The sequence below is a fragment of the Excalfactoria chinensis genome, chromosome 1 (assembly GCF_039878825.1).
Source record: "Excalfactoria chinensis isolate bCotChi1 chromosome 1, bCotChi1.hap2, whole genome shotgun sequence".
Classification (NCBI taxonomy): Eukaryota; Metazoa; Chordata; class Aves; order Galliformes; family Phasianidae; genus Excalfactoria; species Excalfactoria chinensis.
This window is the reverse complement of record NC_092825.1, coordinates 16,521,876-16,593,964: the sequence shown is the minus strand read 5'-3', so window position 1 is coordinate 16,593,964 and position 72,089 is coordinate 16,521,876. Positions and strand designations below refer to the sequence as shown.

The window sequence follows — 72,089 nt, the reverse complement described above, 5'->3', positions numbered from 1 at the left end:
GGGAGTAAGGCTTGCAGCAGCCACCCTTGCTCCTAGGCCACCTAGCCCGAAACTTAATAGAATGGAAAAGGTTTCATTGCCAGTAAGAACAGGTAGGCGAAACATTGCTCACAAACGTAATAGACTGTGGACCCTGGGCCTGCAAAAGGGTATTCCTCGAGATCTAATGAATGGACTATCAACAGATAGGCTCGAGATGCTGGTGACCAGTTGGCCGACTAAACTTGAGACCCCAGTTCCTAGTGTCCCCCCCCACAGTTACAGAAGAGATACCTGAGAAATTGGGAAACTAATTCCTTCACCCTCCTCAAGTGAGCTGGGGGGGGGGGGGGGGGGGGGAAGGGTGGATGTTTGTTAGAAAGCTCACAACAAAAGGAGAAGATTCTCCATTTAACACCTTCTGTCCCAAGGCCTCACCACTCCTACCAGCTACCCCTGTGAGTCACAATACAGTTAAACTGATAAACTAGGGAAACACTGGCCAGCCTGTGTCAATTGACTCAGCTAACCTGAGGACAATTCCCCTAACATTAATGAAATACCTTAACAAGAATCCTTGGAAGGCTAAGGACACCCCTAAACAAGGAATGTAAAACATATTCTCACCGAATTGTTCCCTCGTTTTTTTTAATTGTATTAACAAAGCCCCAAAAGGGCAAGTTGTTGTCTTGTTTTATTTTTCAGAAGATTCCCGTGGGACACTGACTGAACAGAATGGCTTATAGCTGATTTTAACCATTTGTGTTTTGTGACAGAAAAATTGAAGATGTGATCATGCTAGAAGCAATAATATTATGTTTTGGTTTGTTGTGGGTTGTGATTGATATCAGTCCTTGGATCTGTTAAAACTTCACAATTTGGTTCAGATTTTTGTTTTTTCAGATCATCCTGGCTTTCTGGTACTTCCTGCACAGTGGTATAATTCCTTCTGACCCCTTCTTTCACCCCTTTTGGTTAAACTGATTGTGATTTGCATGTAACTCCTCCATGGTGTTTCCAAATTATTAACGAATTGGGAAGTGAGCAATGGGACTCATCTAATATCTTTTAGATGTAGTCACAAAAATAAAATTTATCATAAAACCCTTTGCACTGATGCTTTTCAGTAACACATCAGTTCAGGAGTTCCATCCAAAACACAGTTGTTGGAAAGTGTCTGAGTTTTGACAAGAGATGTGTATGTTTCTGGGATTACTTTTATGATTTATGTTGTCGCAACTCTACTGTTTCTTCCATGTATGATACCATGTTTATCTATTGTGTGTTGTCGCAACTCTACTGTTTCTTCCATGTATGATACCATGTTTTGTTCAACTTATTCAACATGTTGTATCTTCTATGTATTTTGTAACCTCATCAAGTGATGAGAAAGTCGAGCACATCCGTGCAACATTTGTAACCAAGCAGGAAAAATCCTTTGTAATGATTGCATGAAACATTTTAATTCCCCTGCCCTCTCCTTTTTCCCTCATGCTTACTACCTTTCTCTCACCATCCTGGATCAGCAGTGGTCCATTTTTTAAGCAAACTTTGAGTCACGGGGTGGTGTGAGAAGCCATGTTTTTCCAGTACTGTCTCAAAGTTTGCTGAAATGGACAAGTTCAGGCAAATCCTGGCCAAGGTTCCAGGACTGCCTTTGTCTGAAATACACAGGAACCAAGGTTCGAGAAATCCCTTTGTTTAGGAGATTGACAAGTCCGGGAGCTATGAAAGGGAGATAAGATACTGATCAATGGCCCTTAAGTGGTCTTTTTGTGTTGGCCTATCTCAAGGAAGGTGGCCATCTCTGAGGACTAATGGCCCTTAAGTGGTCTTAAGTGGTGTTGGCCCATCTCAAGGAAGATTGACATCTCTGAGGAAATCACAAGACTCTGACCCGAGCTGTCCAGAAATGTCTGGAAGGCTGGAAAGAAGTATAAAAAGGGCACGGACAAACCACGGTCTGTGGGTTTCTAGGTATCTGACCTCAGATCCCTCCACCGTTGTCCTACTGCTGCCTACTATCTCTTCTGGGAGTGCTGCTCGACACTTTGCTTCGTGGGACCTCGCTGCCCGAGATTCTGCCTCCCAAGACCTCGCTACTCTGACCATCTTCTCTGCGTTTCATCGATCTGCGGCCTGCTACTTCGCTGCTGCTCTCCCCTACGCTTATTTTGCCCCGGACCAACGTTAACAACGTGCTCCAGGACGCTGCTGCTTCCAGGAGGTGACTATTCCCCGCTTTAACGTAATTCTTGCTCTTTTCTACCTTTTTCTATCGCCTACTTTCCCTTCCCCATCACCCTAATTTTGGCATTCACCGCTCTCCCTTCCCCATCCTCTCAATTGTCTATTATTTCTAATAAACTGGTCGGATCAACATTTGAATGTTCTTCTTCTTAATCTCACGCCGGGCATAACATATCAAAAGAACCTTTGCCTCACTCCTAAATTGGAGCGAGACAGTTGTTAAGCACTGGAATAGGCTCCCCAAGGAGGTGGTTGAGTCACCATCCCTGGATGTGTTTAAAAGCTGTTTGGATGTGGTGCTCAAGGACAAGATTTAGTGGAGGGTTGTTGCAGTTAAAGTTCTATGGTTAGGCTGCGGTTGGACTTGATGATCTTTAAGGTATTTTCCAACCTGACAGATTCAATGATTCAACGATTCTAGATTAACCTTTAAGAAAGACAAGAGGACATGCTGTTGTCCTGAATTCTTCCTTTATTCAGAACTTCTTGATAATTTGTCACCCTGTATCAGATCTCATATTTTAATGAATAAGAATATGTTTCAAATCATAAGACTTGAGATGTTGATACATGGCTTCAGTGTTCATGCATTTGCTAGTTAGGTATCTTCTTCAGAACAGTGTATGATTGTAATTGTTCCTTTGGATCAGTAGGGAAAACAAAAATCTGTTGTCCATTACTATCAAACTAATTGTCATGGTTTTATGATTTTTGGTTATTAGTATTCCACATCATAACACCATGTAGGGCACTGGGAGTTAAAGTGTTCATGCTCCAGTTCCAGTTACCTATCCAGAAGAGAAGAAGAACTACGTTCCCCAGGGAGCTTTGAGGTCAGAGAGGAGATAAAACTCCTGGCAAGATCACCTGATTGCTCTCTTCTCCCTTCTCTTTCGCCTCGCCTCACTGCTGCCTGTTCCGATTATGTGCATCACTTCAGTATTAGTGTAAGGCCTTCAGCTTTTTGGACAGTCTTTTTCTTATTATTAATTAGCTTCAATTCTAATTATATTGTATTATATTGTGTTATCTTACATTACAATACCATATTTAGTAAATTAGTTTGTTTCTCCTCAGATCATTGCTGATGTTTTTAGTTATTTAGGTGTCCCCTGTTTCCCTTTTCTGGAGGCATGGATTTTGAGAAATCCCTCCACCCCACTTTTCACAGAACTGGGCCAAACCAGCCCATAAACTGCTGACACAAATGAACAAATCAAAACCAGATACTCTGAAAATAAGGTTTAAAGCCAAAAATTCTAATGTTGTACTTATATGTAACTAAGGTCTGTAGAAGGTATGTACATTCTGAGGATATCTAAGCAAACCATCTTTAATCATTTTAAAAATGTTTTTTGTTTGTTTGTTTGTTTGTTTGTTTAGTCCTCCCTGTTCTTGGCAGCTAGAAAATCCATATATTTATATATATATATATATTCATTTTTCTTTTTTTTTTTCTTTTCTTTTTTTTTAATTCTGAAAACTAAAGCTCTGAGTCATAATTTCTAAATTATAAAAATAGCATGAGCTTATGATTTCCTTTTCAACTTATACTTAAAAATGTGTAAGTAAATAACTAGATGAGCAACTTGTTACAAAAATGGCTCTGAAATGTTTTTATTTCTGACATTTGAAAAGGCTTTCATCCTCTCTATAAATATTAAAGAACAAAAAGATGAAGAATGTTATTTTGTAAAGTAAAATCAATATGTCATTTCATGTTTTACAGTCCTTCTTTAGTAACTCAGTCTGAGGAAATGCTATTTCATTATCATCATTGGTATCAGTCCGTTATTTCTGGATTTCTCATTTTTAATAGCTTGAAAAATGTAATTATGTGGCATTGCTAGATATGAAACTTACTATTGGTTTTATTAACAATATAATGAATTAATTCTCTTTCTTCATTGTATTAATAAGAGGTATAATTTAGGTTGGTAATATAATGTATATATTATTAAGAGAACTATATAATTTTTTAAGTTGCAGAGCAAAGCAGTACACTGCAATAACAAGAAAATGGAAACTTCAGGCATAGTGACAAATAAATGTAACTAGCTTTCAAGCATTTTTTGAATTGACCACAAACAGAATGTACATACTTTTAATGTCTCACCTTCTTAGTCTGATTAGAATCATAGATTCATAGACTGGTTTGGATTGGAAGGGACCTTGAATATTATCCATTTCCAACCACTCTGCCATAAGTAGGGACACCTCCCTCTAGACCAGGTTGCTCACATCCTAGCTTTGAATGCTTCTAGGGAGGGGGCATCCACAACCTCACTGGGCAACCTGTGACAGCATCTCATCACCCTCACAGTGAAGAATTTCTTCCTAATATCTGGTCTAAATCTATCTTTTTCCAGCTTCAAACCATTTCCCCTCATCTTGTCACTCCATGCCTGTATAAAAGGTCTCTCTCCAGCTTTCCTGTAGGCCCCCTTCATGTACTGGAAGGCTGCTATAAAACTGAAGCCTTCTCTTCTGCAGGCTGAAGAGCCCCACCTTTCTCAGCCTGTTCCTTTAGGGGAGGTTGCTCCAGCTCACTGATCATCTTTGCAGCCCTCCTTTGGACCCACTTCAACAGCTCTATGTCCTTCCTGTTTTGATGGCCCCACAGCTGGATACAGTACTCCAGGTGGGGTCTCACTAAACCAGAGCAGAAGGGCAAAATCACCTCCCTTGATCTGCTGGCCGTGCTTCTTTTTATGCAGCCCAGGATCCAGTTGGTTTTCTGGACTGTGAGGCATGTTGTGGGCTCATGTTGTATCTATCATCAACTGACATTCCCAAATCCTTCTCCTCAGGGCTGGTCTCAAGCCACTTGCAGAGTTCTTGAACATATTTGGTTGTCTTCTGTAACTAGGTGGAAGGAACAGCATTGATGTTGATGATTGATAGGGCTACAGATCATAGCAGTGTTTTTATTAATGCAATAAAAATTACTTTCTAGGAAATAAAAATATATGGGAATTTGAGATGGTTTATTCAACTGTTTTTGGTTTTTTTTGTTTGTTTGTTTGTTTTTTTTTTAATTGTTTTAAGTCGTACAGATTTGTTCATGGGAAATATGCAGTATGTGTACAAGTGAATCTGTTGTGATTCATTATATGAACAAAATGAGTTTGGGACATTGCTGCTACAAAAATTTCTATGAGAACGAATGGCTTCAAAAAAGTGAACTTTATTTCAATACTGAAATATAAGCCTCCTTCAGTCCATTAACTTAGGTGATTCAAATCTAAAATGTACTCACCCTTGAAATGTGTCTTGGACTTCATTTTATTCCAAACTATAATAGTTGTGGTACCCGGAAAGCTGAAATAGAAGAGAAATATCAAAAAGGTATTATTCATCTGAGTGAATATAAAGTTGTGTGTCAATACTATACTTGTTCAAAGTCACTCTTATAGATACAATACTTATAGAGAGTCATCACTCAGCATTGTTTGCTATCATTGTACATACTGGTGTCCTGCTGAGAAGTGAGAATAATCATGTAAACACATGAGATATGCATAGACATTATGGACCTCTGCCCAAATGGTAATAATGCCAGATGTGAACCTCTTCTTAGAATCATAGAATCACCAAGGTTGGAAAAGAACTAAAAGATCATCCAGTCTAACCATTCACCTATTACCAATAGCTCCCACTAAACCATGTCCCTCAGTACAACATCCAGTCTTTCCCTGAACACCCCCAGGGTCGGTGACTCCGCCACCTCCCTGGGCAATCCATTCCAGTGCCTGACCACCCTTTCTGAGAAGTAATAACTCTTAATATCCAGCCTGAATCTCCCCTGCCATAGCTTGAAACCATTCCCTCTGGTCCAGTCACTACTGACACGAGAGAAGTGGCCAACCCCCAGCTCACTACAACCTCCCTTCAGGAAGTTATAGAGAGCTATAAGGTCTCCCCTGAGCCTCCTCTTCTCCAGGCTGAACAATCCCAGCTCCCTCAGCCACTCCTCATAAGGCCTGTGCTCCAGACCCCTCACCAGCTTTTTTGCCCTTCTTTGAACACGTTCCAGGGCCTCAATGTCTTTCTTGCAGTGAGGGGCCCAAAACTGAACACAGTACTTGACATGCGGCCTCACCAGTGCTGAGTACAGGGGGACAATTACCTCCCTTTTCCTGCTGGCAACACTGTTTCTGATGCAAGCCAGGATGCCATTGGTCTTCTTGGCCACCCAGGCACACTGTCGGCTCATGTTCAGCCGTGCATCAATCAGTACTCCCAGGTCCATTTCCTCAACACAGTCCTCCAGCCACTCCACCCCAAGCCTATAGAGCTGCCTGGGGTTGTTGTGGCCGAAGTGCAGGACCCGGCATTTGGTCTTGTTGAACCTCATTCCATTGGCTTTGGCCCAGCTCTCCAGCCTGTACAGATCCCTCTGTAGGGCCTCGCTACCCTCAGGCAGATTGACACTCCCCACCAATTTGGTGTCATCTGCAAACTTACTGAGGGCACACTCAATGCCCTCATCCAGGTCATCAATAAAGATGTTGAAGAGGACGCGCCCCAGCACCGACCCCTGGGGAACATCACTTGTGACTAGTCACCAGTTGGATTTAACTCCATTCACCACCACTCTCTGGGCCCGACCCTCCAGCCAGCTCCTTACCCAGCCAAGAGTGTACCCATCCAAGCCACGGGCTGCCAGCTTTTGCAGGAGAATAGCATGGGAGACAATGCCAAAGGCTTTGCTGAAGTCTAGGTAGACCACATCAACAGCCTTTCCTTCATCCACCAGATGGGTCACAGGATCATAGAAGGAGATCAGGTTGATCAAGCAGCACGAACCCATGCTGGCTAGGCCTGATCCCCCAATCATCCCACACCTGCCATGTGATCTCCCTCAAGACAATCTGCTCCATAACCTTCCCTGGCACCGAGGTCAGGCTAACAGGCCTGTAGTTCCCCGGTTGAATTTTCGAAGTCCCTGACTTAAAGCTCTTTTCTTCTAAAGCTTTTGTGTTGCATATTCATAAAAACACAAGGTTTGCTTATCAAAATGCAGGAATGACTTTAATTGTTCATTTGAATACCAAAAGACAGATACACAAGGAAATAATTTTGTTATGATCATTTGTTGGTGAAATCTACTAATCACAGCAATATCAGTATCATACTATCAAAATCACTTTGTAAGTAACTACTGATATTTATATGGAAAAATATGATCTGCAACTAACATTCATAATTAATTAATAATTTCAAAGTAAAGGAAAGTAAAGGGCAGAACAAAAGACTTATAGGAAGGGGAATATCGCTAAACAAATCCATCTGGCTTTCAGTGGGTATTTATTATGATACTAGACAGGAAACTAAGATGGATGGGATATAAAAAAAAGTACATGACAACAGTTTCTGCAGCTGTTGTAACACGAAACATTCAGTTGGAGGAAGCAGGTAACTATGTACTAATCAGACTGTGTCCTTGGGACAGAACTCTTCCATTCTTTTAATTAGCAAGTTTTAAATAAATAAATAAATAAAATTGAATCATGATAACAGAAATTTTGAAGTAGTGATTCACCTTGTATAGTTTCACTGTAAATATATATTTTAAAAAAAAATCATTCATAAGGGCAGATTAAGTACACTAGTAAGGAACTTTTTCTCCTTTTAAGGGCAAAGAATAATAATAAAAAAGTGCTTTCATTTGCTGCATATTTATGCAATGTCAGTATGTTGAGGCAATGAAAGAGTTAAGATATGTGAGGTGAAGTATTTATTGGATACTGTTCAAAATACTAGAAGGGTTCAGCTCACAATCTAAAGTAACTACCTTTAGGTGCTGACATCAAGAAGTTTCCATTTAAGTATTTAAATTCAGTATAGCGCATAGTATAGAGAATAAGTATGCAGCTAATATGTTTAGTAGAGTAGAAAGATAATTAAGCTCCAAATTAGCATGGTTCATGTATCTGCAGTTATGTGAATTACTATAGGATATGGCCACAATAGATTTAAATAAGTCTTCTGAAAAACCCAGTTCTTTCCATGTCAGCTAAAATCGTGCATCATATTCTAACACATTTCAAACAGCAGCATTAGTTAACGTTTAAGCAAATGCTTTGTACATCAGTGGTCTATTTTAGGCTCAGTTGATTATGTCCTAGGATCTATTGATTTAATTAACTACATTTTCACCGATTAGAAAGGAACCTAGTTTCTAGCTCACTGGAAGACACTTTTGCATAGGTACTTGTGCTCAGATGCCACTGAAGCTAATTATCACATGCTGTCTACTTTTGGTGATGACGATGCAAACTAGTATGCTCCAAAACATCCACAGAAAAGATCCTCTTAACAAAGAGAAAGAAAATGAAACACTTCCTTCATAAATGACAAATTGCTACTAGATGGATGGATGGATGGATGAATGGATGAATGGATGGATGGATGGGTGGATGGATAGATAGATAGATAGATAGATAGATAGATAGATAGATAGATAGATAGATAGATAGATAGATAGATAGATAAGTAGAGAGGCATTTCTTTGGAAATATACTGCTACAACTTTCAGACAGGCCATACAAAGTTAGAAATTTATTACTTAGGATAAAGAACAACACTGGAAGAATAAATATATTTTGATTATGAAACAAAAATGGAATTTTCTATCAAATGAGAGTATGCAATGATGACATGCAGAAGTAACATGAATAGACAACTGATATAATTCTAAAGTTTACTTATATTGGGTAAGAAACTATGGCTGAAGACTGCAAGTTGTTGCCTAAGAAAATAATTTCCAGTTCCCTTTCCAGTCTGAATGAAGTGAATAATTATAGTGGTTTTTTCCATCTCAGTGAATAGTTATGAGAGTTTGTTCAAATTTCATAGAAAGTGATATCAGTAAACCCCATAAAAAAGCAGCTTAAACTCTGAAAGGAAAATAATAGTCAAATCTCTGGAAATCTTTTAACATTGTTACTTGCTGTTTGAACAAAATTCTCCTGTTAGTTTAATTTGTGGGTGATGCAGTTAATCAGTAAATTGGTTTAAAATTAAATATTTTTAAAATCAATCAGCTTATCACTAATTGTGCTCAGATGGTAAAGTCTTAATATGAAGTTAGTGCATCTATGAGACATATATTACTGAGATAATTCTGTCTGGAGTCCAATTCAATGACACTTACTTACAAGTTAATGTAAATTTGTAATTAATCACTAGAGTAACACAAGGTCACACTGAATAAAGTAGTTAAAATAAACAACTAGGACTCTACTCCTAAGCGCTCAGCAATTCTTTGGATGTCCCTTCACTAGGTTAATGCTGTCATCTATTATACTCCACCCCATGTACTGGGTTATCTTTTATGGCATGCTTCATTACAAAATTCATTTGGTATCTATTATTTTACATTAGCCTTAACTGTTCCTGTGAAAATGTCAGCATTCAAAACAGTTACCTTTTTTGTTTTTTACCTAAGATAAGAATTGTAACTGGCTGATATTTTGACCAGTTTACCCCCATTAAATTTGTCAAACAGTAAATATTGTTTAGAAAATTTTGTCAGTAGTGTAATGACTGTTATGATGAATTATTCTTTTATTATCGTAATTCCAATATTGTCCTTAATGAAATAGTTCAGTGTAGGGAAAAAAAAAAAGACTCATGTTGTCTGCCTTGTAAAATTTCTAATCTGAGATCTCCTTATTAGTTTTGCTCTAATGGTAATCCTCAGGAAGAAATATATACAGAGCTATTCAGTGCACAGGTCAGAACCATGGATGGTATGATTTTATTTTCCATGCTTCTGTATTGTAACAGGATTCAGCTTCATAGAGATGACTTTTAGATGTCATTTCATAAATGGGAAAGTTTGCAAATGACACCAAGTTGATTGGTGTAACTGACACAAGAGAAAGAAGAAATGTTATCCAGATTCACCTTGATAGGCTCAAAAGAGGAGCCCATGTAAATGTCACAGAGTCCCAAACAATGGTACAGACTGCACAATGAATGGATTGAAAACAACCCTGCAGAGAAGGACTCGAGGGGCTACTTCTGGATGTAAAACCTCAACATGAGCGGGCAAAGTGCAGAAAGCCAGCCATAATCCGGGTTGTATCAAAATAAATATATCCAGCAGGTCAGAGGATGTGATTCTCAACTTCTAGTACACTCTCATGAGACCCCACCTGAGTATTGCATTCAGATCTGCAGTCCACAGCACAGGACAGATACAGTCTGGTTAGAGTGGGTCCAGAGAGGTTCCAAGAAGATGATAAGAGGGCTGGAGCACCTCTCCTTTTGAGAGAGCTGGAATTGATTATCTAGATAAAAGAATGTTCTTGGGAGACTTTACTGTGTCTCTACGGTTATTAAATAAATGTGGGTGAGACTATTTGGGTCACTGCTAGTAGTGATGAGACAAGGACAAAATTTGAAAACTAAATGAGCATAGATTTAGATTAGATAATAGGAAGAAATTCTTTGCTTTAAGAGTGGTTTGGGCAATCTAAGCTATTGGACAGAACCCCAACCCAACCTATTCCATGATTTAATTACTCCATTATTCTGTGGAACAATTATAACAATATATGATATCATACACTATGACTGTAGCATACAAAATAGCATACATAAATATCAAAATAAAATAAAACAGATAAAAACAATTGACAAGATCATGTTATTTTGCAAAATGTTTATCCTTCACCAAAAGAACAATACTAGTTTTTACATATTATTTCAATAGCAGACCATGATTTATCAATCTGATTTTCAGGTGGACATCAGTTGAAAAGACTACTCAGGGCAGTCAGTCTATCAATGAACTGGAGAGTGAGTTAAGTACATGCTAAAACATGCTCTGCCAGTAATTTTTATATACTTAGAAATTATGTTCTATTTGTATGTTAATGAAAACTCTGCTTCAAAAGAACTTAGATCAAAAATATTATAACAATTCAATATAAAAAGAACAGAAAAAAGCATTAAGCATAAATTAAGAAGTTCATATTTCGAGGCCCAAAATTGATAGTTATTGAAAAGTGATAAAAAAAAAACAACAAACAGAAATAGAAAGAAAAATAAATACAGAAGTACTATAATTCTCAAATTTACATTTGCACAATTTAAGTGTGCTCCCTTAATTTGCTATATTTTTCCATCTTATTTTTATCTATCTGATGGTCAGTCTTCTCTTGCTATCTAATGGTGATACTTCCAGCTTTTTAGTTTTTCTCTTTTGTTCTGTTTCTTTGTCTTCTTTATTAGCACAGAAATTAAGCTACAGAAAAAAAAAATGTCTGTTCGCATCCGAGGTAACTTATCTAGAAATGAGAAGAAAAAAAGCTTTTTAAGAGAGCAAATTATTTAACAACATATGAAAGATGATTTAGATAGCACTTAAGAGGATTTATCTTGCTTCATTTTACAGACTAAATTAGGATCTTTGCATAAACTAAAATCATTAAACAGCTAATGGTTTCCTAACACTATTTTAAGGATTGTTACTATTCAAAAGAGAGAATTAATGCGTTTGTGTTTTGTGGTCAGCTTTCCAACTACATGAGACTCTGGGGAAAATAAATAAATAAACAAATGTATGGATTTGCAATACTCAGACAATGAAATCTACAAAAATTAGCTACTGACATTGGCTGCTTTTGCACCTCAATTGCAAAACTGGAATGTGCTGGTATATAAATTAGGTTATCCTAGTTCCTCTTTTCTTACTTACTACACAGTCTGCTAATTTGTCAAAGAAAATTTCTGAAGACACGACCACAAAAAGCTTCCTCATGAAAGAAATGCGTCTGATCTAGATCTGTTTTCCCAGTCACAGCCCAAGATGCAAGAATAGAAGATTAAAAGGGTATTAGTCTGTCTTTATCTAGATCAACTCTAATAAATAAATAAATAAATAAAGCCCTCTTCACTTCTTTGTGATAAGTAGCTATGATCTTAAATGTAAAAAAGAATTCCGAGCAACTGTTCTTGAATAGGTTGTCACCTATATCCTTTACTCAGATATCTATAATCAGAGATATTCAGCGATTAATAGAATCTTATTATGAAACTTAATGTGAGTTTTCTCATTCAGAATACAGAATTTTTTTTTGTCATTTCTGGGTACTTACACAGACCCAGGCACTTTGAGGACACTTTGTGCCTGAGGAACCTGTAAACCTGTATCCTCTCAGGGATGCAAGATGTGAGAAAATATCCATTAATTTAAAAATTAAATTTAAAGATTTTATCAAGGGACTCAGCATTATTCCAGTGAATTGAAAATTTCAAGGTCATAGATTAAATCTTACTTCCTCCTTTCCTCCAGAGTCATGCACAAAAATGTAAAGGTGTAGGTCTTTACATTTTTTGTTATAAAACTGTAAAATTAATTATATCATGATGATTTTAATTGCTGTATACAGTAAGTCTTTAAAGATAGGGAAGAGTACTAAGCTTGTAACTGTGAAATATGCTTTCTTTTTTACATTTCTTTTATGAGTAGCAGCTACTTATTTTGTAAAAAGGGGCCCTGATAAAGAAAGAAGGCATTACCGTATATCTCAGGGTTGTGAGGTCTTTGCATGAATATGTTTAGACAGATATGAATATTCATACACATAATAATTAAATCTCTGGGAAATTTTCATTTGAAAATCTTTGTAAATAAAGCTCTTAGTCAAATATTATTTTAATCATTGTAAACATTTTCAAACACTGCTTTATGTTTAATTATAAATGCAGCCTGAAACAATGTAATTAACACGGTTACAATCTCTGCTTTGTGTATGTTGATCCTAAGAAATACTGGTGAGTTATCGCTAGAATCTAACAGTATTAATTACTATTAATTAGTTTATGCTGCATAGCTTAAGGGAAAACAGCAAATCTCCAAATATAAAGTAATCCCACATCACAAAAGTCCTTTAGGAAGGTTCAGCCATAAACTTCTGTGCTTCTGGCATTTATAAATTACTTGGTTCATTATAACTAAAACACTGACATTTGTAAACTGTACAGAATTCCCATATCTGATTGCAGTAAGAATGACAAAATTTTTATGCCCTTTTCAAAACTATAATTTTTTTTCTTTTTCTTTTCATATTTAGTTGTTTAGTATAACACAAAGTACATTCATAATTCTGTGATCTCGTGTTATTTTTTAATATTTTTTTTTTTTTTAATATTCTTTGTATTTCTGATTCTCTTCACTAACTTTTGAATGGATTCACACATCTTTGAAGGCTTTAGTTAGTAAAGTAATGCCAAAATAATACCAGCACTTGCAAGCAGTACAAAATTGTCTTATCTGGAAAGCTGATAACCTTCCTTGATGTATGATTACTTGAACTCACACTTATTTGTTCAATTCTAAGGATCATAAAGCAACCTGTAAATGAAGAGACATTCAGGGGAAAAAATATTCTGAAATAATAATAAATACTGCAATGACTTTTTAAAACTCAGAATAAAAATGAAAAAAAACTTTTTATCAATCAGATTTTTGTTTCTTTTTCTCTTTTTCATTCTTTTTCTTTCTCATTTTTTTCCCTTTTTTTTTTCTTTGTTCCTTCCTCCCCTTCTTTCTTTCTACCTTTCTGTCCTTCTTCATCTCTTTCTTTTACTCTTTCATTCTTTTGTCTTATTTTAACCCTCTCCATCATCTACCGTGGATGAGCAATTTATTTTTCATAGCAAATGTGTTCAACTGATAATCTGTGTAAAAATTAATTGCAAGCTTACAATGACATACACATTCATTGGAGAAGCTAACCAAAGAATGCAATTGCTAATTTTGGCAAATATCTGCTGTAATTTATAATTCTTTGAAAATAGCTGGATAGAAAGACATTCTTATAGTACTTCATTAAATGCCCTTATTTAATAACATGTAGGCAGATGCCATGGATCACAAAGCAGAAGATTATTGTGCCAAAAACTATCAGTAATCGTTACTTTAAAATATAATGCAGAAATATTGGAGTACTCTGGTAATTTACCTTATTTTGAAAATAAAGGAATAAAGCTGATTTTAAAAAGTGAGGAGTGCTTCTAAATTTATGGAATGGCTACTGTTTGTTTTGTTTTGTTTTGTTTGTTTTTGTTACAAATGCTTTTGGAAAAAATCAAAAGGTTTTCTCAGAATGTGTGTCCTATTGGCAAATTAACAATGTTTAATACTGTTTTAAAAATTTCAAAAGGATAACTTTGAGTTAGTTCATTTAAAGTGTTATATTCCAGTATTTTGATGTCTTTGATTGTTCATTATCTGTAATACTGTCATAGATTGCTATTATGATAGGTATTCCTGTCTCGCTCCAATTAAGGAGTGAGGCAAGGTTCTTTTGATAAATTATGCTCGGCGTGAGATTAAGAAGAGAAACATTCAAATGTTGATCCGACCAGTTTATTGGGAATAATAGACGGCTGAGGGGATGGGGAAGGGAGAGCGGCGGATACCAAAATTAGGGTGATGGGGACGGGAAAGTGGGCGATAGGAAAGGTGGAAAAGGCAAGAATTACGGAAGCGGGGAAAGTCACCTCCTGAACGCAGCAGCGTCCCATTGCACGTCGTTTCGTTGGTCCAGGAGGAACAAGCACAGGGGAGAGCAGCAGCAGAGGGACAGGCCACAAGCAGCAGATCGGTGCAGCGCAGAGCGGGAGGTAGAAAGGGCAGCAAGGTCTCGGGAGGCAGCGAGGTCTCACGGAGCAGAGTCTCGAGCAGCAAGCCCAGATGAATCCGGTGTCCGCCGTAGGACGATGTTGGAGGAATCAGAAGCCAGATGCCTAGAAGTTCTTCATGCATGCATCTTCAGCAGCATGCAGGCGTTCACGTAGTGAGGCATCTGATGTCAGACAACCTCCTTGTTCATGAAGAGAGGCATCTGATGTCAGAAAACCTCTCCTTGTTCATGAAGAGAGGCATCTGATGTCAGAAAACCTCTACAATCCATGGTTTGTCCATGCTCTATTTATCCTTCTTCTTCCCAGCCTTCGGGACGTTTCTGGAAGGCTTGGGTCAGAGTCCTGTGAATACCTCGGAGATGGCCCTCTTCCTTAAGATGGGCCCACACAAAAAGACCACTTTAGGGCCATTCATCTGTATCTTATCTCCCTTTTGTAGCTCCCGGACTTGTCCATCTGTCATCTGTCTGTCATCTGTCACATCACCCTTAAACAAAGGGGGTCTGGAACCGTGGCTCTGACTTGCCTGGACTTGTCCTTCTGTGTGTCTCTGGAACCTTGGCCAGGCTTCCCTGAACTTGTCCATTTCAGCAGACTTTGAGACAGTAATGTAAAAAGCATGGCCTCTTACAATTCCTTAATGGGAGTTGTAACTTTCCCTTAAAACTTAGTTAAGAAAAGCTTGTAGTTTTGCAGTGGACACAATCATAATTTTTCCTCAGTTTCAAACTGTAGCTTGTGTCTCTGTGAGAAAAGTAACCTAGTTTCTGAATAACTTTTAGGTTTATTTTAGTTTAGTTTAGTTTAGTTCATACAATGTGATATCAATCATAGACAACCACATCAACATAAATAACAAAAACATACTGCTTATACTATTTTCAAAAAGATCCCTTTCGTGAAAATTTGGAGTTTTATGTGATATATGTGCATATGTGTAGACATAAAAAAATGTATACCTAGCTAATAGTTAGGAATGTATACATTCAAAAACTACTCACAGATGGAAATGATATAAAGAGTATATTCCTGAGGAAGGGCACTGATTTTTGATACTAAAATCTCTAATGATGTATAATGCTTCAATCCTTAGAAACTCTGCACTGCTATCATTCTCTTCTCCAGTCCCACTTTATTTTATTAACACGATAATTACTGTACAGGGTGCAGGGATAGGATAACATTAGCATTAGCAAAGGTACAATTAAGTCTGAGATAACCTGTCTTTATAATCCTTTCATCTCAGTATTTTTTTCACTCCATTACATCTCATTGAAATGACTCATGTTGATTCCTAAGAATTTTTGTGCATCTGGATTTTCTTTTTCTTTTTTTTTTTTTTTTTTTTTAGGGTATTTTCTTAAATGCTTATGCTATTTTTGAATACCGAACTTGACTGAAATTAAGTTTGTAAAAAAATCATAGAAATATTTAAGTTGGAAGGTACATCTGAAGGTTGCCTAATCCAAACATATGCTTGAAGCAGCATTAGCTTCACATTTCAATGTTGTTGCTCAGGGCCTTGTCGAATTTAGAATGACTCCAAGGATAGAGAGTACACAGACTGTCTGGGTAACCTGTTCCAGTGCTTGGCTGCTCTAACTGTGAAGGCTAAGTTATTAATATCCATTCTAAACATCCCTTGATGCAACTTGTGATTGGTATGCATTGTCCTTCTACCTTATGTCTGCTTCTGTGAGGAATATGGCTCTACCTCTTCTGTAACCTCATTTCAGTAATGGAAAATCCTAAACAAACTTCACTCGTTATCTCCTCTTACATAATATTCCAGATGGTTTCTCTCAGGTTTTTCACCATCTCTCTTCTACTGCAAACAAACTACCCAATCTGGACAGGGAATCCCAAACTGGTGAACAGAGGAAAACCAACTGTACTCAAAACTGCTGTCTGCTCTCTTGCGAAGGCTGCTCACTGTGTTATTCATCCTCATTGCTCTATTGATACAAGTGCTGACGTTACAAGGAGTGACTTCCTGGGGCTAGTAAGTCACAAAATACCTACTTGTAATCTCTCTTCTTTTATTTAAGGAAAAGAAACAAAAGATTTTTATTTTTTTTGGTAATGTCAGGACAACTGAAAATTATTATTCTCTTTTAATTTATCAAGTACACCATTCTGAGATACTTAATTACAATTAGGCCATATCAGTGGTTACCTAATGTCTTTGTAGCACTTGAGAAGTCACAATATAAATTCCTATGCTTTTTTATTATTTTATTATTTTATTATTTTATTTTTTTATTTTCAGTCTCCTGTTTGCTATATTATCGACAACTGTAACTGACCTTACACCATGAATATAACAGGTGTACCTTTAGAAAGCTGAACATGAACTCTGGTGTATTCTAGATTTATTCTGGATTATTGCATGACTTATTCTGCACATTTATATATTAAAAGATTTGTTGTTCATTTCAACAGAAGATGAAAATCTTGTTGTTTATCTCCAATGGACTACAATGGAGCCTTATAGAGATTTCATCATTCAATCTTAAACAGGTAAGCACTCTCAGCTGTGATGTAAAGTTTATTTGCAGTTTCAAATATCACTTGATAAATAAAAATTGTGACAAAAAGTTTTCAAACTTACTATGTTGCACTTCAACTACAAAGCTAGAAAGTTATGTTACTTAAATGTCTCTTAGAACCAACAGAACTACTAAAGTACAAGTTTCCAACTGTGCTAACATGCTGTTACTTTTTTTTCACTAAAAAATTTAGATGACATCAAAGCAGTAATTAAGAAAACACCTCATCTTCCTTTCAGTAAGACTAGATAAACTGAATGTGGATATCAGATTTGCACACACACAGAGTCTAGAAAATTATTTTGATTAATTTACTGTTTACATATCTTTATTTAAAATGCTATCATTGCAAGTCAAATGTTGAATATAATCCTGGAATTATGTGCTCCTGATTCTTAGACTTGCTTCTTAATTTATTTCCTTTAATTATCAAAGAGAAACATTGAACTATCATTCTGTAAACTATCTGTTGCTTATTTCAGTAAGATTTTTTACTTCTTGAGAGTCATAAAGAAATCAAAAGAATATTTATTTAGTCTGAAAGAAGGAGAGGGGATGGATGCAATACATTTTTCCTTTTCACAAGATCTATATTTTCTTATTTGATATAAATATTTATAAGAACTTCAGAAGACGTCTCTGGAATTATTATCCATAAAATTTAAGAAATGCCTAAAATAAATTAGATGCTAATTATACCTTTTCCTGCAAAATAACCAGATAAAGAAATAGCTAAATGATTCTCTAAAGATCTAATGACTACACAAGAAAAGTAATGTGCTCTTTTTCTAAGACACTAACTTTTTAATTATTTTTTTAGGTTTTCTGCTATAAAGGTGTAATGATTTGGAGAAATGCTTTTTATAAACATAACTGCAAATTACTCTAGTTTTCATCAGACTCATATATCAGTTTTTCAAGTAAATCATGTTTTGTTTATGTTCCAGTATTACCTTCTAACAGGTTGCAAATACGTTTCACATAGAATAAAACAAAACAAAACAACACAACATTTATTTTTTTTTTCTGCCTTGAAAATCAGGTATTTGTGAATTCTGTTTCCAGAAATCCTTTGTAATCAAATGCAACAAACTGATGAATTTTCTCTTCTTCATTTTTTTTTTTTTAAGTAACAATACAGCTTATAACATATAGATTTAATCTCTTGTTGATTTTTTATAAGAACGTTTCAACCAAAATTTGTGCATCATAGGATTTTCTGAAATATCCATATATTGATTAACAACACATCCAATTTTATTTAATATAAGAAAAAGGTACATACCTAAATGTCTATTTGTATGTATAATGGTTAATTTGGGTTTGATAGCTTCTGTGTACAAACACTGTACATGATAAGGAATACTTAGGTTGCAATGACAATGTGAGTTGCATATGGGATAGCTTAAATATAAGATTAAAGTGAAAACCTGTTTAATAAAATTCACATTCTATTAGAAATGAAAAGTACTTAAATTCTAACCAACTTTAAAGTTACATGAAAGATTTCAGTATGGAAATGCCTTGCTTAAATCTAAACTCAAAACTACCAGGTGCACAAAGATATTCACCATTACATTTTAAAGTCTTCAGATATAACATGCTTCTGTCAGAATTATGTTCTTACAGCAACTGAGTGACCTGCAGTGAAGCTTAAACAAATACTAGTGAAAAGCAGTATTCCTGTTCAAGTTCAGAAATAACTAATATGATTACTATATAACAAATAGTAGAAAATAAACTGTAGTTAGATATTATCGTTCTTTATCATTCCAGTTAAAAAAATATTTTTGTATGCAATGCAGTCAGTATTTTTGTTACTGCCTAACAATGTCTACTTAATTAAAATCTTTTCTCATGTTAAAAGCAAACTATCTTACTAAAATTTTAATTCCCACCAAATAAACAAAGTATTTTTCCTTTATTTGCATGAAATTCAACAAGTGTTTTTGAGAAGATTTTTTTTTTTTTTATGTATATGATGATAACAATGCAATTAGGATTTTTTCAAAACTGTGATTGTAAAATTGACCTTATTAAAATTCCACTTCCTCCATAATTAAAAAAAAAACTAATTACTTGTAGTAATTGAACCAGAAATGACATTTTCAGTTCATTAATATTCAACAAATTGTTTTTGAAGATGTACTTGCATGGTTAATAGTCAGTCTTCAGCATTTATGTTCATTTCTTATTTAAAAGTCATCTGGAATAATACTTTGCATTTTAATAAGACATGTCTTTATGAATTGACTTTATTTATAAGGTTTTTAATTGCTAATTAATGTGTGAAAATATCTGTCTTCTGCAATATTTGTAACACAGGAAGTGAAAGGTGAATGCAGCCGAACAACAATTCACACATGCTGCTCAAGTAGAATACTTCTCATCTATAAATTTTCATTATGCTTTCTAAAACTGTCAAAATCAGATTTAATATATCACAGTATTGTGCACCTGAAAAAAATAAGTCAGTTCATCTAACATCAAGAAGTACAGGAACATCAAAATAATGATGTATGAACTATTTTATTAACCAGCAAATACAACTGAGATCACTGCAAGGTGTATACTGCTTATATTATCTGATGCAATCATATTTGAATTTATACTGTTAACCTTTGAATACATGGGTTTATATTTATAACCTTGAAGTATAACTCCTATGGTGTCCCTTTCAGTAGTCCAAGCTTAGTCATGGTCAGATGTGATGGTTTTGTGGTGTTGCTGTCAATATTCCACATCATAACACCATGTGCAGTATGGATAATTGGAAAGTTCATGCTCCAGTTCCGTGGAATGGCGACGTCCCGAGTACTCAGCTCCCGGAGGAGAACTACGTATCCCAGAGGACGTTGCGGCCAGAGATAAATCACGGGAGGAGGACATATATAATCTCCCTCCCAGGCTGGAGTTCTCTCTCTCTCTTGAACTCTCGGAGGGTGGGAAGCATTCCAGCTGTGTCGCTTAGAGTTCACAGTAGGCCTCTCGGTTTTTGGGGACTCTCTCTCTGTTTTGTTCGATTCAGTAGCCTCAATCATATTGTATTATATTGTGTTATCTGTATTCTGATATCATATTATTAAAGTAAGTTTTTTCCTCCTTAGATTGCTGCCACTGTTCTTTGTCCCATTCCCCTTTTCCGATCCTTTCTGGGCCAGGGGCCATACAGGGCGGCTGCCCCTGTCACGGGGAACAGCTAAATCTAGGTAAACACATGACATCAGAGCTCTATAGAGATTTCCCTTCTGATAAGGCTGAACAACGAGCTGGAGCTTTTGTAGGTAACTATCAAATTGACAATAAAAATCATCAGGTGAAGTCATTCTGAGTGACAGGTCTGCAACACAAGTTGAGCTGAAACAACTGTGCACATTTCCTATTGTCAAACAAACAATCTTCATGTTATCTTTGGATTTTTATTTCCATAAGCATACATAAATTTTGGATACCTCTACTTATGTCTGTTCCTTCCTCTTTCAGATATATATTTGCATACATCCTCTCAAATCACCTCCAAACTTCTTGTTTCTATGTCCTTTTTCCTGACAGTGTTTACTTTTAGAATGTTTCTGTTAGGTCTTTTCAATTCCTTCTAATGCTTTTCCAGCTAACAGGTACATAAGGTCAGTAACATATGAATTAGAAGTGAAATTGTCTCATTCTGGAGGAAGAAACATAAAATAGCACATACGGGTTCAACTAGAACATCACCAACACTTACCTGAATATCTTAAATAATATGATTTGGTTTAACCTGCATTTTCAAAAGAAAAGCAGAATTGACACTGGCAAGGAATAACCAGAAGACAGTCCACAACTGAAAGGGAGATTTATGGCTTGACTCTTCATGGCTGTTAGTATCCAATAAATAACTTTTACAAAGAACTAAAACTGCAAGTGTGGCAGAATATGTAACACCTATACATCTTGCTAGAAGTGTCCCAATATTCTACACTGCTCTCACGTTTTCCAGAAGGAAAGTAGTGCTTCTTGTGCTCAGAAGACTCAGAAGTTCTCTACAACGGAAAATAATTTTTTCTGCAGATTGTACCATCAAGAATCCTGGCTGTAAACCAAGTCCAGCAGCTTGTAGGAGAATATTAGAAAATCAGATGCAAATATGACCACTGTTGAGATGAATGTCATGTAAAACACAGAAGCCTCTTTGCAAGCAAGCAATGTCTCCTCATTCAGATAGGAACTGATATTCAGCAACTCAAATTAAATTCTCATGAATTTCAGTATGTGACTCACACTGATTTGAATGAGAATAAAGTACCTAGATAGTGACTAGAAAATTTTGAAAATCTGAACCATCTGATTCCTGATTATGTTATCAATTACTGACTGTATCCATTTGACACTCATGAAAGTGTATACAATTCTTACGTTAAAAAAAAAAAAAAAAAAAAAAAAAAAAAGTCATCACTCTATTTGAAAGCATGCTGTAAGTTTCTTCCTTTTTCTTCTAATGTAAGCAAGTTTTCTTTTTCTTTTTATTTTTTAATAAACATTTTAATGTAGCCACATCCTTCACTTTTTTTACTGAATAAAATATCCTGGGGGGTATTTATTAGAATATTCTTACTGGTTTGTACACATGCACAGTAACTCTAGGAGTAGGGGGGGAAAAAAAATCCTTTTTTTGGCTCTATAGTCACACAATACATGTCATGGGGGTATAGGATTTTAATCCTGATGGATGTCACGAAAATTACTTCTATTAGTGTTTTGAAGTAATAATGATTTTTCTCAGTTCATTTCCACTGCAATCAATTAAATTGATGTTGTTGTAGTTTATGTATAAGATATATAATTAAAATTTGGAACTTGCAGAAGTAGCCTACATATATTGTATGTCCTGCCTTTGTTGGGCTGGGAAATAGATAGATGATAGATGATAGAAAGATAGAAAGATAGAAAGATAGAAAGATAGAAAGATAGATAGATAGATAGATAGATAGATAGATAGATAGATAGATAGATAGATAGACAGATAGACAGATAGATAGATAAATTTGCCAGTCCCTTTGTAGTCCACCAGGAAAACTTCATTACCTAATACTTACACAACATTTACAACCACACTCACAACTATACAAAAGGAACATAGGCTGACATTTTGGAAAAGGTGTCTGTCCCAAGATGATAACATAAAAAGCACTTTAAATGAAATAACAAGGCACTTACAAGAAGTATTTTTTGTGAGAAATGCAGAAAAAAATATGGCATGCAGAAATTAAGATTTTCTCTCATAAATTCAATGTGATAAATATATTGGCCTAAATGTTTGAAAGTTTTGAAATTATATTAGGAAGCAATTGTTCAACTCCTTAAACTGTTATCAAATGCTGTTATTATCAAATATTTTATTGAAACCAGAAAGAGAAAATTGAAATCAGAGGAGAGTGTAGTATATTATATCCCAAAGGGTAAAACTTCCAAGATTTCCAATGCCTGTGACTGTTAAGTACCTAAGGAGAGTCTTCTTTAATATGGTTTGTGAATTTTAAAATAAACTGATAATAATAGCACTAAAGGTAATGTTATGACTGAAGAAGCCTCACATTCTACTTTGTTACCCAGTGTAAACCATGTGCAAAGCAAAAGTCCCATTACCCTTCTTGACTGAATACGCTTCTCACCCCAGCCACCTTCGGAATGTTTTTTAGTGTTTTGTTTGTTTGTTTTGTTTTGGTTTGGTTTTTTGTGGGTTTTTTTTTTGTGGTTTTTTTATCACTTTGCTGCTGAATTATTTTGTTCTTGATTATTCTTACAGTCTCTGACAGAAATTAGTAAGTAGGTCTATTCAAATGGCTGAGATTTACTCCCACATCTTTTTTCATTATCTTTTTTTTCATGTGTCAAATGCAGTCATAAGCAGATTTCATACAGCTTAGTCTAATCTGTCTTTTAAAAAAGGTTTTGATGTTGCTGACTAGCTGAAGGCTGCTTTGAATGTAATACCTCCATTTTTTCTGTATTGGATCATGACACTGGAAGCAAATGGTGGTAATAGCAGTAGAGCTTGAACCTTCCCACAAATATTCTTCTACATTTTGTTACTGTGTGTCAGATGGCAGCAATAGGGCAGCCTGACAAAATGATGTCTGACATGGAAACACATATGAAGCAAAGTTCTGTCATTGAATTCCAGCATGAGGGAAAGCAATGCACTTACTGATATTCACTAATGGTTGCTTAATGTTTTTGGAGACCAAACAGTGAATGTGAGCACAGTGAAGAGGTGGGTGGTGTGTTTCAGAAGTGCTGACAACAGCAGTGGGTCACCACTGATTCCGACTTATATGAGTGTGGTGTGCTCATCACTTGTGGAAATGCATAGCTAATGGTGGTGACTGTGTTGAAAACTACTTTTCCTTAGTAAGAATTTTCTCTATTAAACAGTATTATTGTGCTATCAGTATCTACTGTAGATTCCATGAAAATAAATATATGGGAGGCATTACTTTTGGAGCAACCTATGTACATACTTTTTCATTTGTGCTTTGTCATAATTGGTTTTCTTTTTTTCTCAGAACAGTTCCTTTCTGCAAACCCTGGCCCTAGCTGCATGTAATTTTTTCTAGTAATGTGATATAATACCATGCTTTCTTCTTCTGGGTGATTCTATTAATGAACAGATAGCTGACAGGAATCTTGTATCTGCTGATGTCACATTAACTTGCACAGTGATAGTCTATTCTCCACACGGCTTAGGGAATAGAGTTTGCACCCCCTATATATATGTCCTCTGCTAACATTCAGTGTGAGTACATTTTTTACAAGTCCATCCCCTAATGCTGACAACTGAAGTTCAGACTTAACAGGAAGTCCAGAAAGACTGCCTTAAATAAAACCGCAATTCACCACAGAAAATATATATATATATATATATTCATTATTTAAAGGAAAATGACCTGCTTCTGAAACCCCAAAGAAGTTAATTACAGCATGCACCTGAATTAAATACAACTCCACTGCAATGAACAGGGACAGATAGGGACAGACAACCTAGATTAGGTTGTCCATCATCTTATCCAGTCTGGACACGAAAGTCTCCAAGGATCAGGTCTCCACCACATAACTAGGTAACCTGTTTCAGTGCCTCACCACCTTCACTGTAAAAGACTTTTTCCTTATATCCAACCTAAATCTTCCCACTTTAAACTTGAAGACATTTCCCCTTGTTCTAATGCCACATACTCTGCTGAAGAGTCTGTCCCCCTCTTTCCTGTAGCTCCCATTTACATACTGAAAGGCCACTATCACATCACCTCGTAGCTATTTTTTTCTCCAGGCTGAACATCCCCAGCTCTCACTGCCTGTCCTCATAAAGCAGTGCTCCATCCCTTGGATCATTTTTGTGGCCCTCCTCTGGATGCACTCCAACAGGTCTGTCTCTTCTGCACTGAGGACCCCACATCTGGATGCAGTACTCCAGGTGAGGCCTCACCAGAACAGAGCAGAAGAGCATAATCACCTCCCTCAACCGGCTGGCCATGCTTCTTTTGATGCAGCTCAGTGTACAGTTCGATTTCAGGGCTGCAAGGGCACATTGCTGGCTCATGTCCAGCTTCCCATCCACCAGTACCTCCCGATCTTTTTCATGAGGGCTGCTCTCAGTCCTTTCATACCCCAGTTTGTATTGGTAATGGGGCTTGCCTTGACCCAGGTGCAAGATCTTGCATTTGGATTTGTCAAACCTCGTGAGCTTCACCTAAGCCTACTGCTCAAGCCTATCTAGGTCCCTCTGGATGGAATACCATCCTTCGGGTGTGTTGACTGCACCCCACAGGTTGGTGTCACCAGCAAACTTGCTGAGAGTGCATTTGACTCCACTGTCAGTGTCACTGATGAAGATATTAAAGAGTATCGGTCCCAGAACCAACCCCTGTGGAACACCACTCATCACCAGTCTCCATCCAGACACTGAGCCATTGACCACCACTCTCCAGACTTAATCCTGCAGATGATTCTTCATCCCTTGTGCAGTCCACCCATCAAATCAATATTTTTCCAATTTGGAGAGAATGATGCGACAGGGTACCATGTGTTCACCTTGCTACAGTCCTGACAGAGGACATCAGACTCTTTCTTCCATTGTAAAAGGCAACTATGTTGGTCAAGCAGGATTTGCCCTTGGTGAAGCCATACTGGTTTTCCAGTATAAAATATGTTTTTCTTAACTACAATATAATTATCATTTACTGCATGAATTCTTCTTGCTTAAATTTTCAATTTTTTTTAATGATTTGCACATTTCTGCTACATTTTCCCCCAACCTTCTTTCAAACTGCCTTTTTTGTAGTACTACAAACTGCAAGAATATGCCCATTTTAATCACTTTCTCCAGTAACGAGGTCAGTAGAAATAACATATTCTGACCCATAATTGAATGCAAGAGATTTTCTCAAGCTGATTAAGCTTTCAGAGTCATGCACAGGTAGCTGTGCTCATGCATTTTAGCCAAGCTGTAAGTGCACATCTTCTCTAATACTGACTTGCAGTCATGTCCTAGGTCAAAGAATACACTCATGATAGAGCAACCTGAAAATGTCTGACTGTACAATAATAATTATGATTAGTGAAATACTTTACAAAAAGGGTGGCTGATGGCTCTGCCAATCTTGGAATGTTATGGTTGAACTAGTGCTTAGGTCTGCAAATTCCTTCTTTATCACTTAAATTAATACTTCAACTTAATTTAAAGTACAAAGTTGAACTCCAAATGTGGGGCCAGATCCCTGGTTACTGCATACAATTCCACACTGATCAAATTTACCACTTCCTATTATGTAACAAGTTGTTATATATGACTTTCAAATTTTTTATAAAATGAACATAAAAAGCAAGCAAGGAAACAAACTTTGTTTTTCATAGTATCATAGTATCATAGTATTGTGCAAGTTGGAAGGGACCTTAGAGATCATCGAGTCCAACTCCCGGGATTCGAGCCCTCTGTGTAGCAGAGCGGCACTTCTACCCCCTGCTCCACAGGAGGGGATTCGAACCCGGGCCCCCTGGTGTTGCAAACGGGAATTCTACCGCTGCGCCACCGGAGGCACACAATTTTCTATTTCTTCTAAAAGTTTTTCTATTTGTTTGTTTGTATGGGGGGGTGTTTTCTTGTTTGTTTGAAGCAAGCATATAATATGAACTGAAAACAAGCGTAAATCAGACATTTTAAATGTTCATATTTTCATTAGGAAAAAAATGATGCTGCTTTCTGTCATGAGAAATCACAAATTAGAAATCAGAAATTATGTCTATCTCTGTCTTGATTCATGTACACTATAGAGAATAGTTATCCTTTATCTCATGGGAAAAGAGCTCACAGGAAACACATCTCCTAAGAATGGAGCTATGAAAAGAAGATGATACATCGTATTCAGAGTTGTTTTTATAAACTTTTTTTTTTTTTTTAATGTTTTCTATTTTACATGTTTTTGGATTTTCTGTAAACTGAAAATATTTTTTTTTCCATAAAATATTTTAATTCCTGATCAAATGGACACAGTAAGTGAAATTCTTTTTAAAATATATGAATTGGAATAAATTGCTTTGTTGCAGTGTAAACAGAATTGCCTCCAGGTCTAAAAAACCTCATACCTCAATAATTTATTAAATGAGCCTTATTTTAATCCACAGCACTGCATTTCTATGCTGTGGTGTCTCTTCTAATTTTTGATATATCAAAAAGAAAATTTAGTACAAATAAAAATTTCCATAGATTATAAAATACTAATGTAAATGCAACAACACTAGGTATCAGAATAGATAGAAAATGTTTGACCAACCGTAGAATTATAGAATGGCTTGAGCTGGAAGGGACCTAAATTTTGTCTAGTTCCAATATCCCTGTCATGAGCATTCTCCAGATCAGACTGCCGAGGGCCCCACTCAGCCCAGCCTTCGAATGTCTCCAGGGATACGGCATCCACAATTTCTCTGGGCAACCACTTCCAGTGTCTCATCATCCTGTCAGTTAAACAGATTTCCCCTGACATCTAATCTAAATCTTTCGTCTTCTAGTTTAAAATCATTTTCCCCTTTCACTACCTATCTGTGAAAACAGTTGACTGTTTATGAGGTCCCCTCAAGTACTGAAAGGCCACAAATACCTCTGCTAAGACCCTTCTATTCTCCATGCTGAAAAAGCCCAGCTCCCAAAGCTTCTCTTCATAGAAGAGATGGTCCAGTCCTCTGATCATGTTAGTGGCCCTCCTCTGGACCAGCTCTAAGAGCTCCACATTTTTCTTGTGTTGGGGGCAACCAGGCCTGAATGCAGTACGCCAGATGGGGCCTCACAAGAACAGAGCAGAGGGGGACAATCACCTCCCTTTCCCTGCTAGCCATTCCTCGTTAGATGCAGTCTGGGATACAGTTGGCCATTTGGGCTGCAAGTGCACCCTGCTGATTCCTGTCTACTTTTTCATCCACCAGGACTCCCAAGTCTTTCTCTGCAGGATTTTAAGCCCTGCTCAAGTCCCTCTGGATGGCTTTCTTTCCTTCTGTTGTGATAATTGTACCACTCATCTTGGTTTCATCAGTAAACCTGAAGAGAATCATAGAATCATAGAATTACCCAGGTTGGAAAAGACGTTGAAGATCATCAAGTCCAACTGCAGCCTAACCAGTAGCCTATCTCTAAAAACAAACAAACAAACAAACAAACAAACAAAAAAACCTCTGCTAAATCCCTGAGTGCCACATCCAAACAGCTCTTAAACACATCCAGGGATGGCGATTCAACCACCTCCCTGGGGAGCCCATTCCAGTACCTAACCACCCTTTCTGTAAAGAAGTTCTTCCTAATATCCAACCTAAACCTGCCCTGGCGCAACTTGAGGCCATTTCCCCTCGTCCTGTCACATGTCACTAGTGAGAAGAGACCTGCCCCACTCTCACTGTAAGAACCTTTCAGATACTGGAAAAGTGTGATAAGGTCTCCCCTCAGCCTCCTCTTCCTCAGACTAAACAGCCCCAGCTTCCTTAGCCTCTCCTTGTAGGGCTGATTCTCCAAGCCCTTAATGAGCCTCGTTGCCCTTCTCTGGACCTGCTGTTTTCAATCCCCCTGTGAGGTTACTGTTAGAGATGTTAAAGACCGTCCTAAGACAGAACCCTGGGGGAATATCGCGCTTCACCAGCCTCCACCTGAATGTAGGGCTGTCCACAACCCTCTGGCTAAGACCATCCCAATTTTTATCTACCAAAAGGTCTAGCCTTCAAATTCACATTTCTCTGAATTAGAGATTGTAAGAGGCCATGCTTTTTACTATTGCCTCAAAGTTTGCTGAGTGTGGACAAGTCTAAGCAAGTCCTGGGCAAGAGTTGAGAAATCTTTGTCTGAGGGACACAGATGGGAAAGGCCAGGGGCAACGAGAGAGAGAGATATGCTGCGGATGAATGGCCGTGGTCTTATCTCAAGGAAGATGGCCATTTCAGGGGGGACTGCACCTGACTTTTAGCCAAGCATCCAGGAATGTCATGTAGGCAGGAGAAAGGAGGATAAAAGAGGAATCAGCAACCATGAAGTTAGATTTTCTGATGTCAGATGCCTCACAACGTGAACAAGGAGGTTTTCTGACATCAGATGCCTCACGACCTGACACCTGCATGCTGAAGAAGATGCCTGCATGCTGAAGAACAAGAAAGATATCTGGCTTCACATCCCTCGCTGCTGCTCTACTGCTGCCCTACTGTTGCCAATGGACTCTCCTGTGCCTGCTGTGTGTGACCTTGCGCTGTGAGACCCAGCTGCTTCTTCCACCAGATGAAATAAATAACTAAATAAAAAAAAGTCTAAAAAAAAAAAAAAAAAGAATATTTGACAAAAGTTTGTCTCTGATATTCTAGGACAGAGGATAAAAACATAAATGTGAATAAGAGAATGTAACTTAGATAAAGTATGATGGAAAAATGCAATTTCTAAGATTTACTCCACAGGATCTCACACGAATTACATAACCTCCATAACCAATTTCTATTAAATTATCTCTGAAATTTTCATAAGACAAATGTGAAGCCATAATATTTATGAACCTAAGTTACATATATAATACTTTAAAAATCAAACAGACCAGCTTTTATAATTAATACAGAAAACCATCATCAGTGACACCAAGTTTCGAGATGAACTCAGGCCAATACTGAGACTTTGTTATGTCAGATAAGTGCAGAATGACTTCCTATGAGGAATATCAACATAACATATACTGGGTTATACAAATTCCGAAATAATTTAGTTCTATTTATGTATCCCAATGCTCATAGTAATTTAATTTATATTGATTTTATCTTTCAAATTTATCATTTCCTCATGAGGAAGTTGTGGACTGCAGTTGTCATCCTTCAGCCTCTCCTCTCTAAACTGAACAAGCCAAGTGACGTCAGCTGCTCCTCACAAGTGTACTGTTCACCATCTTTGTTGTCCTTCTCTGAATGTTCTCCAAGTTTTATGTCCTTCTTATATTGCAGTGGCCCATACTGCACACAGTGCTAGATGTGAAGTTGTACAAGTGCAGAGCAGAGTGAGAGAATATCTTCCCCTGACCAGTTAGCAGTACTGGGCCTTATGTACCCTAGGGTATGGTTGACCCTTCTGGCAGCCAGGCACATTCTTGATTCATATTATCAGAGCCCCCTGATCTCTTTATGCAGGGCAGCTCTCCAGCCTCTCATCCCCCTGTCTGCTGTCTGTGTCTGTACCCAGAGCTGACCCATTCCAGGTGCAGAATTGTTAAATTTCATGTAGTCAGTGATTGTCCAGCCCTCTATGTTGTCAAGAAATTTGTGTCATTCATGTTATCTACAACCAATCACTGCACTGTCTCATGAACATTTTTCGATATCATCTTTTCTATAATTTTACCAGGCACTTAAGTGAGGGGAAAGTAAAAGAAAACTAGAGAGGAGTTGTTTCATCTTGCCTTTCTGTAAAACTGTAGGCTTATATAGCATTCTGCCTAGGTTTTATATTCCAACATAGTGGGGTCTAGGATGCAATTCAATTTTCCCTTTTCCTCTCAACGTTACTCCTTTTTTCTTGACCTAAAACTCATGTGGGACTCATAAATCCCAGTATGTGTGAGTGCTTGTTCAAATTTCTGAGCATTTATTTCCAGTCTTTTCTTTTTTGGCCCTTTTTTTTTTGATAATGAAAAAAACAAACAAACAAACAAAAAAAAAAAAAAAAACCAATGTTATATGCATTATCATACATATAAAAAAGATATTCATCCTTAAGGTTGAATTATCTGTATTACTGTGTGAAAAATCTGTCAGCAAAGCAAACCTATTTCTTATTTATTGCCCACTGCTCTCGTGAATCCACCAATCAATTGTTCAAAGACAGAAAAGCCATGTGATTTAGCTAAATGATGACCAGGTTCGTGTATTGCAGAACTGACCCTTTACTGGGGCACCCAGAACTTTTATCTTGCTTGGCTAAATAGATCGAATAGTATTGTATGCCAGATACATTTATAAAAATGACAACTGATTTGTGAGCGGAAATAAATAAATCAGTAATGGTAATAAATAATTCAGCATGCCCCAGTTTAATGTCTGAACTATGCCCTCACCTTTAGAAGCAGTCCCACCACACATTATCACTGACATTATCAAATTGGGCAGCATTTCCTGATGTTGGCTCCTAAGCTATCTGATCTGAAGCTTTGAAGTCTTCATGACTGTTAACAGCCTTCATGAGAACTAAAATGCACTTAAGCTAAAATGTTGCAATTATTTATATTAATTTAATAGCTCTGGAAGCCAAGTTCTACCCTCTGTTTCACTGGTGCAGCACTGCTGAATTTAGTGGGACTTAGTAGATGTGAAGGAAGAACCTGGTCTTTTTAAAGCAAAACAAAACAAAACAAAACAAAACAATTTTCCTTCTACCTACTGTTTCTTACTTCTTCTCATTTAGAATAAAAATCAGAATTAGGTAAATTCTGCTTGTAAGTGAATTTACTTTTCTTTAAGAGAGATGTGAGAGCTTTGATTAATTTGATTTTTTATTTTTTTATTTTTAGGAAGAGGTTTATATATATTATGTATATACAACTATATTATATATTTATGTATTCATGCATATACATGTGTATATTTATATGTATATATATTAAATTTATATATGTTTCTCATAGAATTGTCATGGAATCAAAGAGATGTGGAAATGTTAGGGCTTGAAGGGACATTTAAGATTATCTGTTTCCAACTCCCCTGCTGAAGTCAGGGACAATTCCCACTAGGTCAGGTTAACTAAAGCCCTATCCAGGTAGCATTTAACACTTCCAAGGAGGGGACATCCACAGCTTTTCTGGGACACTTGTTTCATTGCCTCACCAGAGTCATCATGAAGATTTTAATCCTTATATCAAATCTAAATCTACCCTATTTTGGTTGAAAATCATTCTCTCTTGGTCTATCATTCAATCCCACTTCCATATCACTTAAAAAAGATGTTAAAAAGTGCTGATCACAATACTGACTGATGAGGAATGCTATTCATCAGTGGTCTCTGTCTGGATATTAAGCTGATCTGGATATTATGTTGCTGACCACAGCAATTTGTGTGTGACCATCTAGTCAATTTCTTATCCAACAAGAGGTCCATTCATCAAAACCACATCTCTCCAATTTAGAGACAAGGATGTCATGTTTGGCAGTGTCAGATGGAAGGCACAAGACCAGACAGATGATGGCAGTTGCTCTTCCCTTTTTCATCAATGCTGTAAACCCTGCCAAAGAGAGACACAAATTTTGTCAGGCATGACTTGTCATTAGTGAAGCCAACTGTATTGTGGGTTGCATCAAAAGCCTTCTAAATTTCCTTTTACAGTGTTTCTAAGGATGAAAATGGATGTAAATTCAAAACAACTCTTTGTAAAATATTGAATATGCATTGAAAAAATATTTAATTATTTAAGAAATTTAAAAGGCTTCTTTATTTTCTACACATATTATACATTACCTGTTCAAGCTAAGGAAGGGCACAAAGGTCTTTAAATGTGCATGAGCATATCACACACAGATATAAAAAAAATATATATATCAGAAGGTAAAATTTGGTGAGAATGCTTGTATAGTTTGTATCTTACTGAATATCATATCTCTGTGATTAAGTGATTAAATCTAATATATTCTATTTAATATCTACTGATGAAGACAGATCAAATGAATTTCTTCTTTCTTGCTGCTAAACTCAGTGAATAATCTTCTCATCTTAAGCAAATGTTCTTATCATTTAGATTAATGAGATCTTTATGGACCATTTTTTGTTGACTTCAAAATCAATAAATACAATTCCTGTTTGTTTAAACGTTTAGAATTCCTATCCAATCTTCAGAATAAAATCTCAGAAGATGTGTAAAGATCATTTCCTTTCGAGTTCTGATTGACTGCTTGTTCTGGATAGGTTATACTGCTAGTAAAAGAAGCAAGGGAAGTAGATTTTTTTTTTTTTTTTTTTTTATATCTTCAAACAAGCAGCTATTTAAATTTTTTTTCATCACAACACTGGGAAATATATGCCATATTTTATTTTTCCTTTTGACTCCTAGGATTCATTAAAATATTTATAATGCTACTTTGTCACCTTAATGCACACAGTTACAAAACAAACAAGAAAAACAAAACAAAACAACAACAACAACAACAAAAAGATTTGAAAAGTAATATTTCACATTTGTCTTTTTTTTTTTTTTCCTGTTATTTTAGAGTTATCTAGACTTTGATAAAGATTTTACAGTAGCAAAAAATATTTAAAAGGAACTACTTGTCTAACTATTTCTCTACTAAATCACTGAGAAGCTTTAGTCTTTCAAGAGCCTGTCAGGTTTCCTATATACACACAAATGCTCACATTTTTATCTGTAGAAGTTTCTCTTCATATATATATCACTCTTTTTCCTCCTTAATATGAAGTAGTATATATAGTAAATAATATAGTAGAATAATGTCCAAAGATTACTGTGTTGTGGCAAAATCCATAGACATCTATCAAAATTGGTAGATATTCAGGGAAGTTTCAGGGAAGTATTATCAACATGTCCACTGAAGAGAGATTTCCTATGTATCTTCATAAAAATAAAACCTAAATAGTCGTACTTATGTCTAATTGATCTAAATGTTTTTTAGAAATATTTTCTAACAAGAAGGAATACTTAGGCATGCCCATCTTATCTTTCTGTCAGTTTTCCCAGTTTTGTATCTGCAAACACGCTGAGGTTGCACCATGTCATAATATCCACATCGTTATTGAAGACTTCGAACAGACTTCATCCTAGCATGATACCCAGAACACAGCAGTAGTGACAAGATCATTTTCAGTCTGTCTCACTAAATTCTTACCTAGTCCATACATCGGTACTTAGGTTTCAAAGTGCAGCCTTGTTTTTACTTCATTTCAACTATTAAAATAGCATATTGTCCTTTAACTATTATTTTTTTTAATGCAAGCTGCAAAAAGAAAACAGAAAGAACTGTTTACAGACTTGATTAATGTTCTCAGAAACTGACTAATTTTATTGACAGGATGCAGCAAATAGTATTTTATCAAGCATTTGGATTCCACTCTGTCATCTAATTGATGACAGCTGGTTTCCTCAGCTCATCATTATGTTCAATAAAACAAGTATCTGTAACGGCTATACTTACTTCATCAAGACTATGTACATACCGCGAAAATTCTTGTATAAACAACAATAAAATCTAAATATACATATTATTACATTACATGTTTTATCTTAGAAGCTTTTTTCTTTTTCCTTTTTTTAATTTTTATTTTTATTTTTATTTTTTCCTAAGGAATGAAAAATGTCAAAGCAAATGGTACATATACTGAAAACTACCAAAAACAATACAGGAAATTTCTGCTGCTTGAGGAAAACATGTTTTACTGTTTAAAGATAATCTCTATACCTACATAGGAATGAAAAATTACAGTGTTGTATATCGCATAACACATCCTTTCATTCAAATGAATATAATTGCTACAGGAGATAGTTTTGGAAAAAAAAAAATTAAAGTTTTTTTGGTTTTAATGGTGTGGTCTGAGAATTACCTACATAAAACTAAAACAAACAAATGGAAACATGAGAATAAATTTGATCTCAGGAAAAAGTACTACCAAGAACTCAAAATGGATAATTGAATTAATAATCTATTTCACGTGTTTTCCAGAAACATGATTTGCAGAATCAGCTTGGATTCACTGTACAAAATTTAGCTTAATTTAGAGGCAATATTGAAATTAATGTGTGGGAAACTTAAATGTAGCAATGCAGGAGTATAATAAGAAGTAAAATAAATAAATAAATACATACTCTTGGGATATCATTTGACTATCTCCCTGTCAAAGCAAGTGGCAAGTTGTGTGACTTTTCTGTCTATTCTACTTCTGTTCAAAGAAGTCCAGAAATGGCAAAACAAAAATAACAAAAACACTTTGTCCCTATAAGTTTGGTCCTTAGAATGTGAATCATGGCCTGGCTAGACAGATGTTATGTGTCTGCTACACTCATTTCCTCATCCTGGATGGGATCAAAAACATAATGATGATGGAACTGACAAAAAGATCCCTGAGGATGGAATATGATCTCCATGATTGTTGACGTGATGCAAATGTACAAATGTAAAGATTATTATGGAAGTAGAAGGAAAGTAAGCAAGAACAGAATGTAGAAAAACTTTTACTTCTGCAAAAAGCTTGTTCTTAATCTATTTCTAAACACTTAAAAAGGAGCTTACTAATTACAAGAATTATCAAGAAATTGTGATTTTCAATTACTTAACAGGCAGAATCGAAGTACAAATTGCCTGTTTCAATTACTGTTAAGATAGCATAAAAGTATTTTAATTATAACCAGAATTTATCCTATTCAACAGAGATATTAAAAGAAATAATGAGTAGTCATAAATACAGTATCCCACTTATCTCTTTGTCTGTCATCTTACTAAACAGAAATGTTAAATTATAACAAACTAAATCAAAAAGCATATCCAAATTAATTGGCTTTACTAAATTAGTAGAACATACATATAAATTATAACCTGCTTCAAAGTTACTTGAAATTCATCTTACCTTTCAAAAGATTTTGAAATTAATGATGAATGTATGGAAATGAACAGGAAAAAAAAAAAAAAAAAAAAAAAAAAAAAAAAAAGGTACTCAAGGTCAGAAAAGAAAAAAAATAAAAATAATAATAAAAAAAATTGCATGCACTCTAACAGATATTTTTATCCAGACAAAAGATGTGTGAATCCCACAGGTCGTTCTCTACAGGACTGCATTCAAGGGGTTCTTTGCCCAGTCTGTATAAACACATGGGACTGCCCCCAACTCCTTCCACTTGGCCTTTTTAAACCTCATAAAGTTCAAAAGGGCCATTATTCCAGCCTGTCAAGGTCCCACTGGATGGTTTCCCTTTGCTCTATGAAACAACTGCAATGCTCAGCTTGGTGTTGTTGACACGACACTAATATCAATCCTAACCCGAACCCTACACTAATACTAATTCTAACCCTATACCTACCTAAATGCTAACACTAAGCCTACACCAAACCCTAACCCTAACCTAAACCCTACCATAACGCTATCCCAAACACTAAACCTAACCCTACCCTACCCTAACCCTAACCCAAACCTAAGCCTAACCCTAAACCGAAGCCTAACACTGACCCAAACACTAACCCTAACCCTAAACCTAAACCTCACATTAGCCCAAACAATAACTCTAACCCTATCTCTAACCCTAACCCTCACCTTAAGACAAAACCCTAACAAAACCCTAACCCCAGTACTAACCTTAATCCTAAACTAACCCTAACATTAGCCCTAAACCTAAACCTAACCCTTACCCTAGCCCTAACCCTAAGCCTAACATAACCCTAACTGAACACTTACCCAACCCGAACACTAACAGAACACTAACCATAACCCAAAACTAACACTAACCCTAATCCAACCCTTTCCTAACCCTGAACCTTACCCAAAACCTAACCCTAACCATACCCTAACCAAAACCCTATTCCAACCCTAACCCTAAACATAACCCTAACCCTAACTCCAACCCTTGCCTAACTCTAACCCTTACCCTAACCACCCTAACCCTAAACCTAACCCTAACCCTAAGCCTTCGTGAACCCTGATCCAAACCCTAAAGCTAACCCTAACACTAAACCTTAACCCTAGCCCTGACCCAAACCCTAAAGCTAACCCTAACACTAAACCTTAACCCTAGCCCTGACCCAAATGCTAAAGCTAACACTAACACTAAACCCTATCCCTGACCCTAACCCTAACCCTAACACAGGACAGAACTCTGAAAAAGGATTTCAGAGCCTTGGGGCGACAGGTAAAGGGTTCGGGAGCACAAGTTGTGTTCACCTCTATCCCTCCTGCTTCAGGGAAGAATGAGGGATTCAATATAACGGGCCAACAGATCAATACCTGGCTCTGAGCTTGGTGTGCCCAAGGGGGACACTTGGGTTTTTTGACCTTGGGTTCCACCAGTCAAAAGGGATCTTAAGAAGAGAATTGGGTAGGTTCATCCAGAGGGCTTTAAACTAGTTATGAAGGGGGGTAGGGCAGTAGCTGGGGCCACCAAAATGGAAACTGCATGCAATGTCCCTGTGCTTGCAGGAGAGGGGTGTGCTTCTAAACCCCTAAGGTCTTGGCCCTTGGTGAAGGAGGAGGATGACTTGCCTCCTTGTAGGAAAAACATGAGGGCTGGTGTTAAGCTGGTGGCTGTGGAAACGCACCTCAGCACAAGAAAGACATGGAGGTACTGGAGCAGGTCCAGAGAAGGGCAACGAGGCTCGTTAAGGGCTTGAAGAATCAGCCCTATGAGGAGAGGCTAAGGAAGCTGGGGCTGTTTAGTCTGAGGAAGAGGAGGCTGAGGGGAGACCTTATTGCCGTCTTCCAGTTCCTGAAAGGTTCTTACAGTGAGAGTGGGGCAGGTCTCTTCTCACTAGTGACATGTGACAGGACGAGGGGAAATGGCCTCAAGTTGCACCAGGGCAAGTTTAGGTTGGACATTAGAAAGAACTTCTTTACAGAAAGGGTGATTAGGTACTGGAATGGGCTCCCCAAGGAGGTGGTTGAATCGCCATCCCTGGATGTGTTTAAGAGCCGTTTGGATGTGGTACTCAGGGATATGATTTAGCAGAGGTTTGTTGTCGTGGTGTTGTTTTGTGTTTGTTTTTTTTTTTGTTTTGTTTTGTTTTTTTTTGTTTGTTTGTTTGTTTGTTTGTTTGTTTTTTAGAGAGAGGCTACTGGTTAGGCTGCGGTTGGACTTGATGATCTTCAAGGTCTTTTCCAACCTGAGTAATTCTATGATTCTATATAAGACCTTCAGCCAGGGTAGTGGTGCTTTAGGGAAACATATTTAAGTAAAGATAGAAAACACTGCTCAAGCAGAAAAGGAGAGAACAAAAAAGCTGAGAAACAACTGAGAGAAAACCAAGGTCAGAGAAGGAGAAAGAGGAGATGCTCTATGGCCAAAACAGTATTCAATGCAAAGACCACATTTGTGCAAAAGAGTAAGGAAGAAACAGTAGAAACTTTTATGTAATGTCTACCTCTCTCCTACACTACTGGGAGCTGGTAGTGGAGTGGGAGAAACCAGATGAGTTTTACCCTTGTCCCTCCACATCAGAGAGAATGAGTGAACAGCTGAGTGGAACTCTGGCTATCACCCAACACTTCAATTGATAAATAGAACCATGAGGCATTATACAAACCTAAAATGTGCTCACTGCCCCTAAAAGTTTGTAATCTGCAAGAGGAAAACCAATTTTAACAATGACAACAGAACTTTTTTCCAGATGTATGTATAAAGTCCCTGAGAGCAGCCCCACTGAGAAGGATTTGGGGGTCCTGGTGGATGAAAAGCTGGACATGAGCCAGCAGTGTGTGCTGGCAGTCTGGAAGGCCAACTGTATTCTACACTGCATTAAAAGAAGTGTGGCCAGAAGGGTGAGGGAGGTGATTGCCCCCCTGTAATTTGCCCTTGTGAGGTCTGGAGTATTCACCCAGGGCTGGGGCCCTCAACACAGGAAAGACATAAAGATGCTGAAGTGGGAGCAGAGGAAGAAATTCTTTACTGAAAGGGTGGTGAAGCACTGGCATAGGATGCCCAGAGATGCCTTCTACCTGGAGGCGTTCAAAGCTATGTTGGATGAGGCCCTGGGCAGTGTGATACTGATTAGTGATTGGCAAATCTTCCCATGGCAAGAGGGTTGGAACTAGATGAACTTTAACATCCCTTCCAACCCAAGCCATTCTGTGATACAATGATTCTAGGAGCATCAGGCATCATGTTCTCAATTTCCTGATCGTGAGCAATAGAGCACAAATTATGTAGTTGCTTCGGATTATAAGATAGAACATTTCAACTTTTGCACAGTTTATATGTTAATAGTCATTCACACAACCAGTGTCCCATTTCAACTTTTTTTCACTTCTTCATGTTTATTCCTGCAACATAAATGTGCTCTGTTTAAGATGCTTGAAATCAGTTATACGTACATTAAATGAATAACTTAAAAGTACAAATCTCTTAGTGAGAAAGTAAAGAGGGTTTGATTTCAACAGATCTACCTGAGCTATTTACAGGCAGAGACATTTTAGAACCTTAGGACCTATGTTCAAGTCATATAAACGTGCATTTTCTCTTTTTGATGAACTAATTGATTCACTCTCTCTGACTGTAGTTTTTAATCATACTCAGTAGAAACCCCTACTGTGTTTGGGTGAAAACTGATATGTGTGTCAATTTTTTTTCATTTTCTTTTCAGAGTTAATTAGCAAGTATTAAGTGTGGAGGAGGGCAGGGGGTAAAGAATTTTGAGACATACGCCAAACAGTTCTACACATATTCTAATTAAATTTGACTTCCAGTGGCATATAAAAGGAAGCCATCAGAAGGAGGTTATTAGAAGACCTTTACAATTGAACTGTCATTTGGATGCTTAAAGAGATTATTGCAATGTTTTGAGTTAAATACATAAATAAAATAACTCTATTGCTTCATTTTATTTTCTAAAGATTTGAGCAAATGTTTGTGAAGATTACTGCAGACCTGTCATTTTATTTTTAACATACAAAATCTCAGACTGAAAAATGCTTACTGGCTATGAATGGCTTCAATTTTCTATTTCTAATTTGGCTTGGACATGGTGGCTTTAAATTAATACCTGCATGACCCTGCAAAAGAAGAGGCAGAAAAGAGTAAGCTGAACCCACATTCTCTACAGTTACTTACAGAGTGCTGAAACTCAATTAAACTCAGCCATTAGCAGGATTTGGGCCAGTATCCCTGATCTGTTTTGCAAAAGTAACAAAACAGTCACTCACCAATTCAGTCCCTAGTTATTACAGCATTATGAATGACAAGGGCTTGATGAAGACAGACAGAAGTATCATATTTTTGCCAAATTTAACCAAGCGGGTGCAATTTTATTATATGTTTATTAACAAACAAGATAATTCCTAGAGACCACCTGTCTTGGCAGCAGGAAGAGGGAAGAGAACAGCTGTCTTGAGCTATCACCAACTGTCTCCTTATTTCAGTACTTAAATCTAGAGTAAAATGACTGTACAGAGCCCTAATGAGTTTACAGAGTAACTCATTTAGCTCAGCCTATTCCTAAGGCAACAGTCAGGACATGCCCTTAGGAATCACTCCATGTGTCATGATGGTCAAAAGAATTAAAGCCTTCCTTAATTCTGAATATCCCATGGGCCTTCTATGGTAGCCAGAACTGTGCATGAAGCTGTAACCAAATACTGAGAAAGCAAAACAGAAGACACGATTCATTTTGATAAACAGGGCAAAGCAAGGAGAAGCAAGAAAAATGAAAGAAAAATCATGTGCTGCTGTTCACACACACACATACATACACACATACATACACACACGTAAAAGAAAAAAAAGAAGGAAAAATAGAAAGATCTTAGAATCAACACTTCTTCATAAATAAATGAATAATGCTATCACTGTAAAATACATGATAAATGAATATACTATAATTGATTCAGGATTTATTTTAAAATATGCAGATGTCGAGGTTTTCTCAGGGCATGCTCTTGTTTAATGCAGTCCCAACACAGTTTTGTTTTGAAGTATATAAAGGGCTGTCTAACAGAAGAACAATGAAAAAAATAAGACATCCTATCTATTATCTTCCTTTTCTAAGATTTTTGTTATTATTGTTTTTATTGTCTTTTGTGAAAAACAGAGCATAAGGAATAGGAAGTTGAAAATATCAAAGGCCCTATTAGCACTGTAACTTATCTACAACTGTGCATGTACTTAGGAAAAACAGATAACTAGAAGAGAAATCTCTCAGCTTTATTACTTTTTCAAACTTTTTTGAGCCCCTTTACATTTCCTATGACATTCAAAGTGGTTTACATCTTGTATTAAGATATACCAACTAAATCTGCTGCCTTTTTTTTTTTTTTTTTTTTTGTGTGTGTGTGTGTGTGTGTGTGTGTATGTGTTCTGTGTGTGAACTTCTTAGTTCTCTAGTAAAACTGGGTAATAAACATTTGCTGTTACATCTTTGATCTTTGTAATGCCATCTGTGATTTTAGAAACCTGTGACTTATTGAATTACCCAGGAAACGGTGTGATGGCTTTTTAATCTGTCATTATACTGCAGACTTTTTTTATATCCTTGATCATTTTCTTTTATTTCCTTTCCTTTTTTCTTTCTTTTTTTTTTTTTTTTTTTTTTTTAAGTTATGTTACATGAATTTTGAGGTGGAAAAGCATGACCCAAAGACAGTGCTAAAGAGTGAAAAAGAAGGTTTGTTATTTTTGTTTCTCTTAATATTTCCTGATATCCACTTTGACTTTTTAAACACTGATAATAATTTAGCTGATACTTTCAGTAAACAACCTGAAATATCTCCAAGACGTTTGGACTTAACACAGCCTTTGGATAGCTAGAATTATTTTCCTTATGCAAAGATCAGACATTGCATTTCCTTTGACATTTTACTGCCCTTGCCCTTTCCTCCAGATATCTTACCAAACCACAGTTCAAATGAAAATATAAACAAGTTCTGTCTAAACAGGTCCTGAACTTTTGTAGTCTTCTTAAATTCTTTACAGGTTTTCACTCTTCAGTTATAAGGCCAATCTAAAGGCAACCTCCTGTACCCTTCCAACTGTGCTTCTTCTGGAGCTCCGTCTAATGAATGTCCCATTCTTATTTCTCCTGCTCTCAGCTGTGTTTAGTTTTCTCCCATTAATCAATGTGTTTCCTGTGCATTCAATAGAGACAGTCTCTTAAAAACTCAAAAGATTCAGCCTAGGTACAGAATGGCTGATCCATTTTCAGTATAACACATTGGCTGTGTGGTCCATTCTGAAAAGGGGGTTGAGGTTAGAGGCCCAGAATTTGTATTCTTATTTCCAACTCAGGTTTCCTGCTATGTGATATATCATGTAAATGAACAGCAAATAGAGCTTTCTGCTCTAAGTGGTCTTTCTTACTGCAGCAAAGTTGACACAGTCTAACCCAACACTTGCAGAATAACAGAAGGTTATTCTTGCAGTTTAACTGAACAGGCAGTTCAGCACCAGATGGCCGTTCATGCGCTCCTCCAAGTAGGATGAGGGAGAGAACTGGAAACAAAATCAGCTTCTAAAGGCTGCAGAACTACAGAATCACAGTATCATAGGACTTTTAATAAAGATTATCTAATCCACTTTTGCTGCTAGAGCTGGTTTCCTAGAGGAAAATATCTAGGTATGTTTTGAACATCACCAGAGAAGGAGACTCCACAGACTTTCTGGGCCACCTGTACCAGTACTCTGTACCCTTCAAAGTAAGGAACGTTTTTGTTATGTTCTTATGGAACATTTGGTGTTCAGTTTTCTTCTGTTGCCCCGTGTTCTGCCACTAGGCATCACTGTAAAGAGCCTGGCTCCATCCTATTGACACCTGTCGTTTAGATATTTGGCATTAATGATACTATCCCCTCTTAGCCTTCTCTTCTCCAGGCTGAACAAACCCAAGGGATTTTCCCCATAAGGGAGATTCTCCAGGCATCTCATCATATTTGTGGCCCTCTGCTGGACACTCTGCTAGAAGTTCCCAGTCTTTCTTGAACTGTGGAGTCCAGAGCTGGACACAGTACTCCAGATATTGCCTCACAAGAGCAGAGGTTGGATCACCTCCCTTAATCTGCTGGCCATGATGTTTTTAATGCACCCCAGGATACCTATGACCTTCTTGGGTGCAGGGACACATTGCAGGCTCATGGTCACCATGAGGTGACCATCACAACCCCCAAGTCCTTCTCTGCAAAGCTCCTTTCCAGCAGGCCAGACTCTAATTTGTACTGATGCATGCAGATATTCCTCTCCAGATTTAGGACCCTACACTTGCCCTTGTTGAACCTCATCAGGTTCCTCCCTGTCCTTTTCAACAGTCTGTCCAGGTCTTGCTGAATGGCAGCACAGCTTTCTAGTGTGTCAGCCTCCCCTTGCAGTTTTGTATCATCAGCGCACTCTATCTCTTCATCTCATTCCTATGGGACATTTTTCTAAAACAGAACTGGAAAAATACAACTATACTCACTCTTACCAGATGTGATATAGCATTGTGTGGGAATGAAGAACACAATCTCACTTATGTTTTGCTTAGGTTTGACCACTGACATAACCAAATGCCAGGGAGTTGAAAAAAATTTCCTGTCAGTAACATCTGTCTTCTTGGCAGATTTCTCAGACAATTACATTGGCAGCTTTGCAGTAGACTCTAGGTCTGTCATGTAGCTACCCTTGTCCTTGTAACACTGTTTTATAGTGATTCAATTTGTTTCTGAATAATGTCTGCAATTTTCAGGTGATTAAGCTCCAACACAAATCACTTATGAGATCTCTAAGCCAATCTTTTTATGGCAATACGCAGTACTTATTAACATTCTTCCCATCAAGTTTTTATTATAATAAATAAAAATCACTACATAAACTATTCATTTGCCATGCAGGAAATAATCTAGCCTTTACATGTATGCAGTCCTTTGTGAATATTCCTATTTTCTGCTAGTTGTACTGACATTTTTCAGATTACTGCACTCAACTTTAAGCCATGACATAATCATTACATATCAGTTAATCCATGCAATTAAAATACCATGCAACATGTTTGATGTTATGTCTAGCCATATGACTCTGAAACTAATTACATAATAGTTTGCTTTTATAGGCTGCACTGACCCATTCTTGGAGATATTAACCATTCAATGGTTGATTCATCAAAGATGCAAAAGCTTTGTATTCCAGATTTAAAAAAAATAATAATAATTCTTATTGGAAATTAAATCTGGAGATCATAATTTTGTATTCATTTAGAATCTGTCATTTCAATAATAAAAATGATTACAGGTTATTTTCTTGTTTTCATATATAGCAATATATTTTATAAGTAAAACTAGGTGCATGAAGGTTCTAGAATTTTGTACAAAGATTTCTTGACAGCCAAGACTAGAATTTTAGTAGTGCAGGACAAAATAACTTTAAAAGCTTTCCTTCTAGTGTGCTAGACAAGTGGATTTGAAATTCTTTTGCTCTTTCATTAAGTGAATTCCCAAAAGAACATTTCCCATTATATTACTCCGTGTGAATGTATGTAGGAAACCTTTGTTAGCATCAAAAAATCCCATGTCTCATCAATACTCCTGCTGATTTCATGGACAATTAGATGCTTTACTGATTTACGAAATCTTAACATTCAGCTATTCATATATCTGTTTAAATACCAATAAAATAATTGTTCATATTTTAGAATTTTTAATGAAAACAAATGAAAAAATATATTCTTATGTTTAGTTTGACGTATTCATAAATCACTTCCTCATTATTGAATGTGCAGATGAAATAGCTTTTTGTTGAAGTTAACCATCTTTCATACATTAATTTTCTTTAATTAAAAACAAAACTCTAAAGTTAGTGTAATTTCTATTAGGGCTCTTAGAAATAATACTTATGTGCCATGAACAAACAGAAATCAACAGTTTTAATTGATTACAGAAAGAATAAGCATCAGTAACAATAGAAGACTTCAAGTATATTATCATGTTAGTTGTAACTTAAGTATTATTTTAACTAAATAATAAATTAATTCTGTGATAGTTTGACTGACCAGTTTGAAAGATGTGACAACAAAAAAGAAGGATCTGTTAGCATGAAAACATTTAAGATGTTTACTATTTCATATTTATGACAACTTTGTGATGTAATCATATAAGATCAAAATAAGCCTATTTGAGCAAGTAACATAGTAAAGCACTTGAAGAGTATTTTGAAAAAATAGATCCTATGGATAATTTTTACAAAATTTAGAGGATGTAGATGTGACAAGAATAGGTGCAACATGTAGAGAGACTATTAAAATTTCACAAGTAGTATGATATTTTCCTCACTACTGCTAAGGTGGTCAGTTTTGAAAACATAAGGTATTTGAGTTGTCACAAGGACTGATTGATTCTCAAAATAAATGAACTTTTTTTTTTTTTTTTAATTTTTTTTTTTTTTTTTTTTTTTTTTCTAGTGGAAGTAGTCAATATTTTGTAAGTGACTGAAGGAATTAAAAAGAACCGAAGGAATTAAAAAGAACTGATTCTTAATTACTACAGCAAATGGTTCCCAAGTGGCCTGAAGACAACATTATAAGACATGCAAATTTAGGCATTCTGAGTTCAACCTCTTGGAAGAAAATAAAAACAAGTTGCCATTTGTAATGGTTCAGTAGTTATAAATTATGACAGTTCTTAATTATATCCATTGCTACACTGATCTGTGCTAGAAGAAAAAGACCAAAACAAAACAAAAAAACTCTAAAATGTGAAAAAACAACAATGTCCATATGCAATGTCAGGGATTTTTTTGGATCTCACTTAAATTACTGTTGTTGATGTATTCTGGTGCAGATTCTTTGTTCATCCTGTTCTACCCGATAAGAGTGATTTTCAGTGTCATATTGTGAAGATGGTAAGCATGTAAGTGTTAGGCTTTCCAGTAGACAGAACAACAGTGCATGGTTTCCAAAATATGCTGCAAGAAGGCAGTATCTGTTCAGTTGGTTAAAAAGATATGACAAGGTGTTATTTGTTGTTGTTGTTGTTGTTGTTGTTCCTCCTCTCATCCCTCCCTCTCTCTGTGACTGATGTCTCCAAGGTAACCAGTATTGAGAGTTTTGGTTATTACTATTATTGAGGTTACACTTATCCTTTGTAGAGCAAAAAGCTAACAGTTTATAACACTTTTGAAAATATTGCTTGCTGTATACAGAATTTGAGTGTGGGGATAAGAAACCACCCCTTGTGCACTCAAACTCATAGAGCATTAGCAATACCTTGAATTTTGGAGGACCACATTTTTAATGAACTGAGAAGAAAGAAAACAAAAGGACTACAGAGAATTGTCATGGAATTCATGAATCACAGAATCACAGAATGTCATGGTTTTATAATTTTGCTATCAGTATTCCACACCATAACATCATGTAAAGTATGGATAATTTTACTGAATGTTCAGCTCACAGAAGAAGACTACATATCCCAGAGAACATCATGGTCAGGGATAAGTCACGGGACAAGGACACTATATAATCTCACTTCCAGGCTGGAATTGCTCTCTTGGATCCTCGGGGTGTGTGGGAGCATTCCAGCCGTTTTGCCTAGAGCTTGCAGTAGGCCTCTCAGTTTTGGGACTCTCTCTCCTATTTTGCTTGATTCATTAGCCTTAATTTCAATTAATTTGTATTATATTGTGTTATCCTGTATTTCGATAGAGTATTTAGTAAATAAGTATGGCTCCTTAGATCGTTGCCGCTGTTTTCTTTTCCCTTTCTCTTTTTCCCTTTCCTTTTTGGGCCAGAGGCCCTGCGGGCCAGCTGCCCCCCCTGTCACGGGCGCAGGTAGATTTTAGGTTAACCTGTGACACAGAATGACCCGGGTTGGAAGGGACCTCAAGGATCATGAAGCTCCAATTCCCCTGCCTGTCAGAGCCACCAAACTTCCACGTTTACTAGATCAGGTTGCCCAGGGCCCCATCCAACCTGGCCTTGAACACGTCCAGGGATGGGACATCCACAACATCCCTGGGCAGCCTGTTCCAGTACCTCACCACTCTCCTAGTAAAGAACTTCCCCCTAACATCCAACTTAAATCTTTCCTCTTTCTACTTAAAACCATTTCCCCTTATCCTACTATTATCGGCCCTTTCAAAGAGTTTACTCCCCTCCTGATTATAGGTTCCCTTCAGGTACTGAAAGGTTGCAATGAGGTCACCCCGCAGCCTTCTTTTCTCCAGGCTGAACAAGCCTAGCTCCCTCAGCTTCATAGGGGAGGTGCTCCAGCCCCCTGATCATCTTCGTGGACTTCCTCTGGACACTCTCCAACAGCTCCGTGTCTTTCTTGTACTGAGGGCTCCATACCTGGACACAGTATTCTAGATGGGACCTCACAAGGGCAGAGTAGAGAGGGACAATCACTTCCCTATCCCTGCTGGTCACCCCTCTCCTGATGGAGCCCATGAGTTCAGACTGGTCTCAGGGAGATTTAATATCTATTTCCTCATTCACACTGAAGTGATTATATTTCACTGTTTGGTAAAAAACGCTCTTTAATATACTTAATTATTTTCTTCAGGTTGGCAATGAGCTAGCAGTATTTCCAGGTGGCCAAGAAGTTCAAGGGCATCCTTGGCTGCATTAAATGGATCATGGCCAGCAGGTCAAAGGAAATGATCTACTCCGCCCTGGTCAGTAATGTATCCAGTTCTGGGTCTCTTGGAACAACAAAGACAGGGTTCCTAAAAAGAGTCCGGTGGAGGGCCATGAATATTATAAAGGGCCCGGAGCACCAATTTTATGGGGAAATGATAAGCAACCAGGGTCTGTCAGTTGAGAAAAGAAGACTGAGAGGTGATCTTATTAATGTTTATAAATACCTTAAGTGTGGGAGTCCAAGGCACATGGCCAACCTCTTTTTAGCAGTCTATGGAGACAGGAAAATGGAAACAGCTATAAACTGGAGCATAGGAAGTTGGATTTTGATTCATTTCTAGAAAATAAACCATTCTATTAACTGAATTTTAAAAAAAATAAATTAAAACATTTGTATTCCAAAGAACAAAGCAGTTTTCCTTGCCATAAAGATACGTAAATAGTATCACAACTAGGAAGCTTTCATAAAATAGATCCATGTAAAACATTTCAAGTTCCCTAATCTTACCCACTATAATACATAAAACAGAAGAGTAATTCAACTATTTAATGACATTAAAAACAAATAAAAAGTCATAGGGCAAAAGATCTCTAAATTTACATGCCATTGTGAACAACAAAGTTTACCCTCAGTTGCTTAATTAGGGAATTATTTGATACTAGTTAAAATGCCAGAGTTACTGAGAGATTGCTTTTAATTTTCTGATAATTAAGTTTATATAGTCAGTAATACGAAATAGCCCAGATTAAGTCACAGCTGTATTGCATTAAAAAACACAACAAACTAACAAAACAAAACAAACAAAGAAACAAACAAAATGCCAGTCAAATAAAAAGGTGATGAAAGAAATAGTAAAAACCTAAAAACCTAAATATAGTAACTCTTGTTAATGAAAAAAAAAAAAATGTTAATGTAGTGCATACACGATGATTATGTTGTTCAGAAACAAAGTATTAATGTATGCAGGTCATAATCTAAAGAACAAACAATATAAATCTGGGGATGGCTAATCCCCTATGTAGTTCAATTAGAGGTGCTTATTTTTTATGTTTCTTTTTACTAGGCACCGTTAGTCATAAGATTATTTTTCTGCATGACTTTTCCAGAGCAGTTAAAACAAAATTATTAGGCATACTCTGCATACTGCCTATAAATCAAAATATCTTAAATGCGGGTTCTATTACTCTTTTTGGTATGGTGTTAAGTGTTATGTATTGATATCTTGGCAACTCATGTTTTATACACATACATAACTTTTTTGTGAGCTGTAGGAGTGAGTCGTGTCATTGGTTACATGTCATCTCCTCAAAACACCTTCATTGTGAAGGTATTTCAGCCTGAGTTAGCTTTTGAATCTGGGATGAAAGCCGAGTTTCATTATGTAGCTGTAACTGATCATTGAGTTGATGTTAGAGATGTTACTTCTAGGTGTATTTCTTTCATTTGATTAGTGTTGCTATGTTGTGATGCTTTGCCCAAGAGGTGCAATATAAAACTGATGGTACATAACAGTGTCTGGGTAAAAGTAGAGGAAAAGTACACAGAACATTTTTCTGTTTTCTTGAGCACTTCTTCCTAGAAATTCACGTAAAAACTACATGATTAACAAACCATATATTGCACACATATTTTAAAAAGCTTCCCCCCTCTTACTACTGTCCTAATTATTTTCTGTCCCAAGGCAATCAATTAATTATAACAATTGAAAATGAATTTTACCCCTGCTAAACTCATTTTAGTCTTTACTTTCCCTCAGCTTCAGGATTTACGCATTCAGTTTCAAATTTTAAAACACTTGTAAAATTTAAAAAATAGAAATAGTCATTGAACTAATTAAGAAGATGATGTTTCAGCGTTCCTTGACAGGATCTAGGGAGATGTAAATATCCATCTCATAGAAAAATAAATAAACAGCCAACCAACCAACCAACCAACCAAACAAATAAATAAAGGTAGTCCCTCGCATTTGGTGTTTATGTGTCTGTTTTTGTTTCAGCTGAGTGAATTTTGGCCAAAAATCAGATCTGACAAAAAATAATTTCCAGTGAGTTAATAATATTTGACACTGAAATTTACAGAAGAATGGAAATGAAATTAAGTCTGTAATTTCATGATTTGCAATTTCTGTTTCTGAAGTATCCACATACGAAAGCCTGGAGTCAGGTGTATCTATGGTTATGTAACAGCCAGTTTCAACGGTGGCATTTCTTCTTTACTTTTAGCAAATAACAAGAAGATTTCCTTTAAGTGAAAACTGTAGCAATTACAATAGAACTCAGCAATGGAAAACATTGTAGAGTTTGGTGTGTGTCTTGATAAAGTTCAACAACTTATCTTTCAGAAAAAATAATATATATATATATACAAAGTATGAAGACTTAGCCATTATTGTCTATAATTAATAATTACATGCTCTGTGCTATACAGCTCCAATATACAGAAAGAGTATTGTAATGGTTACAAACACAAGAGTGGAGTGCATTAGGTTTAAAAACAAAACAAAACAAAACAAAACAAAAAAGTAGGCAAAGATCATTTGTTTTACAGTTCTGATATGTATACTAATGGGCTAATTTAGACTGTCTGAAGAAATAAAATCAGAAGATAAATAACCTAGAACATCTTAGTTTATGCATGAAAGCCTGTGAGCTCTTGTGTCTCATTTTCAGCGGTTCTTCTATGGAGCAAAACTGTGAAAGTTCCTTGTGTTTTTTCATTGTTGTTATTGTTTTTTGTTAGTGCTAAAACAGTTCTAACTGAAAACTGAATATTTCTATTTTGCAAGTCATTTCATAATACCTTAGCACTGAGTCTCCAATTATTTTTCAAACAGTTTTCATGCTCTCCTTAAAATTTGTTTCAGTGAACAGCATTATATTTGTGTATATGTATGTCTTTATGTCACTGCTCAAAACATTGCCTTCTTGACCTTCTCAGTTTCTTATATATGCACAATATAGTATTACTGATGTATCAAAGTACTTACAAAACTTTTTAATAAATGAGTTACATTGATTAAACAAATAAAGTATATATATATATTTTAACTTCTGTATGAAAGCAGATTCAAATTGACTGAGAATGAAGAGTGTTGAATTATTAGTTTCTTTAACATAGATTAAAACACACATATACTTTTCTAAATTCCTATAAAAATATTTTAAACACATTTCAAATTCTGTAAGGAAAGTTAGTAGAGATTTTGAGAACCAAATTATGATAAGGCTGCGGTGTATTTTTTGAAATACAAGAAGCTTTCAAATAAAGGTTTCTGTTAAGGTACAATAAGTGAACACAGTGCAGACACAAAACTCTGAAAGTTAGAGTGATCATGAGCTGATCAAAATCTCAACTAGCTGCCTTTGCATCTTTGGGAATATTCAACATACTCCGTAGTCTGACTGTATCAAACAATCTACTATTAACATAATAAGGAAGCTGAATTAGCATTGATTTATTTGTATTTAGTGGGAATGATTTTTCATTACTGTTCAAAATACCTTTTTACATTCATAGAAGTTCTTCATCCAGGAAAACCAAACTCTTTAGTTACCCATCCTCTGATTTAATGATTTAACACTGCTTGTTTATTTTATACCTATTCACTTAGTGCACTCTGATTTTTGTGGTGTTTTGTTGTTGTTGTTGTTTTGTTTTGTTTTGTTTTTTACTGGTTTGTTGGCTTTTTTTTTTTCTTTCTTTCTTTTTTTTTTTTCTTCCAACCCCCCCTCCCCAGAGATAAGCCTTTCTCTTAGCCAAAGTTTTGTAGACCCTAAGCACATTACCTTCCCTATTCCAGGTTTCAGTTGATATAGATTTTTTAGCATGTGCAAACTGTTTCATATTTCATATCATTTTCTGAGGACAAGAACAAGATTTTAGAACAAAATTGCACTGTGGATTTATGTACTGTCATAATGATATTTTCCATCTAGTTCTGCATCATTTTCTTGACAGTTCCTAGCATTTGATTCCAAAAATAGTAAGTAAAGTCCACTGAATTGCACATGGACTTCAAGTGCACCCAAAAAAAATATATCCCAAGGCAATTTCCTGTGTTATAACAATGAATGTTAACAAAAATGCCAAAGAATATTAAAGACAGTATTGTAAACATACAAGAGAAAATCTGGAATTCCCTTTAGTGACAAAAACTGTTGCTTCACTTGGTAGGCATTTGTGGGAAAGTAGCAAGAATGTTTAAAAAGTTGAAAATTAATGACCCAAAAATCTGATAATTAAGATCAAGAAATATAATGGAATAGGCTTTTCACATTCCCACAATTTCATAACATATTATATTTTGAATGCACTTATTATGTGAAAATATTTTCAAAATCAATTCCAGATGCCACTTATGCCATTAAAATATGACTTTGAATTTGTGTATCATGGGACATTGCAAGAGAGAGACTACAGGGCTGGAGTGCTCCAAGAGAGAGACAGAGAGACAGAGAGAGCGTTCCAGCCTGGGAGCGAGATTATATATATGTCCTCCTCCAGTGATTCATCTCTGGCCGCGGCGTCCTCTGGGATACGTAGTTCTCCTCCAAGAGCTGAGTACTTGGGATGCTGCCATTCCACGGAACTGGAGCATGAACCTTCCACACTTCCACATACCCTCTATTACACTTCCACATACTCTCTATTACACTTTCTTATACCATCAAAACAGTGTGCCACTATTTATACCCCTAGTTAGTGATTCATACTGCACATGATGTCATGATGTAGAATATTGACAGCAACAGCACAAAACCATGACACTCAAGTATGACAAAAAGCACAGAAATTTTGTTCCACGGGTACAACTTGCAGCATACATTTTTGAACAACACTTAGTTTTGACCTACGTCCTCAACACTATGTTATCATGTCCACATTTTATTTTTATTTAGTTAGCTCCAAATGTGATGATGAAAACAAAAACAGTTATGTATCACACAGTTAAATAAAACCTCTGTAAGAGAGGAAATCCTTCTCTGTTCTAGCCATAATTGAAGGCAGAAAAAATTGAAATACATTTCAGTTTTTATCAAACGTGCTAATCAAACACTGAAATCATGGCTAACGCAGTTAAAAGGTGGGGGGGGAGGACAAGGGTGATCTGACAAGGTGATAGCAGTGGGATGTTGGGTGATTAATGAATCCATGTATGAAAGAGCAATTCAGATATCAATGATTAATGATGAAACAGGGGAGAAGGAAAGTAAGTTTTGTGCTATGGAACAATGGGACTGTTGGCACAATTTTACTTTGATTCAGCCTGTTTCAGTAGTTTGCCTCTGGGCACAAGGCGGACAGGGGTGATATTTCAAATTCAAGATTGACACTGTCAAGCCACCACCAACAGCAGATACAAACTTATCTGACAATATGGCGATTGTATGTTTTCCAGATGGCATTAGAAATTTAGTTCCTCCATTGACTTGCTATATTACTCAGCCTGTAAATAGGGAAGAGAATATACATTGGAATAGTAGTTTACTTCTTCTTTTGAGATTCCTATAGACCTTGGGGATGAAAAATATGTAGGGGATGCGATATTTAGTCCTGGGGGGGCGAGTGGAAGTTGGGTGTGCCATGATACATAGTGCTAGAGACATTATTTATGCAATGAACTACAAAATAGAAGGGCATGTGGAATGTACCCCCACTCCAGAAAAGATCTTAACTGCATAGACTTATGAAATTGGACCATATGCCATCAAGAATACGAATCAACAGCAGGTGGTGGTTAATCCAACGTGGTCTCTCAAACGGGTAAAACTATCAATGCAGACTAATATTTCAGTAATTAAACCAACCTGTGTGCCTTTTTAAAATGTATCTTGTGTGGGCTGAAAGACGTGGTTATACTGTCAGACCCATACTCTGACTAGAATAACACGGAGGGATGTGACTGGTATTTTTGGAACAGGGTTGGGAGTTCTAAACTGTATAGATGCTGAGGTGCTCATGAACAAATTAAGTACAGCCACAAGTAATTTATATGCATTGCAACATACCTCTATCAGCTTTGGGAATGAACCAGTGTCTTTTATCAGACGTGTTGCTAGAATGGGAGAGGACGAATACGAATGTCATGGTTTTGCAATGTTGTAATTTTGCTATCAGTATTCCACATCATAACATCATGTTAAGCATAGATAATTTTGACGAATCTGCTGCTCACAGAAAGAAGACTACATGTCCCAGGGAGCATCACGGTCAGTCAAATGACCAGGACTATATAATCTCACTTCAGTGCTGGACTCGCTCTCTTGGATCCTGCCAGCCAGGGGGAGAGCCGTGTGGGAGCGTTCCAGCCGTTTCGCCTAGAGTTACAGTAGGCCTCTCGGTTTCGGGACTCACTCTCTCTTATTTTACTTGATTTGTTAGCTTTAATTCCAATTATATTGTATTATATTGTGTTATTCTGTATTCCGATATAGTATTTAGTAAATAAGTGTGCCTCCTTAGATCGCTGCCGCTGTATTTATTTCCTTTTCCCTGTTTTTCTTTTCCTTCCGGGCCAGCGGCCTGCGGGCCGACTGCCCCCCTGTCATGGGTGCAGGTAGATTTTAGGCTAACCCACGACAGGATTTTTGGTGGAGAATGCGGGCAGATTGCCAAGAAATTTGGGCAAAAAGGGGCAAAAGTGGGGAAAAACTGCAAAAGCTGCTGTTTTCCCTGCTGTTCCTTTAGCTTTTACAGAGCTACGAGTTTTTTTTTCGTTAAGGAGCTATCTAAAGTTTACGTTTCTGCACCTGGGAGCTTGACCTTGAAAGTCCAGGCGGACGGCCAATACCCCAGAATATTTTGTAAACTTTTAGCTCTGCTATCTCGTTATTGAAGAGAGGAAAAAAAAATGTGTGCTCTGTTAAAACTGCTAGTAAAACTGCTTTTCAGGGGATTGCATGCTCCTTGTCCCTTCCCTGAATCCATTATGCAGTTTTTGAATGCCCATTTGACCACACTGTTAATTTCCCTGAACATACTGTTGGTTATTTTATTAATCTCACTCAGTATCTGGATTTATAACATTCTGAGGAAGTCTTCCCCAGAACCAGAGAATACTGAGTGGCAGGGAGTGTGGAGAGGCTTTGAGGAGACTTTAAAAAGGCAGACATCTTCAGCGTCATGGAGCTTTACTCCTGAACACTTGAAGAATCCTGAGAGCTTGATCGCATATTTGAGGCAGGAATGTTGCGGCACAGGCAGATCTCAGGAGGCACAAATGATTTGGGGCCTGGCTAATGCCTATTGGGCCTTATTCAATTTTGAAGCTGAGAGAGAGAGTCTCAGAGCTGAAAAGGCAGAGAGGGAAAAAGTTTCTGAAGCTGAGATAGAGAGTCTCAGAACTGAGATGGAGAGTCTCAGAGCTGAGAGAAATGACCTCCTATATCAGCGTGACACCCTCCGGTCCGAACTTGATGCCCTCTGGTCCAGGCAAGACACACCCCAGTCTGAGCGAGACGCCCTTCGGTCTGAGCGAGATGCCCTTCGGTCCGAGCGTGACACTCTCCAGTCCGAGCGTGACACTCTCCAGTCCGAGCGTGACACCCTCCAGTCTGGACATGACACTCTCCAGTCCAAGTGCAACACTCTCCAGTCCGAGCGCAACGCCCTCCAGTCTGAGCACGACGCCCTCCAGTCTGAGTGTAACAACCTCCGGTCAGAGCAAGGCTCCTTCCCGAGCCCAGGCGAGGCAGCCTGTAGCGGAGCAGCGCAACCCCAAGCGGACGTCACCGGTCTCAGCTCTCCCGGTGGGTCTGTTCCATATCTGGAAGGGGTTGGTGCGCTTCCAGGCTGAGCAGGCGCCCACCGCTATGGCCATGGGGCAGGAGAACTGCACTGCCCCCATCCAGCCCACTGGAGGCCCGGCTGTCCGGCATGAGGGGTGGCCTTAGATGTGGCTGAACGGGAGAGGTGGCCAATGCTTCATCTTTATACTGACTCATGGATGGTGGCAAATGTCTTATGGGGGTGGTTGCAGCAGTGGGAACAAAACAACTGGCAACGACGAAGAGGTAAACCTATTTGGGCTGCTGAACTGTGGAAAGACATTGCTGCCCAAATAAGAAACATTGTTGTAAAGGTGCGCCATGTAGATGCTCACGTGCCTAAAAGTAAGGCTACTGAAGAACATCAAAATAACCATCAGGTCGATCGAGCTGCCAAAATTGAGGTGGCTCAAATAGACTTAGACTGGCAGAACAAGACTGAATTATTCCTAGCTTGATGGGCCCATGAGACCTCGGGCCATCAAGCAAGAGATGCAACATATAAGTGGTCCAGAGACCGAGAGGTGGACTTAATTATGCATGCTATTGCTCAGGTCATTCATGATTGTGAAATATGCGCCATAATTAAACAAGCCAAGAGGAGGAAACCTTTTTGGGGGGAAGGGCGATGGCAAAAATATAAATATGGGGAGGCATGGTAGGTTGATTATATCACCTTGCCATGATCTCGCAATGGTAAGCGTTATGTGCTCACCATGGTGGAGGCAACCACTGGGAGGCTTGAAACATACGCAGTACCCCATGCTATCACCCGAAATACCATATTAGGGCTGGAGAAGCAAGTTCTATGGAGGCATGGTACTCCAGACACTGCCCCAGCAGTTCCACTCCTATCCCTGTCACCTGGGCAAGAAGCAGGAGCTCATGGTGAGGATGGTGTGGATGTGCCAAGTGAGCCACCCCGCAGTGAGGGGGGTCATCCTGCAGCCACGAGGCCTGAGTTCACTGTTCCCCTACGAGGGTTTGGAGCTGAACTCTCCAGGCCAGGATGTGAAGCTGCTGGCACAATCGTGTGCCCCGGTGGTGCGGTGGTAGAAGTGCCGCTTGCAACACCGGAGGCCCGGGTTCAAATCCCCTCTGTGGCGCAAGTGGTAGAAGTGCCGCTCTGCTACACAGAGGGCTCAAATCCCGGGAGTTGGACTCAATGATCTCTAAGGTCCCTTCCAACTCGCATGATACTGTGATACTGTGATCACCTGCTGGGGAGTTTCTTGATGAGCCTCTCCTTGATGCTTCTGTTCCACTGAAGGGAACAGATGACTTGGAGGATGGCCATACCACCAGCAGTGATGCTGGTCTGCTTCTCCCCTCTGCTTATGCTCTGGGCTCCTGCCTGACATCCAGATTGATGGAGACAGAGGAGGACAGTCCCGAGAAGTCCTCCGTGCAGCAGCCCTGTAGCTTAGGGAAAGGATGAGTGCACCTTGATGTGGGGGAGGCCCCACTAGTGCTGCCTTTCCCCTTTTTCTCCCTCCACTGTTATCATGTTCCTCTTTCCGGCAGTTTTGCCATTTTCTCGAGTTAGTAAATAATAGTGTGTTAAGTTACGGAGTTTTATTTTCAGCTTATGGATTTGCATGAAATAGATATAAGTTGTTAAGAAAATAAGGTTGCAGATTACTCACAACTATATATGTGTGTGTGTGTGTGTAATAAGCATAATGTAATGATGTAGAATAAGGGGTGGAATGTCATGGTTTTGCAATGTTGTAATTTTGCTATCAGTATTCCACATCATAACATCATGTTAAGCATAGATAATTTTGACGAATCTGCTGCTCACAGAAAGAAGACTACATGTCCCAGGGAGCATCACGGTCAGTCAAATGACCAGGACTATATAATCTCACTTCAGTGCTGGACTCGCTCTCTTGGATCCTGCCAGCCAGGGGGAGAGCCGTGTGGGAGCGTTCCAGCCGTTTCGCCTAGAGTTACAGTAGGCCTCTCGGTTTCGGGACTCACTCTCTCTTATTTTACTTGATTTGTTAGCTTTAATTCCAATTATACTGTATTATATTGTGTTATTCTGTATTCCGATATAGTATTTAGTAAATAAGTGTGCCTCCTTAGATCGCTGCCGCTGTATTTATTTCCTTTTCCCTGTTTTTCTTTTCCTTCCGGGCCAGCGGCCTGCGGGCCGACTGCCCCCCTGTCATGGGTGCAGGTAGATTTTAGGCTAACCCACGACAACGAAAGATCATCAGTTGATTATAGATGCACTTGCGGAAGCTTGAGGAGACACATCTCTAGCCCTCAGCTGCATCCAAGCCCAGATAGGGATGCAATCCATGGTAGCAACCATCATGAGAGAAGGAGAGGATGACACTTTACCTACTGAAATTAGAAAGGTGGTTTGGGATAATGCAAATGAATTTGAACGGAAGTTTCAGTCTTCATAGTATTTAGTCAAATTCACTTATGATCCTGTTACTAATTATGTTACAGCTTTTGTCCTTATGACATACCCAATCGTTGTGTTGGGTTGAACCATGATGGGGTTGTACTTTATCCAGTGGATCATCAGGGGTGGGCTCAACAGAAAAAATGGAAATGGCAAACTGTCGACGTTAGGTCACGTGCGGCACAGGAACAACAAGGATTTGGTTGTGAGGGTAATATTCTCAAGGCTTGAGACATTTGTCTTGATATCGAGAAGAACATCTGCCATTTCGAGGTTCACCCTGAAGAGGTACTTGAGACGGTACTTGTATATATTGGGAGGGGATATGTTTGTATGAGGTCTTCTTGTGATTTTACACTTATAGCTAATGTTATGTGGGATACTAGTAACCATTCTAATATCTGTGTTTGCAATTTTACTAGCATTATAGGATGTGATTTCAATTATTCAGTTCCAATTATTACATATCAGCTATTACAGTCTAATTATACATTGATGCAATATCTATCACCTGCTCCTATTGGAATGAATCTCGCTTTATAAAGAAATTGTTGATGATTTGTACCACCTGCTCAAACATATTTAGGACAATGGACAGAAAACTACAATTGCTGTTTACCATGATGCAAAGGAGATACATCGTGTCCTAGAAAGAGTGAAGAGAGACAGAGAACATCACTGGTGGGAAGTGCTTCTTGGATGGTCCCCAACAGCAAAAAAACTATTTAATTCTTTGATCCATCCAGCTGTGGTGCTGCTTCTCTTAACACTATTGTGCCTTATGCTATTGATTGTATATTAAGTTTTGGTGAATGCTTAGATGTGTAGCTCAATTAGAATTCCCTAAATATCATACTGCATTTATTCCACACTAGAATACTTAGGTGATATGCGAGTTTTACGCTGTAATGGGGCAAGGCTTTACTGAGCAAGGGGAGGGGGAGATGTTGTAGGTGGTTAGCAGGGATTCGGGCTGCGACATGGCAGAATCCCCCTGCTCTGTCCCTTGCTCTGTGATGTAAATTTGGAGCACATTTAACACGTATGCTTAAGGGGTGTAGACGAAGTAATTAGAATACTTAAGGTGCTAATTGCGCTGCAATAAACGCCATTTGCGGCATCCCCATAATGGTGTCAGTGCTGCTATGGTCCTAGCGAGGGGAGATCGCTAGCCCCTGGCTTTACGTGCCTCAGACACAGGACTGTCTGCTGTAACAGAAGATATAGATCACCTAAACACTAATTAATTGGTGGCAACTACGTAATCAAATAAAGGAAGGAAAATGCAAAGAAAGAAATTGAATATTATCTTTAGTATCTAATTGAGATACTGGAAACTTCTCACAGTAGAATACAGACTATACTCTAGTTCAGATACAGATGAAGACCTAAGAAGGTGGTTTGTTGATTTTATGTTTGAAACAACATTCTGAGTTTGAAAAGCAAGATTTCTTCATGAATAACAAATATTCATTTTTGTATGTTTCATATACATTTCTTCGGGATGTTTAAATGCTTTTTAGATGAGAAAAACAGTTTGTTGGAAAAAAGATTTTTGTAATCTGAGGAAATAATACTGGTAATAACTCACAATGGAAAGATTCTTATTGGAAGAAATAACAGGATGTGGGAAGCAGAAAGAGTGAAGGAAGTGGATCATATTACTGTAGTTACCATTTACGAAATCAAGGTGGTTGCTCTTTTATTGTTTTGTTTGATTTTGCTTGATTTTATTTGGGATGCTACTTAAAAATTTACACTGAATCTTTCATACACAAGATTAGATCATTTCAGTTTGAGAACAGAAACTGATGTCATTCAGTATTCACATGACTTTCCTGCTCTTTAACTTGCTTTGCTAAGAAAAGCAAATGCAAGTCATATGAAAGTACAGTACATTCTTGAAATATCTTCCAAATTACTAGCAGGATCTTACACTCAGTTTGCAAATGCACTGATAGCATACAAAGAGGAGTGTTATATTTTGTCAGATAAACCCAAACCTATAAAGTTGAAAGAAACCTAAGAAAGAATACATTTCCCCTTGAGACAAAATGTCATGAAATGCCATCTGTGCTGCCTGTAAATTTTATCGTAAATTCTTATTGTATTTATCATAGATTTGTTTTCCAAAATAGCTAAAGATATTGTTTTCCAAAATATCTCAGATTCAGCCGCACTCTAATTTCCTTGCTTCTTTCTTGCTAAGAAGTCTGATATAACAGCCTCTCATATAAATGGTTTGGCACTTGCCCAAAACCAAATAGGCTCATCTCCATGCATGGAATTAGTTTCCTTAATAGGGCTGCAACTTAAAATCATTAAAAACAGTAATTAAAAAAAAAAAAAAAAAAGGAAAAGAAAAAAAAAAAAAAAAGAAAAAAGAAAACCCCCTTCATATAACAGAAACTATTAAAAGGCCTGTGGGAAATGGCAAAGTTTATAATGCAATTAATATTTAAACTAATTAAACTCTGAGGATTAAGGGATCACGCAGGTAGGAAAAAAAAAATGAAGTAGTAGATACATGAGAATTGAAGGAACACGAAAACATTACTAATTCTGAATATAAAAAAAAAAAAAAAAGCAAACAAATAAAAAACAACAACAACAACAACTGATATTATTTCTGAAACAACAGCTTCACATTTAAAGGTGAGTTGGTCTGCCGAAAACCTCAAACCAAAAAGCTGGAGACAACGTCAAATGCAGAATCATAAAGTCATAGAATGGCTAAAGTTATAAGGCAGCTGTGGAAATCCTCTAGTCCAAACTACTACTCTGAGCACTGGAGGTTATACATGGCTGTGTACACTTGTGTTCTGATCTCCATCAAAGGATGGAGATTATACAGCCTGCTTGGGTAAGCTAATAATAAAAACATTTTCTAATAATAAAAACATTGTTCATTGTCTCCTGTCCTTTCGCATGATAGACAGACACAGTGATGAGTCTGCCTCTTTCTTCATTGCTCCTATCCAAAGGAAATTTGTTTGAAACTCAAAATTAACCTCCAGCCAAATCTCTTTCCTTTGGCTACAACACTTACAAACACTGCTTTGCAGATCCTCAGAGGTAGGATTCAGTTCAGTATTGAAATAGCATCTGGTCAGTCATAATTCATGTCAGAGCTATATTTTAACCTACATTTCAGATTTATTGGAATTAGGTAATTTTAGTATGAAATAGTCCTAATATATGTAGATATTGTTTGCATGTAACATTTGCTGTTACACTGAGAATCAAGTTAGAAGAGAGTTTTGGAGAGAGAATTGTTGCTATTTATAGGAAATGGTTCTCATTAAAAATAAAAGTTGGGTGAAGAAGTTAACTCCAGATAAATTTACATTTACTTGGCAAGTGACAGCTATCAATAGCAACAAAATTTAAGTTTAATCTTGCTATATTAACCTTTCTCATTAGTCTTTGTATTTTTTGGGGGGGTGGGAGGGAGGGGGGCTTAATGAAAACAACTCTTCTTAAAGTTTACTGTTGTTCATGTTTTGTTCCCTTGCTAAAGCAAATATTTCTTAACATTTGAGGAAAATTCCTTCAGCCATTTTATAGCTACAGTATTATGAAATGCATATTACATGCTAAATTATGAATGCCAGTTTCTTCATGGAATAAATAATTTTAAAACAACTGAACTTTTAAGCTTTCAAGTTGGACATGTGGATGCCCAGGAAGGTATCATAGTAAGAAGAAAATATGCACTAGGATCACTACCTTTCCATATAGTTGTGGAAATCATCTACTACAAAATCTATATCTACTACAAAATCCCTAACTCTTGGATGCCCTTTTCTAATGCATATGCACTCGATGCATAAAAGTTTACAGTTCCATAGAGAAATAATTTGGTAATTCAGAGTCCTTCTCATTGAGAATATATTGCCAAAGCACAGCTTAATTCCCATAATCTTTGTCTGGTAAATATTTTCTTATGATCCATTACTGACTAGCAAAACTCACAGAAGCCATGTGTGTTCTTTGATAAGACACTGAAGTAAGTGTATACGGGCCCTTGGCTGCTAGGACTAATGAAATTCACAGCTAGACAAAGAAGTAAGACTTAAAATAATTTTAAAAGGCCAACTTCCTTTGACGTAGTGAATCCAAAACAATTTGGGTAAATAGGAAAAAAATCACAGCTGCAAATATCTTTTTTTATCACGGGACTCATTTTTTTGCTGCATACCACATGGGATGTTACCTCATTGCTTCATCTAAATTCAGTAAAACTGGCATAAGTTTCACAGACATTTCGCTGCCAGAAGTGCTGATTAATTTTCTGTGAAGTGGCATTCCCGGATGTATAATTTACTACCGGAACTGCTTTGGGAATAATTTTAATAATTCCATGACATGTGGTTAGGGGAATAATACATCTAGATAGAGTAGAAATTTTTATACTCAATAATCCAAAACAATTGTGACTAATGAATGGTAAATGTAAGCAAAAATGGGTCCCATCCTCTGTTGCTTGGTAATTGTTTGGTAATTATGTGTGAAAAGGGAAGCACAAAAGTGCTTTCCATCTCAGTATGCTATAGATTTGCAGAGGCTAACAACTACGCATGACAGAGTTGTGGAATATTGCCCTATAAACTATGGAATAGGAGAAAATGCACTGTTCTGTATGAATATAGTTTCTGCCAGAAAATGATCAAATAAAATAATATTAATCTTATGACTCTCTTGAAAGATTGTCTTTTGAAGGCACTAGGGATATTTTTTGTTTATGAAATGTGAAAAATCTCATTAGGGCTTCATTATGTGTATACAAATTAAGGCACTGTGCTAGCTTCTGGTGACTGTATATTTCCCAACCAGGATGGAAGCTAAAGTCAAGTTAGATTCCATTTACTATGCATGAAAGAGACCACGGAAGCTCAAAGCATAGAGGTTCAAACTTTTCTGGAGAAAAGAGTAAAGCTCTAGAAAATATTCCACTTCTGCTACTGAGGATGGACACAAAAAATGCAATGTTGATTAGTTTCATTTTTTGCAGCTCAGTGAGTGATCCCAAAGATTTTCTAAGATATGGAATTCTTGAACTATAGTGACTGCCTCTTGCATGTGAATAAAATCTCTAAACTACTACTAGGTTTAAAAAAACAAAACAAAACAAAACAACAACAACAACAAAACACCCCCAAAAAACTAAAACACCAAAGCAAGAGGTAAGAGAATTGTAATATACATTCTCAATTTAATGTCTTAATCTTCCAAATGTGCTTCTATCTTGTTTCTAGAGAAGACAAGAGTAACTACAGATGTCATTTTTGAAGCTGCTATTTACAGAGTTGCCATTGACTGACATCTCCCAGGAAGAAAAGTACAGAAAGAAAGAGTAAATGATCAAAATCCTTTTTCTTCATCCAAACAAGGAAGCTTGAAGGAAGTTTCAGAACCATGACTGCATTTAGCTGGGTGAAGTTCATACAGCTGATGAGACATATAATCTGTGATCAAGCAAATGAATCTTTCAGTGCTATTCTATTGTTTATTTTTTCCTTATCAGTTTGTGTCAGAAGATATATTAAAGAGAAATGAAATGGATAATGCAAAATTCCTAGAACACGTTATTTCCTTGGTGCCATAAAAGAGATCTCTGTACTAACTGCTATGTTCAGAACTCTAAATGAAAGAAATTTATGTCCTTTCACTTACAAATAATTGCTAGGAAAGCATTTAAAACAAATTGGATAGATTGGTCTTCTTTAAATATCAGTATCAGTAATGTCCTGATGAGACAGATATCAGAGCAGATCCACTGCAAACAAGAAAGCAATAAATAAACAGATAAATAAAATGATAGAAAATATTTTCATTAAATCCTGATATGTCTGAAAGCTCCATGTAGCAGATTCCTCAGCAGTTCTTCTGTGGGAATTTAAGCCATCATATCTGTTTAATTTTCTTGTGTCACAGTTTGATTACACTGGACAATGATTTCAAATACAGGATTTGATCACTTCAAAGGTGTTCTGGTTGATTATATTGGGTGTTAACATGCCTTTTCAACATTCCAGATTTCATAATATAAAATAAGTGCACACTGATTTTTGCCTTCATGTTATGAATAGGTATTAACTTTAATTAATTATTGAGAAATATTTAAAGAAAAAAATATCAGCAACACTCAAAACAATTTGGATTAGTCTCTGAAGCTAAAAAATAAATTTTAAAAGCAGATCTCTTATTGACAGGTCTCTTTGTTAAGTATTCCAAAACAGATAGAGTACATCTGTAGCAATATATTTCCTTAAATAAATAAATAATTAGATAAAAAGGCATAACAGTGATCGAGAAAGGTTCATATATGCTTTCTCCATTCTTCTTTCTGATGTATCTGCCTATTCACACTTCAGTGGAAGAGATCCAGGGTGTACTAAATTCTTGGTTATACATGAAATCATCAGTTTTAGACTGATTAATGTTTTGATTAATGTCAGACCTAACTTTATATTGGGTCAATATCCCATTCTTGCAATTAGATCAATGAAACTCATGAATTCTACAGAATTTAAAGAGCTTATACATTTAAATCCATCTGAAGAATACTCCATTACAAAAACTGTAAGACACTTACAGTCTATTTAAGCATAATAATATTAATAATAAATAAAACAAAACAAAGAAACAAAACAACATGTGCAGAATGTGGAAAACATTTTTGCATCATTTTGATAAAGAATTATATTCATTAATTTCACCTGACATTAATTTTGAGGTCTTATGAAGTATAATTGCATGTCTATCAGTGAGTGTACTCCTACTCACCTCTCTTGAGGAAAAATAAACCCAAAGCATTTAGACTACAGCAACTGCATCCTGATTTAATTTAAATTATCTTAACAGCTCAAAAGAATAAAATAATTAACAAAATTCACCCCTACCTCCCCAAAGTACTCCATTTACTTCAGTTCCTGATACTATATGTCAGACAGAAACCAACTTTCATAGACTTATTCTTTATGTTTCATAGCTTTTTGAAAAGCTTGGAAGAGTGATTGAAGAATTATCTCAGTTTCTTACAGCAGTCCAATTAAGGTGGATAAAGTCAAGTGCAGTGTGAACTTCTAATAAAGGTAAATTAGGATAAACATAGACTAGCTGCCATAAATTTTTCATTAAAGTACGGTACACTGAAATCTGTTTCACTAGGATGTATTTTTCTTAAAATAAATAAATAAATAAATAGATAGATAACCAACAAGTGATGAAAATGTCTTGCTCTTTCAGTTCACTTTGTCACTGAAGTTAATCTTCTGCCTCTTCTAAAACACTAGTCTTTTCCTCAGTATTTGAGTCAGAAACAATGGTCCCCAGAAGAACAACACATCCATCATCATTCAGTTCCTCTATTTGTTTTTTCACACCGTGGGAAGTAAGATTAATTTATCAGCAGGAGATTTTCTACTAAACCCATTGAAAAGCTGGTGTTTTTGAAGAATATTTTATATATCAGTTACAGTAACTAAGAAGAATCAATGGAAACATGTCAACATTATGCAGTTACAAATGTAGGACTTGGGTCACACTGAAGAGTTTGTGATTCTTTAGGAGTGCTGATAGAATTGAAGTTTTTAGATAAATAACTGTTTTTATAGTTCAGTAACTTGATTTTTATTTTTGAGTGCTATTTTCTAAGCTTTTCAGGTGATAAATCATGAAAGGCACAGAAAAAGAAGTGACCTTTCTGATATTTTTTCTTTTTTCTCATTTAAAATTTCAATAATTCTTTTTCCTGAACTTTTTTAGAAGCATGAAAAATAAATTCCAAATTAAAAAAAATAATAAAATATATATAAAAATAAAATATAAAATAAAAATATATATTTATTTTTTTTTAGAAAATGTTTTTTTGGAATGTTTGTCCTTTTTCAGTAGTCATAAGAAGTAATTTGTTTGCTTCTGCCACCACCAGGCCTGGATTCCACACTAGACTTGAATAACTTTCACATTTTTGTTGTGCTTGACAGAACTTTTGTCAATATCTTCTTCCTTTTAAGCATTAACCATAATGATTAATGAATTTTGTAACTACAATAAACAAAAAGTGAAATGTTAAAAAAAAAAAAAGTTCAAAACCAACAAAAACAAACAAACAAAATCACTTCTACATAGGCTGCTGATCAGAACCAGTTCACTTCAGCCATGCTGTCATGAAAACTTCCCATGAAGTTAGGGTGAAGTTGGATAATATTAATGCCCTGATTTATTGTCTGGGTGCTATCAAAAATGCTCTTCAAAATCACTGGCTCTTCCACTCCTCTGATATTCTATTTGTAGTAATCAAACAAGGTAACCGTCACAACATAGGTTCAACTCTCGGTAAGAAGGCTTTTTCTTATTTCTGAGATGAAATATCACGAAGGATATTATAGCCATCATGAAGATAGCTACAACCACACTGTGCTGGCAAGCAAGATTGCCATTCTTGGGAGCAGCAAACTTCCAGATCTCCTCAACTGTGTCACAGTACAACACAACATCTTTATGATTTCTATTTAAAAAGAAGTAATTTTTTCAACACATTAAAACATCTTTCAAGACAATAGAAGTAGTAATTTTAACTCTTAGGTTGCATGCAACAGGCATGATCTCTAAGTAAGTTATTACAGATACTTATAATAATTGTATTTGATATGTACCTATTTCTGATCTATGTGAATGCTTGAATATTCACTAAATGAACTAATGCTAATAAAAATGTTATAAATTAGCAGTTATTTGATCAATATTCTAAATTCACAAGATTAAATTTATTTTATGTGATCACCAATTAAAAAAAAAAAAAAAAAAAAAAAAAAGGAAATTTATTTTCAACAGCTCTATGAATCATGAAGACACAGTTTGTCCTATTAAAGCTTGCTATTAACAGCCAGAATCTATTTAATTTCAGTTTTAACTGACTGTAGCAATGAGATAATTGATTAAATCTGGCAGGCTTTAGTGGATTACACTGCTGTGAGCTGGTAGTGATACAGAATGAGCAAAACAGAGATTCAAAATCTACAGCATACAGATTAAATACAAAGCATACAACACACTGCATTTATTTTCCTCTTGTAGTAGGTTGTTTTTCTTTTTTTTTTTTTTTTCTTTTTTTTTTTCTTTTTTTTCAGATTCTGTGGGCCTCACTTTGTCATTATCACCTTTGTAGCAAGCATTATGTGTGACTGACCAAAATGAGAAAAAGTAAAGTTTCCAGGTTTGCAGGGTATTCTCAGCCATAGGGGAAACAAAACTGATGGACAAAAGAACTCCTGACAAAATGTCTTTCTTCTTTCCAGAAGGGGGATGTTGATTATAATCATGTGAGAATTTATCTATGCAGGTCTCTGGACTTACCTTACAAGGTTTTGGTAGTGGTGAGTGCTGCAGGAGTGGCCTCTTTGAACAGAGCCCAGAAGCTGCCCCATGTCAGATCAGAGTCAGCTCCAGCTTCTCCGAAAGGGAGTTGCTTCTGCCAGAGCTGTGAACAACACTGGTTGTGCCTCTGTGAGGGAAGGAAGATTTAAGAAAAAGGAAAAACTGTGGAATAGCAGCTCAGAGAAAGGAGTGAAAAAATGAGAATCAGCCCTGAAAACACCAAGGTCAGTGACAAAGAGGGCGGGAGGAGCACCACGTGCAGAGCAGAAGCTCCCTGAAGCCCAGGACAGGCCCATGGAGGAGCAGACTGTCCCCCTGCAGCACCCAGGCACCACACAGAGCAGATCTCCATGTGCAGCCATGAAGGAGCCCACGGCAGTAGTGGATGTAGCCTGAAGGAGGTACAGCCCATGGAGATACCAAGAAGGAGCAGGGCCCTGGCCACAGCTGCAGCCTGTGGGGAGCAGGCTGTGGTGGCACAGAGTGGCTGGGGGGGCTGCTATTCATGGGGACAGTGCTGGAGCAGCATGTTCATGATGGATGGGCCCTGTAGTATGGAGTCATGTTGGGGCACTGCTTGAAGAGCTACAGCATATGGGATGCCCATGTAGAATCAGTTCAAGAAGAATGGCATCCTGTGGGAATAGATTCATAACAACAGGAATGGCAGAGACAGGGACTTACAGACTGACTGCAGCCCCCATTTGTTTACTTGTGCTGCTTGGGGGTAGGAAGTAGAAGAGAGTGCCGGGGGGTAAATGAGTCAGTTTTTCAGTTTCTTGATGTTCTATTGCTATTATTAATCTGCTACTAATAGACAATAACATGCATTAATCTCCCTTACACTAGTCTGTCTTGCCCATGACAGTAATTGGTGAGTGATCTTCCTGTTCTTTTCTCAACTCATGGTTTATTCTTTCATCATATTTCCTCCCTGTTCTTTTGAGTGAAAGAGTGGTGTTGTGAAGCTTTAACTCAACCATCAGTGTGAAAATAGCATCAATTCCTAAGATGAGATTCAACAAATCCAAGCGCACAATCTTGCACCTGGGCTAAGGCGATTCCTATTACCAATACAAACTGGGGGATGAAAGGACTGAAAACAGCCATGAAGAAAAAACTGGGGGTACTGGTGGACAGGAAGTTGGACATCAGCCAGCAATGTGCCCTCACAGCACAGAAAGCCAACCGTACCCCGGTCTGCATCAGAAGAAATGTGGCTAGCAGGGTAAGGGAGGTGATCCTGTTCTTCTGCTCTGTTCTGGTGAGGCCTCACCTGGTGCACTGTGTCCAGATGTGAAGTCTTCAGTACAGGAGAGACATGGACCCGTTGGAGTGCATCCAGAAAAAAGCCACGAAAATGATCTAAAGGATGGAACAACTCTCCTATGAAGACAGGCAGAGAGAGCTGGGGCTGTTCAGCCTGGAGAAGGCTGTCAGGTGACGTGATAGTGACCTTTGAGTATCTAAAAGGAGCTGCACGAAAGAGGGGACAGACTCTTTAGCAGGGTCTATGGCAATAGAACTAGGGGAAATGTCTTCAAGTTTAAAGAGGGAAGCTTTAGGTTGGATCTAATGAAAAGGTCTTTTACAGTGAAGGTGGCAAGGCACTGGAACAGGTTACCTAGTTATGTGGTGGAGGCCCCATTCTTGAAGACTTTCAAGGCCAGGCTGGACAAGGCTGTGGGCAACCTAATCTAGTCCCTGTTCATTGCAGGGACTAGATGGCCTTCAGATATCCCTTCCAGCTCTAAAGACTGTATGATTCTATGATTCTATCAGTGGTGTAGATATTTCAGTGATGAAAATTCTGTGATGTTGATAACATCCTCTGAACAATAAGAGGTCTGAAGGCTACAAGGCAAAAATTACATTCAAGTAATTTCATTTTAAAGCAGGATGATTTAAAGAAGACAGAAAGATTCAGAAAGATTTTTGAAGCTGCGCTTCAGAAATTATAAAAATTAATATCAAACCCAATGTAAGGAAGACTCCTATGAGTGAGACTTCCTACTGTTCCTTTCTTTTTCGAAATTATTTTTGTTGATCTGTCTTTAATTTCAGAATCTCACTTAATTCTCCGTATAAAGAGGCTAATTAGTGTCTGCCACACTTCCTGGCTGATATTTATAAGACATTATTCAGAGCTCATTTATATAGAGAAACCTGAAAGAGTCAAGTTATTCACATGTGAAATATATATATATATATATAAACATATAAAATTTGATTGTTTACAAAATGCTAAACTTCATTAAGCTTTATATGTGCAAAGTTACAAAAAAATAAAAATAAAAAAAAATTAAAAAATGGACCTTTCTGGTATTCCATCAGTTCTAAAATAGTGCAACATTCTGAAAATGATTTTATTCAAAGCATGAAGAATTGGTTACCCTCAATTAAGCCCTTCATAGGTCTCCCTGCAGTATACAATGATCACAGAAGACTGGTGGTTTTACCCCAATTATCCACGGTCTTGAGAAACAGTGCTGAGAGAAAATTCAATGTGTAGGATTTATGAAGGCATTTTTTGAGTCATATTCACTATCTATAACTTTCTTCCTTTCAAAATGAACCTAATAATACCATTTCTTCTTTTGGTAAGTTTACAGTGCTATACAAAACTATCTTTGGACTATCTTATTCCCTCTTTTTCCTCAGTACTGAGGTTACAAGGTAATAAAAATTGTTTTCTTCTCTTCCTCTAAGAAAGTTCAGTGTTTGCAAATCACACTTCACTCTTGGAGTATGAAATTTGTATCAAGCCTTATGACACCAGTATAAAAAATGCTAAAATGACCCTTTTGTCAACAGTATTAAGATTTTTACGTAACATATTTATAAAGCACCTAAGACGTAGAAAGGCAATTTTAAAAAAAATGTTACTTTATGAGCAAATCTGTATCTCTATAGTCATTGTAGGCAGTGTGAAAAATAAAACATAAAAAAATACAATACATATGTTCTCTAGGATAAACTTTAAAGCATTTCTGTGTTTATGGTACCAGGTAAAAGACTTTTTAAACTATCCTAGTGAGCAATACCCTTGACAAGTTAGATTAAAAACATTTTTTTTTTTTTTTTTTTGCCAAATACAAGGAGACGTACATGTACCTTCATTTCAGTGTGTGTGAATACAAAAAATATGTGACAGAGATTATCATATATTATTTGTGGTGACAGTGGAGAGATAAATATGATAAAAGTATGAAATCTATTCCTACAATTTTTTTCTAGTGTAAATATGGAAATGTGTGTACTGACTTGTGTTGCGGTTTCTAGGACTTTCCAAATTTAATAAGGTAATAGATTAGTAATTAATTGATTTTCCTGTTTCTTTAATATGCCTGGCTACTGTCTGGTGACACAAAATGATTTTGGAAAAATTATTACGACAATAATCAGCAAATGGTTTTGATTTTTTTTTTTTTTTGTGATTTTTTTTTTTTTTTTTACCATGTAAATAGCTTATAACAGAGTCCATTTAACTTTTTTTCAAAGATGCTGACAGATTTTTTTCATGTCCACTATTTTGTCTTTGCAAAGCGTTCTTTGATACTTATTAAATTTGGCATGCTTCTGCATAGAATGTTTTTTCAAATTTTAATCCTCGATGACTGTGAAAGATGGTTTTCTGAACCCCTCTTTCTTTTTTTTTTTCTTTGGCTCAAATCTCGCTTTGTGGGGCCTTTTGGCGTTAAGACTCTAAGGGTCAACTGCAAATTATTTAGGGGGGGGTGACTATGCCACAATACTGCTTATGACTGTAAGGATAAGCAGAAGTGGGGGCAAGCAGTCTTTTTCAGGGATGCAGCTTGAGGGTGCTGACCACTGCAAAAGGCAATAATGCTTATGCATGGCAATGAAGGCACCACCCTTCCTGGCTTATCTGTTGGGCCATGTAGGTCACACCAACAGAGAGAAACAAAGAAGAAAAAACAAAATAAGAAACTGAAAAAAAGTGGGGGATAAAAGGTCCCACCAAACTGAGTACTTTAGAGGAAAGGAAAGCTTTGACGGAGGGATTCCCTAAAAGAAAAACAGATCTCTTAGGAAAGAACCCCAGGGCTTGCTTCCTGACCTTCTCCCATCCCCCACGGTAATTGGAAAGCTCCTGAGACCAACAGAAAAACTACTAGCAACGCTGGAAGCCCTGTTGGGGTCTCTTGCTTTCTACAAAGACTCCTTGCTTTTATTTCCTATCGTTTTCTATCATCTGTCTTCCCTTCCCCATTTCCCTAAATGACTAGGATTTCTAATAAACTGGTTGGGCAAACATTTGACCTTTTGTGTCTTAATCTTGCCATTAGGTATACGTATATCTAAATAACCTCCTATCCCTCTTATAATTGAAGGGAGACAATGACTGACATGATGTCTTTGCAAACTAAGCATAATGTCGTATTATCAACCTTGAAAAAAGGGCTAATCTGTCCACTTTTTGTTTGAACACTCTTCCTTCATCCACAATTATTTATTTTTTCTTGGGTGGGGGAATTCTTTTTTCTTTCCTCTACCCTTAACAGAAATTGTGACAGTTTTTAATGTCCGCATTTCCCAGCTCTTTCCACCTTATGCCACCTATCTTCTTATCTGTATATATATTTGTTTCTATATAATGTGAGAAGAAGTATGAATTCTTTCAAAAACCTGTGTTTATAAAGCCTGAGAATGCATCACTTTCAAGAATGTTGTACAGGTAACAAATATTTGATGTTTGGCTGCATCACAAAATCTCCGAAATACCATACCTTGTGGAATCTAAGATCAATCTCAGTGATTTGATGCAAATGTAAGTACAGAGAAATTATGAAGAAATAATAAAACATCAGCTTTCAGTTACTGTTCTTTCTTTTCTGGTTCATTCACTACTGATGCATGCAATATAACAGTCTCAAGTCAAAAAGGGAAACAAACTGTTTCCTCCAAAGGAAATCCTTCTTAAACTCATCCAGTTTTGAAAATACTTTTTGCACCAATATTCATAACAGCCTACTGAAAATTTTCCATATTTGTTTCAGCCAACAGAGCTATATTTTGCTTTAATATAAATATTACTTTTTTTTTTTTTTCTTTTTCGCTTGTTTGTTTGTTTTTTTCCCCCTCAGTACACAGTATGTGATACTTCAAAAATAGTCAGCATACAGAAACAATCTCCTGAAGATGGAATCTAGGATAAAAGCAGTCAAAAATTTCCCCCATCTGTAAATATAGACAGTATTCTATTTCCAGACTGCCTCCATCTGTAAATATAGACAGTATTCTGTTTCCAGTATTCACCATGTTAATGGTGAAGCTGTTGTGAATGTATA

General features: G+C 36.9%; 1 protein-coding gene across 1 annotated transcript in view; it reads left to right on the top strand.

Annotated features, from left to right (window-relative positions):
• Positions 1 to 555, top strand: part of LOC140260860 (uncharacterized) — a 1,766-nt gene extending 1,211 nt beyond the window's left edge. The window contains exon 1 of the mRNA XM_072353625.1: positions 1 to 555. This exon is cut by the window's left edge and continues 1,211 nt beyond it. Within this exon, the coding sequence (XP_072209726.1) occupies positions 1 to 277 (277 nt within the window). The 3' untranslated portion in view covers positions 278 to 555.
• Positions 556 to 72,089: the final 71,534 nt, after the last annotated feature.